This window comes from Crocuta crocuta, unplaced genomic scaffold (assembly GCF_008692635.1).
Source record: "Crocuta crocuta isolate KB4526 unplaced genomic scaffold, BGI_CrCroc_1.0 scaffold214, whole genome shotgun sequence".
Classification (NCBI taxonomy): Eukaryota; Metazoa; Chordata; class Mammalia; order Carnivora; family Hyaenidae; genus Crocuta; species Crocuta crocuta.
Window position 1 is genome coordinate 650147 of NW_027529999.1, and position 62693 is coordinate 712839.

Genomic DNA, 62693 nt, shown 5'->3' on the forward strand with positions numbered 1-62693 from the left:
TCTCTCTCTCTCTCTCTCTCTCTCACACACACACACACACACACACACACACACACACACACACACAGAGTTGATGTGAGAGTTACCCCTAAGGTGGGCACACGTATATACTCATTCAGACACTAGCCTCACATACACCACCTCACAAATCTGGCCAAGGTCCACCCTCTCCTTGCTCCATCAACACACTGTCAATTAAGCCACAGACATCAACACTCGGCAGTGGAGAGGGTAGGCTGTGTCCCCCATTCCTGGGACCTGGAGGTTAGAGGGTACAGCAGGTGGGGCCCTGGGTCTGTGTGAAGACAGAAGGGAGTGGAAGAGCCTATCCAGGGCATGACCCTGGGGAAGGAGGCTGTGGGGAAGAAGCCAGGCATGGGCAGTGCCCACCGGAATCCCCCAGGGGGGCCGAGGCTGGTGCCTATGTCTTCAGGCACTGCCCAAGGGAGCCAGGCCCGCCGGCCAGCCCCACCAGCCCAGGCCCAACTTCTAAAAATAAGAGTCGAGAATCTAAGCTCCTGGTAGGTTGTACAGGAGCCTGTTGCCTTGGCAACCCCTTCTCAGAGGCCTTCCTCCCGGCTGCCCCGTTTGGCTGCTGGTCCCTGTGCCAGTCCCCTCTGCTGGCCCCTCTGCCAGCCCTCTGTCCGTCCTTCTGAGGAGGGAGGAGGGCTGTGAGGCCGGGGGTGGAGCAGCCCGAGGACCTGCGGGCCCCAGTTGAGCACAATGGCCCGAGTGTGAGGCCCATCCGGGGCTGTGTCAGAGGCTCATCTGATGGTGGGTGTGTGACTGTGTGTGCGACAGGCCTGCGTCAGGCTCTGTGAACATCTCTCTGACTGTGACTTGACTCTCAGAGTCCCCGTGGGTGACGGTGCTCTCTCTCTCTGTGGATCTGGGTCTGTGTGTGTGACGGTGTGTATTATGTCCCAAGGGAAGATCTAGCTGTCTGCTCCTGCCCATGCCCCACCCCCCACCACTCCTTGTGGGCTTTCCCTTCACCCTGCCTGCCCCTGCTTTTCTGGGGCTGCAGGCTCAGAGTACGGAGGCACATGGGTGCCCAGGGTGAGCCAGAGGTCAGGTGTGGTGCCTGGGCCAAGTTCAGCCTCTTCCAGGGTCTGTGGCTAAATATCAAATAAGGCTCAAATTTGACCCTTTGCAGGGGGCAGAGGGGGGGCGGCGCAGAATTCACTCCTGAAACCGTGTGATCTACGTTTCTGAGTGTGTGCGTGTATGTGTGTGTGCTGGAGTCCCTGTCAGAGGCAGAGCCTCCCCTCCCCCGCCCAGCCTCCCCTCTCCAATTAATCACTGAGTCCTGTCAAGTCTCCTCATCGTCACTGCTCTAACTCCCTCCTCCTCTCTTCCTCTCTGCCACCCGCACCCAACCCCGGGCCAGGCCCCTCCTTCACCCAGCCGAAGCCACAGCCTCCAACCAGCGGCCCCTACCTTCCAGACTCCTGGGTCGTGCCTCGCCCTCTCTCCTGTGCCCCTCATCCCATCCTCCATTCAGTGGCCACAATGATGATCCTTTCAAACCCAGCTCAGATTCTGTGACACCCCCTGCTTGGCTCTTTGTTCTCAGGGCAAAGCACCAGCTCCTCAGCCTGGTCTGCTAGGCTTTCCCCAGTCTGGTCTCTGCTCACTGCCTGGGTTTACCTGTTGCCCCTTCACCCAGCCCCACTAGCAACTAAAAGTTTCCAGAAGAGATCAGGACCTCTCTTGCCTCAGTGCCTCTGCACATGGTTTCCTAGCCTAGAACCAGTCTTCTGACTCTCGGAATGGTAAATAAAGATTATGTGTTTTGAGAGTTAATCCAGGCATCACCTCTACCAGGAAGCCTTCCCTGACTGGGGTTAGGGACCTCTGCATTCTTATGACATCCTGGGCTGCACCCGACCCCCCTACATTGCATGCATTTTTGACTCTTCCCCACAGATTTGGAGATTTAGAAAAAAACCAAAAGGTACCAATTGAAACAAAAAAAATCACCCCAGATCCTCTCAGATTAACTCTTGGCTTGTTTCCTTCCAGACTTTTTTTTTTTTAATTTTTTTAATGTTTTATTTATTTTTGAGAGAGAGAGACAGCATGAGCAGGGGAGGGTCAGAGAAAGAGGGAGACACAGAATCCGAAGACAGGCTCCAGGCTCTTGAGCTAGCTGTCAGCACAAACCCGACACGGGGCTCGAACCCACAAACTGTGAGATCATGACCTCAGCTGAAATCAGATGCTCAACCGACTGAGCCACCCAGGCGCCCCCCTTCCAGACTTTCTTTACATGAATTGATTAAATTTCTTTATGAAATTAGGGGCATCCTATATGTATAATTTTGTTTAACTTATCATTATAGAGTGAGCATTTTCCCAAGTTATTAAAAATTCTTCAAGAACATGACTTTTAATGGCTGCATAATATTCTTATATATGGATATATTATAGGTTATTTAACGAACCCTCTACCGCCAGACATTTATGTTGGTTGTGATTTTTCAGTTATAGATAATGGCAACAACATCCCTTATGCATGGTACTTTTTCAGTATTTGGTTATTTCTTGGATTGAATTCCTAGAAGTAGATTAACAAGATCAAGGGGTGTGTTTTTAAAACTCTTGACAGCATGGCCCAATGGCCTTCTAGGAAAGCTCTTCTAGGGGAAGGCTCAGTTGGTTGAGCATGTGACTCTTGATCTCAGGGTTGTGAGTTCGAGCCCCACATTGAGTATAGAGCCTACTTTTTTTAAAAAAGTAAGAAAAGTTGTTCTCATTTACTCTTCCATCAGCAGAGTCTGAGAGTGCCCCAGATTTCAGTTCACATCAACACTGGTGCTGTCTTTAGGAAAAAAAAAAACTGTATTAATTTCAATAGGTAAAACTGCACCGTATTGTTGTTTTAATTTGCATGTCTTTGATTACTGGTGAGGATAAACCTTTTGTATTTTCTCTTTTGTGTCATGCACAGAATGCACTGAGCTATAATTATATTTTTACATCCTGCCTCTCCCTCACCAACCTCAGCTCTTGAGGGCAGAGCCTATTTGGGTCCAATTCTCTCTATCAGGAGTGGGGACCGACTGAGGACGTTGTCCCAGAGTACTAGATGGATTGAAGACCCTGTCTTCAACCTGAGCTTTGACATTGGGCAGACCTGGGGTCAAGCTTACCTCTGAGATGTGAACTTGGGCAAATCACTTTGCTTGTGTGGGCCTCAGTTTCCTCCTATGTTAAGTGGGTTTGAGCAAGGACTAAACACAATGAAGAGTGTGAAGAGGTGTGTAAAGGGCTGTGAGCAGCGGCTATTGTTTTAGCTCTGCTCGTGTTTCGGATGTTGGCTTTGCTGAGGGAGGAAGGAATGTTCAGGAATAGTCAACTCCCCGCTCCCAGAGATGAGATGGTACCCAGATGCCCTGGTGGTCCAGAGGTGGGCAGGGAGCTCAGAGTAAAGGGTCTGGGCAAGATTGGGACAGGCTGTGATAGCAGACAGGCCTAAGTTCAAGTTCAATTGAGACAAGGGGGGTTGGGCCCTTGTATAATTCTGAGAAGGGAACTGCTGGCTTTGTTTCCATCTAGCAGGGTTTGTGTGTTGTGAGTTGTGACCCACACCATTGCCCAGTATGTGTAATCACCACCACTGGGACCCCCTAAACAGAGAGGGAGAGTACCTTTGCCTGGGGGCACAGCTTGTCTTCCTGAGATGGGCCGTCTGCCATAGGGAACGTCTTGGAGACAAACCCTAGCTGGGGGCGCCTTCACCCACACAGGCTCAGGACATGTTCCCAGATAGACACGCACAATTTCTCTGCGCATTACAAGCCTAATGATACTGTCATTCAGAGTCTGGAAATGAGGAGAAATCGGCTTTTTCTTGGTAATTAACATGAGTGATGGGCCTTGAGATGGAGTGGCAGCCCCCCGAAGTGAGAGCCAAGCCCTCAGGAAAGTCAGCTGGGTCATGCCCCTGCTTCCAGGAAGGCCTGCGTTCCATCCTTGGCCTCCACCCCGTCTCCTTTAGATAAGCCGAAGCCCCCTGCCCCCTACCCATTGCCCATTCCTTTAGGGATCACTTTAGGGGCTGAGCCTTGGTGGTTAGGAGGTTCCTCCTTGAGTCTGCCCGTAGTCCTTCGTGTTGCAGTTCAGTTTGCTGTGCCATTGCCCTCATGAGAGCTGCCTTTATTGGGGGTGGGGGGTCGGGGGACATCCTTTGCCTCGCAGGGGTTTTCTTTATCTCATTTGTTGAAAGCAGAGCTGAAAACAGTTGGATAAGAATGGATTCAGGGAGATCCTCCAAGCTTCATGAAGGTGTTGAGGAAGAGAACCTGGAGGGATGGGGCAGAGCTTGGCTCCAGTGACCAGAGGGCTGCAATTTCACCCAGCTTTCCTTTCCTAAGTGAAGCATCCACCAGCCAGATTCATAAATAGGTCTCTGGGTCTCTGCCTCAGTTTCCCCACCATCCTCAAGGGAATTCTCTTTTTTTTTTTTTTTTTTAAATGTCATCCCTTTGTCTTCTCTATTCATGTGCTTTCTATGCTGGATGAAGGAGACCCAGAGTAAATCAGCTCCGGGCCCTACCCGTGAGCAGCAGGCAGACGCTGATACCACCAGCTCCTATACGGGGTAGACAGTGCCACGGATGAAGGTGACAAAGGGAGCCCAGAGAGAAGTGGTGCTTCCTGGAGGAATCTGGGAGGCGGCGGGGGACGGGGAGGGGGGCGGCTGGAAGGATTGTCCTTGGTAAAAAGGAAGGGGTGTTGGGAGAGCAATCGAGGCAGAGGGAAGAGCAGAGTCAGAGGCTGGTAGGTGGGAAAGAGTCTGGCACAATCAGGAAACGGGGTCTAGTTCCCAGGACACTGGGTGGCTGTGCAGGCAGAAAGGGAGGGAAAGCTCGGAGGTCCCCAGGGCCCAGGCCTCCGGAGCATGCCTCAATTCGCTCTAATGGTGCTCTCTGCCTGGCCTTATCCACCTCTACAGCCTCAGCCCTCCTCCCCGCTATGTGAGCCTGTGCTCTGGCCTAACCGGTGTCTGCATTGGTCCTGAGCTCACATGAACCACTCAAGCATCCAAGCCTTTAGACGGTTAGTTACTGTCCCCCAATCCTCCCCACCTCTTTGGTGAAGGTGGCCCCTGTCCCCACTATCCACCTTTCCTCCCCTTCCTCCATATCCATCATTTAGCAAAGGCCCTGGGCAGACCATGTCATCAGCGTGAACAGCGCTTAAAGATCCTTAAAGGAGAATCACAGATTTCCGCTGGGTCAATGCAGAGAGCTGGCGGTCCCCATCCTCCAGGGGCTCCGACAGGGCCAGGCCTGGTGAACAGTCTTGTCTGCAGCTATCTTGCCTGGGCCAATGGAGCTGTCGTTATTGCTCCAAATTAGGCACCAATTTGCCCGTGTAATTGTTTGCTAATTGGCATGAAATCCTAATGTAATTAGTTGGGCCCCTTATCGGGGAGCCTGGGGAGCCAGAGGCAGTGGGGGGCCGCTGCAGCCGGGAGGGTCTAGGAGGCTGGGGAAATGTTCCGAGGGAGGAGGCCCTGGGTTGCCATCAGGGCTAAGATAAGGACTGATAGAAATGGCAGGATCTCACAGTTCAAAGGGCCTTCGGAGAGGCCGGCAGTTGCTGCCTATCTTACAGATGGGGAAACTGAGGACAGCTCAGGAGAGGAAACTCCTGGGAGCTGGTGGCTGATCTGCACCAGATATCTAGGTCACCTGTCTACACTGACCATAGCAGTAGCCTGGGTGTGGGTCAGAATGGCATTGCCCATGGCTGTCTGGCCTCAATATTTCAAAAAAAAAAAAAAAAAAAAAGGTGCCCCTTCAACAGGGAGGCTGGAAAGTGAGTGGGACTGGGGATACCAGTCCACCTTCTGAGTAAGAAATGGTTAAAGTCAGAGGAGCAATGGGGGCAGATGAGAGGCTCTGGCCCCTCCCTGGGGAATGACCTGGATGTTAGAGGAAAGATGGGAGTGGCTAGGAATCCCGACCTTTCTCCTACTAGCTGGTACCCCCAGAGTCTCAGGCTTTTTGCTTCTTCCATCTCTCCAGAAAGTGTCTGGCAAAGGCACTGGAACCAGTTCATACCAGTTTATGAGAGCCAGACATTGTTAAATGTTCAGGAACCTGCCGGCCAGTTGACTTCCCGCTGCTTGTCTAAATTGGCCATCATGGGAGGATTTACACCATGGAAATTGGCAATTGCTACAAATCAAGGCTATACCTCCCCACTCCCTCCCAAGAGCCAGCCGTTAAACAGTTAACAAGTCACCCACAAAACATTCTGGAATGTGATGAAAGAGCCTCAAAAATTCTGATCCTGTTAGGGCTGGAAAGGCCCTGCTGTGATGTTGTCCCTCCAAATCCCACCTCGGGAAACGGAAGCTCAGAGGCCACCTAGGAAGTCTGTGGTCCTCCGGACTCTCAGTCTAGGCTCCTCTGTTCCCCAGGATGGATTCCTGCTTCCGGGGCTGCAGGGTTACTTGAGGATTCAAGTGAGAGGAAAGAAGCACTAAAGGTGGACAGGTTGGCTCTGATGGCCAGGATGGGGGCAGAGGGAGCCCAGGGGACTTCCTTGTAGAAAGGGGCTCCTGTCTGCAACCTAGCCTGTTTCCCTGGCTCCCTCCCAGGAAGCCGGGGGGGAGGGGGGGGACAGCAAGCGTGGAGAGGCTGTGACCCCAGGGGGATGGGCAGGAGGGGAAGCTGGGACCGGACCAGTCTAGGGATGCCGCTTTGGTCACATGTTCCACATCCCTGCTCCCCCTCCTGGCAGCCATTCGCCCCCAAACGGACTCTCACACCTTGGGCTGCCTCCGCATGCTCCTCCCCGCCGTCTACACTTAATCTCTCCTACTGCAGCAGCACCCAAGCTTCCATTCTCGCTAATCTCTATCTTTCCCCAAATCTCTCCTGTTTCCTGGTCACTGTCCCTGGATGTCCTGAAGGCACCTCAATGCAGTACGTCCAAAATAGCAATCATCCACTTTCCCACAAGTCTTCCCCATCTGAGTAAATGGCACACACCCCACTCAGGACCTTTTGCACTTACACTTTCCCCTATTTGGGCTGCTCTTCCTCCTGGCGTTCCTCCCCTCCTTCAGGTCTCTGCTCAGATGCTACCTTCTCAGAGAAGAGTTTACCTAAAATTGTCCCCCCACCCCCGTTCTCTTCTACCATCCTGTCTCCTTACCGACACTATTTTCCTTCTTTGTACTTCTTTTTTTAAAATTTTTTTTAATGTTTTATTTCTGAGACAGAGAGACAGCGTGAACAGGGGAGGGTCGGAGAGAGAGGGAGACACAGAATCTGAAACAGGCTCCAGACTCTGAGCTAGCCTCCAGCACAGAGCCCGACGCGGGGCTCGAACTCACGAACCATGAGATCGTGACCTGAGCTGAAGTGGGACGCTCAGCCCAACTGACTGAGCCACCCAGGCGCCCCCTTCTTTGTACTTCTCAACATTCACATATTTATGTTTTTCTGTCTGCCTCCCCACCCCCTCACTAGAAGCTAAGCCCCACATAAGCTCAGCAATTATGCGGTCATGTTCTAGAAATTCCTTGAGGTCCTAGATTGTATCCGTTTCACTCCCTCAGCACCAGACACTTTTATTTATTTATTTTTAAGTAGGCTTCACCACCAAGTGGGGCTTGAAGTCACGGCCCTGAGATCAAGAGTCACATGCTCTACCGACTGAGCCACCTGGGTGCCTCCGCGCCAAACACTTATAATAAGCTTTCAGCAAATATTCGTTTAATGAATAAATGAATAAAAGGGGCGCCCGGGTGGCTCAGTCGGTTAAGCATCCAACTTCGGCTCAGGTCATGATCTCACGGTTAATGGGTTTGAGCCCCGCGTTGGGCTCTGTGCTGACAGCTCAGAGCCTAGAGCCTGCTTCAGAATCTGTGTCTCCCTCTCTCTGACCTTCCCCTGCTCACGCTTGTCTGTCTGTCTCTCTCTCTCTCAGAAATAAATAAAACATTTAAAAAAATGTTTTTAAATTAATAAGTGAACAAATGAATGAGCTTAGTCCCCTTGTCCAATCCTGGCTTCTCAAATCTACATTCCAGTGGCCCACCTCTTTCTCCTTAAACAACCTTAACTCTGATTCTTTCATGTCTAAAACCCTCCATTGGACTCTGTTGCTTTGAGAATAAAATCTACCTCTGGTTTGGCTTACAAGGCTCACAGTGATGTCTTTCCAGCCTCACCCCTTTCCGGTGTTCTTCCCCAACTATAAACACACACACACACACACACACACACGCACGCACACACACACACGGCCATGCAGGGAGCCTGGATATACTATTTCTGCCTCTGTTTGGTGCTCCCTCAGCCCTTAGGTGGTCCTCTAATTCTCTAACTCATTTATTTCTTTTCTTTCTTCAGTCAGTATTGTTTTTGGAGCAGCCCCTTGGTGCCAGGCCCCTTGCTGAGCCTTACTGAGAGGAGTCAGTCCCTACCCCTTCTCAGAATGCTGCTATTCTTGCAGAGAAGGAGGGCCTGAAACCATCATGCCATCCCTCGTTCCTAATTTGTTGTCCTCTGGGTCTCCTGACAGCGCCTGCCTGTTCCAGCCAGCACCTTGGGGGACCTCCCATGAGGAGGCAGCCCCTGGCTCTCACCTGCCTCTGGCTGTGGGATTGCACCTTGCGGGAACGGCCAGGAATAACTGTATTGGGGGGTCTCTGTGCCCCCACCCCCACCCCAGCTTCTGGGAGATACGATGCAGGGGGAGCCAGCCCCGGCAGGGCCCAACCCAGGGCTGGACAGAGTAAAGGTGACATGAAGTGACTCAAGCTACCCCTTTTCTCTAGGACTTCTAAGCTTTACCCCTCCTCACCCCACAGGGTCCACAACCCAGGGAGGGGGTAGTTTGTCCCAGTGAGTGTGAGATGTGCACACCAACTTACCTGTGTCTCTGGATGTGTGTGTGTGTGTGTAGTCACTCACATACGTGCATTCCTGGGTGTGCACCAGCGGGCCGGACCCCTGAGCTGGGTGACAGAAGCCCCAAGCACACTCGTGGGTGTGTTAGGTGTGCTTGGGAATGTGCCCTGGTGTGTCTGAGTTAGTGTCCGTGTGTGCCTCTGCCTCTCGGGAGACCTTGTTGGGGCCTTGGTGGTCCTTCCTGCTCTGTAGCCTGAGTCCCCAGTGCAGCCACAAGGCGGTGGCGATCTCTCAGCTGCGCAGGCCCGATTCCCCGATTCCCCGAGACTGATGAGCCGCCCCCACGCCCTGGCTCTCGGAAGAGCAAGCGTGAAGCGGGCGCCGCTCCGCCCCTCCGGCTAATGGCCCATCCTCTCCGGCCATTGCCTCCCATTGAGAGCCCATTGAGCCCTTGNCCCCCCGCTGTGGGGGCCCTGGGGGGAGGGGGGCCGCCCCTCTCTCCCGGCTGCCCTTCCCCGCTTCCCCCACCCCGGCGCCCTGGCCCGCCGCACACTCGCGCAGACACCCACTGTCGCCGGCGCCAGCGCTTGCAGACACACAGTGACACAGACCCCCGACACACAGACGCACGGACACCCTCGCAGACTCAACGCGGGGACTCTCAGACACGCGTTCTTATAGGCAGATGCCCACACGGACTCACGAGGGGCAAACGGGCATTCACACGTGGCACAGACAAAAGAACACACCCTCACACCCCTGCGGACGTCCACTGGGTGACACAGCCACGAGTGCCCCAAACTGCGGCCACCCTCGCAGGGGGTCAAAAGGGGGCCTGGGGCACGGATACACACACACACACACACACACACACACACACACACACACACACACACAGTGGTGCCGACTCGTCCTAGAAATACACACTCCTAGACGCAGGCGTCTGCCCACAAGTACGCACAGACACGCGACACGCGACACGCTGCCGTGGACGTTCTCACGGTGACAGAGACCCCCGGACGCTCAGACACTCGCACTCGCAGCCCGCACGGGGCCTCGAACACGCCTTTCAGAGGCACACTCACTAAACACGCTTACCCAGACACACGCCGCACACGCAGGCGCGCCTTGGCAGGCACCCCAGCGCCGCACACACAATCGCACAAGGCAGACGCACTTGGGCCCCAGCTGCCTTTGAAATTCAAATCCGCACCTCCCTTCCTCAGCTGGAGACCCGAGGCGCCCCGCACCTCCACCGCTGCCTGCCCTGCTGGCTCGAGCCTCATTACCGGCCCGCCTGCCCCGCGGAAATTAAAATTTATTTCACGGGAGACCTGGGCAGGGTGGGGAGGGGCGTGCAGGTGGCCTCACCAGTAGGGCCTTTTGTGAGAGAGGAGGGGAAAGGAGAGGTGCTGGGGCGCCCTAGGAGAAAGAGCCCCATGCTTCCTGCCATGCGATCTTGACCCTTAGCCGGCAGTTTCAGGGTTCTCTTAGCAGGCCCCCCATCCCCCAAGGCAAATACAGAGCTGGCCAAGACGCTTGGGAGTGGAGAGCATGGTCAAGATCTCAGCCTTTGGGGGAGGAGGAGACCTCCTGGGAAGCATTAGCTTAAAAAGTCCCCAAAGGCAAGAATAACAATGTCACAGGCACAGATCAGCAGATATACACCACACACTAATCCGCACCCCACATCTAGACACATATATAGGACATCCAGGGTCACAGCCACCCATAGTCACACACCAAATAGTATTACACACAGTGCCCCCCCCCAACTTGAAGGCCTGCCGCCAACCCCCATGTACACACAGGGAAACGAACACATGATGGGCTCGCACACCTACCAAACACTGACACACAGAGACACAATCACATTCAGGCCTGCAAATGCCGTGTGCCCTGATTCATACCGCACCGAAAGGCACAGACACAGGCCCGAAAACACTTCCCCCTACACGCGCACGCATGCACACACACACACACACACACACACACACAGGCTCAAGCATCAACTACAAAGAAACAGCACACACCGGTGGCACACGGACTCCAACACTAAACCCAGCCCTGTCAACACGCCCCACATCCACCTCGACACCGAGTGGGTGGATACACAAACCCCAGCGTCATACACCTGGATGCATTATATGCCATAGGTATACGCAAACGGAAAAATCAATGCACAAAAACCACCACACACCCTGTATACAAAGACACACACGCACGTGCGTGCGTGCACACACACACACACACACACACAGCAGAGATCCCAGAGCCGGGCCCAGGCTTCTGACGTACCAGGCCTAGGCAAACACACACAAAGCCTGCGCACAGGCACATCATATACACACACAGACTCTCCCCCCACGCATTGACGCACACAGCCACCCACACGTGTACCCGAGCTCAGCCCTACTCACTCCCACTCTGACATGCGGAACGCTGGCTGGCGATGCACCCCAGGGCTCCTCCCCTCCAATCACGACACTCAGAGCCTTCCCCCGTCTCCCCACCACCCAGCTCCCGGCCCCATGCACAGGCCTTGCCCCCAAGCCCGGGACCCCTAGAGGTCAGAGTTGTGCCAGCTTCGAGTGAGAGGGGAGGCCCACCCAGCAGTGACTGCTGTATGCCAGCCCGGGTGGTGTGTGTTCCAGCAAGATGGCTGTCCTCCTGGGGTGTGTCACGGAGGAGTGTGGCTGCGCCTGCCAGTGACATGCGTCCATCTCGGCAGACGTCCTTCCCAGCACCCTCAGCAACTCTGGTTGCCTCCCCCAAATCTGGGCGCCCGGCTTCAGCCTCTGCTTACAGGCCAGGCCCCGGGAGTCAGGCCCCTTCACATCTCTCACCCTGAGAGAGCTAGTTCTCTCTGGAGGAGCAGCTCCAATCCTGATAAGTTATTTTCCACAGTTTTCCTGGTCTGTCCTCTGGAGGGTGGCAAGGAGGACAAGGAGAGGCAAGGCTAGGGCAGGGCCTTACTGAACGAGGCAGGGGTGAGGGGTGGGGGGCTCTGGTTCTCTCCCTGCCTCGCTCTAAGCCATGGGCCTCATCTGGGAAATGGGGGGTGACCTTGCCCGTGTAAGGGTTTGTTGTGACAATGAGTTCAAAGCAGCTGGCACAGTGTTAGGCCTACAGAGGGGCTCGACGGGGTGAGCTGGTCCCTCAGGTTGTCACCTCTAGGTCCCCCCCCGCCCCCCTCCCTGCTATGCTCAATGTGTCCTGCTTGGCACCAGCCCAGCCCAGCTGGGTCCAGGTGGCAGAGAGCCCGGGGGAGAGAACGTGGGGCATCCCAGATGGTGGGAACACACTGGCCCCCCACTGCTGGTGTGCCCCATGCCTGCCAAGTGTCGCAGACCCTCCTCGAGGGATTCCCCGTCCCTTTCCACCTGGGCAGGAAGCTGGGAGCAGCTCTTCTCGGGCACCTCCACCCTCTACATGGCCCCCCGGCCTGCGGGTGTGGATACAGGGGATGGTGCTGTCATTTCTGGGCGTCCAGAGTGGTTGCCAGCGTTCCGCGCCTGTAAGGTCTGCAGCAGGGGAATGTAGGATTAGACCTCAAGGAGAACTTCCCAAGGGGAGCACCCAGGCTGCCTCCTGTTAACCTGCAGGGGTTGTGTCTGACCCCAGCCTAGAGCAGGAGGCAGCAGGATTGAGAGATGAGCCGGACACGTCCCCCCTGGGCCAGAAAAACGGAGGGAGTGTTGTGTCCTAGGGTTGTGTGTGTGTGTGTGTGTGTGTGGTTATTTATATCCCTGAGTTTCCTAGTCAAGTGTATTTGTCTGCAGGCCAGTGACTGTACGTGTGTGGACATGGGTTTGTCTGTACACGTACCCATGCGTGCGCACATGGGAAGGCAGAAAACGGAGAGGGGCTTCAGCATAAGGAGAGAAGGTACCATGGAGAAGTGGATCCAGACTCAGTTTCTCTGCAGTGGTCTCCCGCTCACCGGTGTGATTATCCCGGTCACACCGGTGGCCTCCTTCACAGCAATGATCTCAGCAGATAAGAATCCTCTCTCCCTAGGTGGGAGGGAGAGGCACTGGGAAGGCCTCAAGGTCAGGGCCCCATTCCGGAGTCTTCTCCATGTCTTCAGAACCGGAAACAGCTGCAGCCCTGAGGAAGTCTCAAAAGGGGGCCATATTCATGCAGATGACACCTCCCTGGGTCTGGCACTGTGCAGGGCGCTTCATCTTTATCATCTCACGTGACTCACATCAGCTCTGCTACGTTGTTTCCCCTGTTTCCATTTTACAGAAGAGAACACCAAGGCCTGGAGAGCATAATTGACCTGCCCAAGGTCACACGGCCAGTGAGGGACAGAGGCAGAAGTCCTTTCTAGTCCATCACGTGGGAAACTGAAACACTGCTTTATTGGACATTGACCCAGGACCACAAACTGGAAGCTCTGTGAGGGCAGGGTCTTTGCTTGCCCTTTTGCCGTTCACTCCCTTGACAAACGCCTATCACATGCCTGGCATAGTGCTTTGTGCCAGGGTCCAAACATGAATAGATGGACACGGTCTCTGCCTTTACAGAATTCCTAGTCCAGTGCGGGAAACCGATGACGTGTGTGTAAATAGATCACATATTTTCAAGCAATGATGCTGCGGGGGAAATGCAAGGCCATGGGATGGAACAACTGGGGATGAGTAGGTAAAAGTGTAATCCGGGGAGGCCTCCTCGAGGAGGTGATGTTGGAACTGAGATCTTCCTGGTAAGTGGGGTCAGCTAAGGCAAGTGCTAGTGGAAGAAGGATCTGGACTTTTTCAAGAAGACCTGTGTTGTAGGGGGTGGGGTGAAGGTGGGGGGTAAGGGAGATGGCTCTGGGGAGGCTGGTAAGAGCCAGATCATGCAGGGCTTGGAAGGTCATGGTGCTAAGGGCAGTAGGAAGCCATTGGAGGGTTTAAGAAGAGCTGCCCTGATTTCCATGTGGGCTCCAGGAGAATGCAGTGGGGTGGGGAGGTAGAAGTGGGAGCATGGAGATGAAATAAAGGAGGTCCGGGCACCAGACAGATGATGTGGCTTGGATTCTGGTGCTGGCAGTGGGGATGTGAAGAGGGAATAGATTTGGGGTATTTTGGGAGGTAGAAGCAACGGAACTTGCCGATGGCCTGGATCCCAGAGCCTAGAACATAGTAAACACTCAATAAATATTTGTTGAATGGGCCAGCAAAGGCACCTTCCTGGTGCCAGGCTCTTGTGCCCACCCTCCAGCCTAAGACATGAAGATCACCCGGGATCCTGCAGGTCTTCTCCACCCTCTGCCCCAGGGGCCAGAGAATGCAGGCACTGCCCAGAGGGGTGCACACAAACCCAGTGCTGACCTTCCGGGAGGATTTGGCTAGACAGCAGCTAAGCCGCCCTCCTCTGTTTGATCTACAGCACCGAGAAAATGACAAACACCCGAGCCGGGTTGCCCCAGGCTCCTAACCCGTTTGACATCTGCAGCAGGAAGGATGGAAGTTAGACATGCGGCACTTCCCACAGACAGAGAGGGCCAGTCCACCTTTTCCAGGATACCCCTCCGGAATCCATGACCTCCAGAGCAATGAGGTATCTGTCACATGAGCTCTCGGACAGACCCTGATAGAAGACTGTCACATGGATTTGGGTGTCTTTGGGGACATGTTATGAGCTCCTGATAGGTATCTGGGTTGGGGTTGGGGGATCGAAAGGGGACCTTGACACTCAGAGCTTTGGGGCTGCCGTGGGCACCTGACTGAGTGTCAGTAGAGATTAGTGGCTGAGGGAGGGGCACTCCTAGGTCCCACCGGCTAGAAGGAAACCTGACCAGGCTCTGGGCCAAATAAATCATTGGGAAGAGAAGAAGAACATTTTCTCATCTGTTTAAAGGGCAACGAAGCGTAGCAGTGGCTGGCCCAGTGGGAGGCAGGACTGAGGCCACGCGGGTGAGGCCAGGCCCATGAGGCCATGAGGCCGGGGTTATGTGTGCCCTGGTCACCCACTGTCCTCTCCTAAGCCGCCCCACCGAGGGCTGTGCTGCCTCCTGAATGAACCACTGGTGGTGGTTATTGTTAACCGAAATCCGAATTAATTGGTAATGCAATTATTTTCAAAGGCCCCTTTCAGGAATGTAGCTCTGGCCAATCCACATCTTTTATCTCATTGGAGCTGAGTGCGACCATTTATACCATTTCACAGGTAAGGAAACAGAGGCTTAGAAAGCTGGAGGGACTTTCTCAAGGTCACCTAGGGAGGCAGCATGAGAGCTTGGTAGAAAGTCTGTCTTCTAGTTGCCCTTGTGGGATGGGTCCTCTCCATGCCGTCAGAGGGTTGGGAGAGAGGCCCCAAAGGACTGGGGTTATTGTCCTTTGCCCAGTTTTTGTTTCGGGGAGAGGGGTAGGCGGGAGGTATCCATATCTTCTGTTTAAACCCTCTGTGCTCAAGCTCTGACGGGCACCCCTTCCCTGGCCCTGTCTCTGCCCTAGGCTCCCCAGAGGCCCCTCCTGGGGCTTAGACTTGTTCTTCCCACCCCCGCCTGGGCTGTCAGAGAAGTAATTTCTCTTCAACCAGCTGGATTTGAATATGGAAACGATTTGTAATTACTCCAAGTCCTCCCGGGGCGGCATTATCGCCGGAGTGAGTCTAGAAGGGCAGGGGCTCCTGGGAAAGGAGGTGGGGAAGCCCTGATACTGGGAGGCACCTCCGGGAGAGCCTTCTGGAGGTTGGCCCCAATCTAGCCTGCTTCCGCACACCCCCTGGGAGGTCTGGTCTCCACCCAGCTCCCACAGCCCTTGCTGCCTTGCTGCCCTTGCCAGCCTGCGCCTTGAGCCCCCAGATATGGGGTACCATCCCTGTCAGTCTCTCCCTCAGTCCGATCACCTGTCTTTCCACCCTGGAAGAATGGGGTTGAGAAGTCAGAGGCTACCAAGGAACACGGAAACAGACAAAACGCTGCTGCCTCTCCAGAGCCAGCCCCTCCCATTACCCTGTACCCAGCTGGATCTTGGGGGGAAAGGGAGGGCCTTAGGGATCCAGCTGCAGTACATCTGCAGGAGACCCGCCTGGGGTTCTCTGGGCTCTGGGTCTCTCAAATGCTAATTCGGTGAATATTCATAAAGAGGGAGGCAGGCTCCCTGTGGGAGTGGAAGGGGCTGGAGCCCTGGAGTACTGGGTCCTGGAAACTTCTGAGGACCTGTCCTTTGTGCATACCTCTTGTCCCGACCACTCACACTCACTCTCTCCGCCTTTGCCCACCTCCTTAAGGCATCAACTCTGGCCGCGCCATTGCTCCTCGAAATGCCCAAGTAGGGAGGCCTGGGATCTCCCGCTGCCCTTGGAGGTGGCTCTTGACACACACGGTAGACGGCAAGTTCTGCCTGGCTTGGCTTTCACAGTAGCGGCTGAGTCTCCAAACCCAGAGGGCTGGGGTGTGTTCGAGAGTGCCCAGCAAGAACCCAGGAGTCCTGCCTGCCAGTGCTAAGTATAAGGCGTAGGCCTCCTTGGGCTCCCGCTGGGAAAGGAAAGGTGCCAGCCTCCTCCCTGCCTCGCACAGCCTCATAAATTCCCTTAAGGTGACGGGTGAGATTCCTTCAGCGCCCCTTATTACCTCCTTCCATTAAAGTCGATAATCTCTCACAATCACTCACAACAAANAGAGGGAGCCACAGGGGCTTTTCTCTCTGCCGCTTCCTGGTACTGCCCCTGGGGAGAAGAGGAGTCTTCTCGTCCTAGTCTTCAGGGTGAAACAACCCAAGGGGCTTCAGTGGAGAGGTGGCGTTGGGATTGGGTCGACTGGGGACTTCCTTGCCTCCCAGGCTCAGCCCCCTCCTGGCCAAGGAACCTTTAAAAAGTAGGGTTCCTAAAACCATCCAATGCTCACTGCAAAGCTGCCCCCTGCTGGCTCCTCCTCTGACCAGAGCCATCTGATTAACCTACTTGTCTCTGGCTGAAGTGTGTGTCCCTGGTCTGCCCACCTTCCTGGTGGCAACATGCCCAGGCCACAAAACCACCAGACCAGGGCCCCGAGCCATAGGCATCTCCCTGGGAACCACCTTCACCATGTGGGCTCTGGCCCCACCCAACTGCACAGTGCCAGCATGGGGAGGGGGGCAGGTCTGTACATTCCGGCTGCTTCTACACAAACAGATGCAACATGGGGGCGCCCCTGGCACAGGAAAAGGCACTTGTGGGAATAGACAGGCACTCCGGAAAACATGTAACACACTGCACACGTGTAGCATCCCCGTGCCTAGGGACATGCAACATTGCAGTTTACACTAGAGTATGCACCAAACATACCACACTGCAGTGTACATACGTGGCTCCTACATACAGGCGACCCACAGCACTCAGCACTTACGTGGCACTTAATTAGCTTGCACACATATAGCGTCTCTACACACAGGAACAACCGACCTGCATTCAAGACCTGAACACATGTTATCGCGCTGTGTATGTGTGGAGCAATTGCATGCACCGAGCCAGGCAACATTGCAGTGCACACATAGGGCACCTGTGTGCATAAGCATATGCAAAGTTCGGCGCACAGGAGTGGCACCTGCGTGCACAGGGATATGCCATTTGCAATGCACACGGGGGAGGGTGGGGCAAATGTTTCAGCCCCCAGGGCCCCAGAGACCCTGGTTGCAAGAGCTGCCTCCGGGCCCCCTGGGGTATCTCTGGAGGGGCGTCGCGGATCGCCGCAGCCTGCGGTCCGGGAGGCCGCGGGCGGGGCGGGGGCTTACCCGGGGCTTCTCCCGCCCCGGGGCCTGGGGCCCAGGGCGGGGAGGAGGAGGGTGCGCTNGCCCGGCCAGGCCCCCGCCTTAGGGATGGCAAACTTGCGCCCTGTGGCTGCCTCCGCCAGCGCCGGCCCCCGCTCCTGCTGCTGACGGCGCCCAGGTGAGCGAGTGTTCGGTCCCAGACCCTGACCCGGCCCCGCGCCGAGAACCTGCCGGCGCGGTCCCGAGTTTCCGCACCGGTCCGGACTCGGGGCGCTCCCCTGGCTCATCTCCGTCGAATCCTCCCCCTCCCGAACTGTGTTCGTTCAACATCTACCCGTTCCCATCTCTTTGGGAACTTCCAAGCCAGGGGCCGAGGCCCCCTTCATCTCCGGTGAGTCCCTTTTCCAACCCCTTCCCCTTCCCCATTTCTGCTAAAGCCCTCCCCCACAATCCTGACCCAGACCTTACCCCCCACTGCTGTCTCGAGTCTCTCTGTCTCTCTGTCTCTCTGCCTGGATCCTGGCAGTGCGCCCCCCACCTTGATTAGAGCCCCTTTCTCCAACCTGCAGCTCGACTGGGTCTTCCACCTTAATCCACCGCCCCCCCCCCACCCCGGCTGGATGCCGGACCCTGCTCCTCCCCTCACTTCATTTCTGCCCAGAGTCCTTCCCGTCCGTATCCATGTCTGCCCATAGTTACTGCCTTTCCCCGCGCCAGTACCCCGACCATGCTTCCCTTCTTATTTCTGTCCCGATTGCCTCCTCCCCCATATCTGCCCGGAGTCTCTCTATCCCTCGCCAATCTCTGCTGCAAGTCTCCTCCCCCTCAGCCTGGACTTGGGGCCGCGTCCCCTGTGTCTGCTCTGAGCCCCCTCCTCTCCGGCGGGGATCTCGGCTGGCCCTGCATCCCTGACTCCTGTGTCCATCTTTGGTCGGAGTCTGTCCATCCCCCATCTCTCCCTTCCCACCCCTGGGGCATAGAGCCGGGCACCAAACGCACCCTCCCGCAGCCCTGGGGGCTGGCGCGGTGGGGCGGCGGTGGGGTGGGGGGCAGGTTATAGGTTGTGAAGTTGGCGGCCACTCCCGCAGTCAGCTCCGTGCGAGGGAAGTCCTCTGCGCCGCGGCGGATGCAGAGCGGGCTAAGGGTCTGGTGCCCGCGGGGGGGGGGGCTCCCGGGCCAGAGATACTGCCCGCCTGCCCGCCTCGCCAGCTGCCGGCCGGGCCCCTGGGCGTCCTCTGGCGCCCCCTGCCCGCAGCCCGGGACCCGCCGCCCCGTTTCCTCCCGCGGGTAACCCCAGGTTTCCGCAGCCGGAGCAGCAGCGGTGGCTGCGGGACTGTCACTGGGAAGTCCCTGGGGAAGAGGAGGTTGGCGGGCGAGGCCGGGTGCCCCCTCCTGCTAGCCTTGCAGGAGCAGTCCTGGTTGTCAGGCCATATGCTCTGGGGGGTGGGGTGGGGTGGGGTAGGGTGGAGGGCAGGGCTCATCCTAGCAGTAATTCAGAGGCCCTTTGAGCCATCAGGGACGGACTAGGAAGACTGGCCTCTGGATTTGAGATGGTCTAGATGGGTTTGTTTGGGCTAGGGCGGGTGTCCCCAGAGAGCCTCTGTGTACCCCATGGCAGTCCCCACTAGGTGGGGGGTGGGCACCAAGGTGGGTTTGGCCTGCTTTGGGCATGGTGTAGGCGGTGGGGGAGAGTCCACCTGGCCCTGGGGCAGAACAGGCACCTGGGGAGTGTCCCCCTGGCTGCCACAGGGGTCAGTATGGGTTCTGTACTGGGGATGCCCTGATGGTGGTGGTGGTGAGGCTTGCGGGAAGGTCTTCCCTGGACCAAGACTGACAGATTTTCTTCCTCTTCTTCCCTTCTGTCTTCTCTTCTTGTCTGCTCCCTTCCCCCCATTACTCTTTAGAAAGGGATAGGTCTAGCCTGGGGTGGGTATGTGTGGTAGGCATTTCTGTGGCCCCAAATAAGGGTCCAGCTGGTCTCTGCCCTCTTCTGTCCCTCCCAACCCCCAGGTAATGGAGCTCAGTAAGTAGTTAGTAACTCAGCTTTTTGGTCAGATGACCTGGGTTCAAAAGCTATGTGACCTGGGCAGGCTACATAACCTTTCTGAGCCTCAGTTGGCCCTCTATAAAATGGGTCAGAGATAAATGCCTCATATAGTTTCTGGAAGAATGTAATTGGATTGTATAGAGTGTCTAGCGTCTAGTGGTGCTCAACAGCGATTGGCTTATTGGGGTTTTGTCTTCAAGGCCAAGGTCAGGTGCCTCGCCATTCTACTCCTATTCCCAGAGAAGTGCAGAACAGATTCCATTGACTTCACTCTATCCCCCAGGATAATAAAACCAGAAAACACCTTTAGCTCCCCAGAGTGGGTCCAGGGAGCCTGTGACCATCAGTCTCTCTCCTCCCTCACCCATCCTTCACCATCCCACTGGACTGCCCTGGGATCAGCTCTGGCCACAGGGTCATCAGTGAAAGCCAGGCCAAGGTCTCTGGGGTCCTGGTTCCAGTGTAAAGGCTGGGGAGGTAGGGTAAATTCATGTAAGAAACCCAAGTCAAGGTCCCCAAAGGTAGGCTAGCCTAATAGGGGGGCCTACATCGGAAATCAGCCACAGAGGAGCACATGGTGCACAGAGGAGCTTCTTACTTCTCCCCAGGAGGTCTTATGCCATCAGGAGCTTTCCAGGACAGTTGGTGCTCCAGGTTGGAGTTAGGGGGTGACCCAGGCTCAGGCCCCCAAGAGTTTGAAGAAACCTGGCTTTGGCATGAGTGGCTTGGTGAAGGGCAGGTAAGAGGAAGAGAAGAGAGAGGGCTTGAATCCATGGCGTTCTGCTGGGCTGGAAGTCCTCTGGGCAGTGTGGCTGGGCCTGGGTCCCACCGGGGAGTGGCAGCCTCCCAGCCTCCAGTCGGCCCGGGTAGCCCTGACATTGGGGAACAAAAGCTTTCGGTTCCTGTAGCAACGGCGGCTCCAGCTGCTGCAAAGTTCCGGGGAGGCGGGCGGAGGGCGGCTGAGCCACCTCCCCCTCCCCCGCCGCCCTCGCGGCACCGCCCCCCTTCCACCTCGGGTCTCCCTCCTTTTGGTGTGCGGAGGGCCCCCTTCCCAGACCGAAAGACCCTTGAGAAAGAGGAGAAGCGGCCCGCTCCGCCAGGTGGAGAAGGCGGGGCCGCACTCCGGGGAGCCCCCTCCTCTCGGTCCTGCCCACCAGATCCAGAAGCTGGATGGAGATGTGCATCCTCCTGGGTACCAGAGCTCCGGGAGAGGGGTCCTTGAGGACCCTGCCAGCCGGTCAGTGCAGGGGTAGGGGACGCGAAGGCCCCGAGTGGGGGTCCCCGCCCGCGTGTCGGCCTGGGCTCGGCCCGGCAGCGAGCGCCCGGGAGGCGGAGGGTGAGTGACAGGCGGGCGAATTGGANGCGCCGCGCTGCTCCCAGCCGGCAGGGCGCATGGGGGTCGATCCCCAGGATCCCGGAGACCCAGGCCTGGCCCTGAGGTGCTCCCCGCTCCCCTCCCCTTCAGCCCCCAGTCTTTTCCCTTACAGCTGTTGCGAAAGCCTCCTATTCCCTGATTAGTGCGCAAGGGAAGCCCGAGGCTGAGCAAGCCTGTGGGGTCTGGGAGGGAGGGGGGGGGGTCTCAGTGTGCTAGGGCACAGGGTAGCATTCTCAGGTTTGCTGGCGGGGCGGCAGGCTTGCGGTGGAGGTAGCCCGAGGAGGGTCCCCGGGACTGAGATTATGCCAACAGGCAACTTCCCCCATCTCAGCCCAGTGAGATCCTGAGGGAGGAGGCTTTTAGATTATCCTTTCCATTAACCTCCTGACCCAGGAAGCTCTTCCTCAGAGCTGAGCTCCATACCTATCCTCTTTAGCTGTTGAGCACGTATGTGATCTTGCTGGGTTTGGAGGTGGCGAAGCCATTCACATGGCTCAACCCAGAGGGCCTTCCCGGAGGTAGTGGCAGAGCTCAGCAGGAAAGCAGGGAGAGTTTGTGAGGTTCTGAGGGAGGGGGGAAGGGAAGGTGTGCAAACCCTGTCTGTGCCAGCCTCTGTGCTGGGAACTCACTGGAAGGGTGAATGAGAAAGTGTGTGGAATCCTGGGGGTCAGGGATCATGGTCTCCACTCCACGGAGCAGGGAACTGAGGCTCAGGGAGGTTGAACATGGCTAATAACCACTTCTGCTGCCTGGAAAGCAAGGATCCTTCCAGGTCCCCTCCCAGGAGAGGCTTCTCTGACTTGAAACTGGGCTTTTTGCCTTATTTTATGGATGTGGAGTTAGATTTAAAAAGAGCCCCCAGAGGTCTTATGTCACAGCAGGAACCACGAGGGTCATACACATCCAGGGTGAAATTCTGGAATTGGTGTGAAGGAGAAGTGTCTGAAGGAGACTGAGTGGATGAGGGGTCTTGGTCAGGGTTTAGAGGTGGTACAGTTCTGGAGAAACCAGGCTGTGGCTCTGAGAATGTGGACCTGGTGCTTCTTGAAGGGCCTATGGACGAGGGAGCAGCTGAGGCCCAGGGGGTGGTGTTGGGGGGAAGGGGTTTGAGCCCCCAGCTTCAGGAACACACAAAGGAAGGAACAGCAAGTCAGACCCTGCCTGCCACTTAGCTGTCATGTGCTAATCCTCCAAGAACCAAATACCTGGGTATATTCACACTAGAGAGTACATTTCCATCTCTGTACTAGTGTACTAGTGTCTGGCTCTTTTATACCTTGTACACGTGAGTGCCTGTACCCGTGTGTGCGTGTCTGTGTGTATGCTGAATGCCTGCGAACACCTGTCTAGACATGCACCTGTGCATACATGCTTTTGTGTGCACGTCTGCATGGCACAGCAATGTTCAAGCCTGTGTGTGTGTGTGTGTGTGTGTGTGTGTGTGTGTATTCCTCACCCTGCTCTAAGTGGGGGAGGCGAGGCCAGTTATAATGAGCCCCCACCTCCCCTCTGCTGAGCTACAGCTATGGCCTGAATTTTGCAGCCTGCTTAAAAATAATTGGGGGCAACGGGGGGATTGGATGTCACTCATCATCAGCCACTGGCTTCGCCGGTGCCGCAGCAGGCTGGGCGGGCTGAACGTTTTGGGACAGGCATGACGTGGGGCGGGGAAGGCCAGGGGTCTTGTGTCCCTTTTTCAGTTCTGGCAGGAGCAGTTGGAGACTTAGCCGGTTCTGACTTCTGTTGAGTAACTCCAGGCGGGTCTTTGGAGGACGGTGGGGCCACTCCTCCGCAGTAAATGAGCCTGCCTTGAGCTTGAGCCCCCACCCCGCCCTTCCCCCTATGGCTGGGAAGGGGCAGGTCGGGATCTGGGGCAGGGAGGCGGTCCACGGTTGCTGCACAGGGGCTGGAATTCTGGGGCTCTAATTCCTGTCTTCTCACCACCGCCACCACCTCCAGCCACTATTCAGGCTCCTCAAAAGCCGTGGGGAAATCTGAGGCTGGGGGGCAACTGCCTCTTGGGAAAGTCTAGCCACACCTGTGAGTTATCCTATGTTTGTGATTCAGCTCCCAGAGCTAGAGGCTTGTCCGTTGGGCCTGAAGCCTGAGCGAGGATGGGGACAGAGCAAGAGGCTGTTATTGGTGGATGAGAGGGAACCCCAGGCTGGGGCCTCAGGTCCCGGGCTCCGGTCCCAGCTGGGCCGCTCTGTGTGATCTTGAGCAGGCTGCTTCCCCTCTTGGAGCCTCATCCTTTCTCCTCTAATGTGGAGCAGCCAGGCTCTAGGGGCCCATCCAGTGCTGTGAGCTATGCTGCTGGCACAGAGGAGGGAGGTGGCGCGGATCACTTCAGGGGCAGGGCTGAGCCAGCCCAGGTGCCAGGCTCAGTTTTCTGGACAGCGAGCGTAGAGGCTGGGCAGGCTCTGGGCAGCGGCTCTGTCCTGGCTTGGCGAGTGGGAAGGCACCTGCAGGTGCCCTGCCCGCCGGCTTCTGCCCACTCGGCTCTGGCCTCCTCGAGTGCCTGTCAGGGCATGGCCTGGGCCCTGGTTGCCTGCCCACACACGGAGTACGTTCACACCTGCTGAATCTTGCAGCCTGCTGGGAGTTTGGTTCAGTGTAGCACTTTGCGGTGAGGGAGGAATCCGTGAACTCTGGTCTCCACTCCTAGGAGATCAAAGACTCCTGAGATGAGTGAGCTAGCCCTGGAGAGATGGCAGGGAACAGAGGTGATGACTGGGGGGCATGGGCTTTTAGGAAAGGGCTATGGGAGCTGAGAGCTGGGCCATGGCTTGGTGGCCTCTGGTGGGGGGAGGGGTGGTAGCAGACCCTGAGCCAGGCCTTGGAGGATAGCCCCATGGCAGGAAGTGAAAAGGGCTTAAGGGGAGTACTGCACCCATTTTGCAGATGCCTCTCCCCTTGTTTCCACTAGGAAAGCCACAGCAGCGATACTCATGACGCTGGTACTTGCGATGCCCTCCATGGGCGTGGCTTGGGTTGTGCGCCATCCCCGGCGCCCCGGTGGTAACTCCGCCCCCTTTCTCTCCCACTCAGTAAAGCAAGGGAGTGAGAACGACATCGTTCTGGGAATAACCTTGAATTGCTCTGATTTATAAAAAAGCAAATCGTCAAACACTGCTCCTTTGACAATTACCGCTGGGTTGTGCGACGCGCCTCACAGCTGATCACGATACCCCACGACTGAGAGCAACGGTTCTGGAGAATTTAAGTTGGGTTGGAGGGATGAGGCGAGACCCAAGTGTCGGGCCAGGATGCCTATGGCTGATGGGATTGACTGAGGATCATAGGGTGACGGAGACAGCAACTGCTGTTTCTTAAGGGCTTACAGATTTCCAGACACTCTCCCACGTGCCTTCATTTTACAGGTAAGGTGACTGAGGCTCCAAGAAGTCAAGTCCCTTGTCTAAGATCGCATTGGTGGACGTGGGTGACTCCGGAGTCTTGACCGCGAGGCCCTCTCCCTGCAGCTCGCCACGGGAGACTCAGAGCCCACGCTGGCAGTGCCCGGGGCGGCTGACCACTGTCTCTCTCCACAGGGCAAGGGACATAGGATGACCCCAGCCTGTCCCCTCTTACTATCTGTGATTCTGTCCCTGCGCCTGGCCGCCGCCTTCGACCCTGCCCCCAGCGCCTGCTCCGCCCTGGCCTCGGGCGTGCTCTACGGGGCCTTCTCACTGCAGGACCTCTTTCCTACCATCGCCTCAGGCTGCTCCTGGACCCTGGAGAACCCTGACCCCACCAAGTACTCCCTCTACCTGCGCTTCAACCGCCAGGAGCAGGTGTGCACCCATTTCGCCCCCCGGCTGCTGCCCCTGGACCACTACCTGGTCAACTTCACCTGCCTACGGCCTAGCCCAGAGGAAGCCGTGGCCCGGGCGGAGGCAGAGGCGGGGCGGCCAGACGAGGAGGAAGAGGCAGCAGCAGGGCTGGAGCTGTGTGGCGGCTCGGGCCCCTTTACCTTCCTGCACTTCGACAAGAACTTCGTGCAGCTGTGCCTGTCGGCAGAGCCCTCGGAGGCCCCACGCCTGCTGGCGCCCGCGGCCCTGGCCTTCCGCTTCGTCGAGGTCTTGCTCATCAACAACAACAACTCCAGCCAGTTCACCTGTGGCGTGCTCTGCCGCTGGAGCGAGGAGTGCGGCCGTGCTGCCGGCCGGGCCTGTGGCTTCGCCCAGCCAGGCTGCAGCTGCCCCGGGGAGGCGGGGGCTGCTTCGGCCGCCACCACGCCCCCGGGCCCGCCCGCTGCCCACACTCTGTCCAATGCCCTGGTGCCTGGGGGCCCGGCCCCACCTGCTGAGGCCGATTTGCACTCAGGGAGCAGCAATGACCTGTTCACAACCGAGATGAGATATGGTGAGTTTGAGCAGGGCGCCCCCGGTGGGGTGGATGTGTCCAGGGCTGAGGGTACTCTCTGGTCCCTGTCTTGGCAGATCCCCAGGCCATGCGTGTAGTTCTTGGCCCATGTCCCCGTTGGGTCCAGCCTTCTCTGGGCGTTGGGGTCCCCGAAATGGATTGGGGTTAGTCCTCACTAGCCCCAAACTCTTGTTTGCCGCCTGGTTGGGTGAATGGGGGCCAGAGATGAGACAATGCAGTGTGGTGAACCCAGGGAGAGGACCCTCTCCCCACCCCCACCCCCCACTGGGCAATCAAGGAAGGCTTCCTGAAGGAAGTGATGCGGGAGCAAGCAGAGATCTGAAGGACACATGGAAGCCAGCCAAGCCAAGGAAGTGGTGAGGGCATTCCAGGCAGAGGGAGCAGTGCTTACAAAGGCCCAAAGCTGGGAGTGACCGTGGCAGGTCCTGGCGCTGCAAGTTGACAAGTTTGCCTGGAGGCTGGAGGGCAGGCAGGGCACAGGGACATGTTCCTGCCCACACGGGTCAGTGATTTTTGGCAGTGGCCCCAGGGTCAGGGTGGAGGATGGTGCAGAAGAATGTGCCTGGGTGAAGAGGACTGGGCTTCGAGGCTGCCTTGGAGGGCTGGGCTGGCTCAGCTCCCAGCATCCCCTGTCTCCCGCTCTGGGCCCATGTCTTCTGGGACCGAGGCTGCCAGCTGCTAGAGCTTCCTGCTGACTGGGCAAAAGCTCTGCGAGCCCTTGAGTCCTGCCTGCTCCCGCTCCCACCCCAGCTCCCTCGCCACAGCCACTTTCTGCCGACCCTCCGTCCTGCAGCGACAAAGCCCCCCGGGCCCTCATCTGGATCCTGTGTGCCCGCTGAATGGTACTGGGCCGGTGACTGGCCAGGGGGCCTGGCAGGGAGTGAGGCAGGGCTGGGATCTGGTCCCCAGCTCTGGGACTAAAAGGGAGTTCCCATCCCTCTCCGGGCCTCAGTTTCCCCATTTGGGATAACGGGTGCTGGCCTACCGTTATTTGGGATAACGGGTGAGTATGTCACGCAGGGAGGGAAGTCAGAAGAGCCATCAAGCTCTGCCTGATAGTATTTATGGGGCCACAGGGGGTCTTGTGTGAGGGCTGCTAGGAGGAGTATTGGAGGAGTATGTTCTGTCCTCACCCCTGCTTTGGAGGCCAGAGCCCTGGAGTTCAGCACTGCCTTTGACTATTACCTTGAGTGGATCCCATCTTTTTGACATCAGTTTCTTCATCTGTAAAATGGAGTGGTATCTCTGAACTAATTAGAGGGCCAGTTATCATGACAGTGACCTCTCCCAGTGCCATGGGGAGGTGATTCTCAGCCTCCCCCACGAGACATCTGGCACCATGCCAATCCGTGGCAAGTGCCCAGTGGCCTTGCTCTGGCCTCTCCCCCTGGCCAGCTTGGCCTCTAACATCGGTCGATGAAGCCGTCCGAGTGACAGCCAGGCCGTGGGCAGGTTACAGGCCCTGGAGGCTGGCCTGGGATTTAGTGCCTGCAGGGAAGAAATTGAATTTCGCTTCTTTGTCGAACATCGGCAGAGAGCGCCAGGCGTATATCAGGAGGTTTATGACTCTTCCTGCCTGGCGGCCACTGCCCATTGCTCTGAGGGCGGGGGGGGGTGTCCCCCATTGTGCTCAGCAGAGGGCAGGCTCTTTTGTCTGGCCTTCCCTGTGGTCTGTCAGCCCAGTGGTCTGCAGTGGCCAGAGCAAGGCTCTGCCCTCGTGGGCGGGCACCATCCGGGCAGGCTGCCATGTGGAGCACAGAGCCAGGGGCAGCCAGCTGGGCTTGGGTGAAGCCGGAAACAGGAGTTGGTTGGTAGTTGGGGTGTCTTTGGGCATCAGAGAGGGCTGGTGATGGGAAGGCCACCATTGTCCTCACCATCATCACAGCCTCTGCAGGGGCCTCTGCGACTGAGGATGGGTGGAGATTGGGAGCTGTCGCTGGGCATGAGGCCTAGTATTCTCTCTGAGCAGGGAGCCCCGGGCTCCCAGCTGTTCCGCACCTGACCTCTGCTCATGCCCCTTGTCCTGCTTGGCATATTTTCAGGCTGCTCCATGGGACTGCCTGCAGGGAGGGCCCTCGTGGGGAGTTATAGGGGGCACTGTGGCATTGCTCACCCTGAGTGGGCTCACACAGCACACTGGCACCTAGAACCCCTTCCCCTGCCCTGGCAGGCAAAAGACTTTTACTTTTCCCCTCTGCTAGCTCGTTCCTTCTGCCCAGTCTCTCAGGGGCAAGAGACAATGGGCATATGTCTCAGTTTGTTCCATGTGGCAGTGGGCATCTGAGGGACAGTGGCATTGTCAGGATTCAGGGCCCTTTGTGCCTGGTGGCAGTACCCCCTCTTCCCCGCTGGGCCAGCTGGACACACGTACCAGCTGTGGGAGAACCGGCTCGCACGTGGAACTGCCAGATTGAGAGCAAGATGGGTGGGGAAGGTGGTGAACAGGAAGAGTAAGACCCTCGTCCCAGCCCCCTCTGCCAGTCCCCGTGTTCCTCTTCGTTGGGACACCCTGTGTAGAGTCGAAGGCACGGCCAGGGGGAGTGGGACTGGTTCCGTACTGGAGGAGCTGGTGGGCAGTGCCTGAGCGGAGTGCCTGGGCCCGCCTCAGAGCCCTGTGCGTTTGACAAGAGGGTACAGGCGCCTGTTAATTTCACGCAAACTGCCTTTGATAGATCTCTTGTTATTTTTGGTGAGTTGAGCCATAAATTTGTGCCATCTTGCTGCCGCAATCTGTTAAGTGGGGAGAGAGGAAGAAAGGGAAGGCAGGCAGGAAGGAGCTCAGCGGCTGCTGGCTGAGGCTGAGGCCCGGGGGCAGGAATCGGGTTGCGGAGGTGGTGCTGCCACCCTGCGATTCCTGCCCTGCTGACCCTCCAGTCCTGCGGGACACTGGCCGGTGGGGATGGCTGTGCAGACTGACACCCGGGGGGACCTCCTCTCTCCTCTCCCACAGTCCCTTCCTTCCGCAGAGGCGCTGTCCCATCCTTGGCTGGCTGCTGCTGACCCACCCCCCACATCACCCGGGCCCCATTCCTGGGGCAAGAGTTCAAATCCCCACTCTGGCACTGCTGCCGTGTGGCTTGGATGATGGGCTGCCCCACAGGGGCCTCAGGACCTCCAGTAATCTGTGTATCAGCTCCCAGGTCCAGCCCCCAGACTCTCCATCATGGCACAGACTTCACCCTGGCGTTCCAGCCCCACCCCCAGACCTGGCTGCTGCCTGCTATTCAGCCTTCCCTCTAATTCTGCCCTGCCCTTGACTGGGGCTCATCACTGGCCCCTGAGCCCCTGCTTTCTGGACTCCCTGCCTTTGGTTGGGCTGTTTCCCTCACCTGGAATGCCCTTTGGCCTTGGTTATCCAGAACTTTCCCATTTTCCCCAGCGATGCCTTAGTTCCTCTAAGAAGTTCCTTCTACCTGCCCAACCTGGTCCTAGATTGGTCTTTCACCGCCCAGTGCTCAGGCCCTGCTGTCCTCTTTTGGCCAGCCTGGTCCTGTGGTGGGAGTGCAGCCTTACCTGCCTGTTCAGGGCTCAGACTCTGGGGAGGCCAGGCCTCTCTCATGGTGGGGGGAGGGGGAACCTAGCACATGCAGTACATTTCCTAGAAGGTCCTTCCAGTCCAGATCTGTGCTGCTGGAGCTCTGTGTGCTCTGTCACAGGATGGGGGGCGAGGCCCAGATTGCCCCAGACACCTCAGCAGGGACCAAGTCTCAGCCCACCCCTCATACACATCTTCGTGTCTTTATTGGAGCGGAGTTTGTGCCAGGCCTTGGGTTGGCTCTGAGTGAATGAGATCCGAGGTGCACCAGATGCACCTTCTGCCCTCTGATGGGGGAGAGCGACCACTAGGTGGGCAGTGGTGGTCAAGGCCACAGGCTGAGGTTGCCTGGCCCTGGATTCAATTCTCAACCGCACCACTGACTAGCTGTGCGACTGTGGGCAAGTGTCTTCACCTCCCATTTCATTACCTGTAAAATCGAGATAGTTGAGCTATTCACAGAGTTAATGGTGAAGATTAAGCAAGAGAATATGGGTCAGTGCTTAGCACACTGCCTGGCACATGGTAAATCCCTAATAAGTAGCTGCGTGTTGTCATAACTTAGTGCAGTGGGCTTGATGTATCTGGGCAAGATGTCAAGGGAGGAGGAAGAGAGAGGGATTCAACCACAGAGGGGTGGGAAGGCGGGTGGAGAAAGGTGATCCTGAGTTGGGTTTTGAGGAGTGAACAGGAATTCGCTAGCCCGTGAAATTTTTCTTTAAATCGAATCACTTCTAAAATTTAATGCATTCGGAAGAAATTTCATATCCTAAACGGAAAAAGAGTATCACTTATCTGAAGCAGAAGATAGCGGAAGACACAGCCTCAGTGAAAACAAAGCCATGTTAGCAAATTCTAGCTAGACGTTCATCCTTCCTCTCGATTTGTTAGAAAGAGAAATGAGCACGTGCTGGCTCTGTGTGAAAGCCTTGGACTACACGGAGACTTTATCTTGCATGCATTTGCAAGGATTAAAAGTAAGGCAGCCATATAATTTATCATTCAAACTGGGACATGTTTGAGGTTTGAAAGCAGGGGAAGGGGGTCCTATTAATTAGTCCAGGCGGCTGGCACAACCCAGGCGCCCCCAGGCAGATTGGCAGGAAGTCACCCTAATTAAAAGAGACCCGGAAGGGGTAACTGCCTCAGTCCATGATGCAGGGTTTTTTAAGGGCACGTTGGTGAGCCGCCCCAACTTGTTTTCTGCTGCATGCTTTGGGGAGCCCTGCAGGAGGAAGCTGCCTGTGCAAAGACATGGAGGTCTGAGCCCCCAGTGGTGGGAGATTGGCCCAAAGCCCTGCCTGCCGTCCCCAGACACTGGAACCCCGCCCCCATTGGGCAAAGGCCGCAAAGGCCTTTATCTGGGAGGTGGGACTGGGAGGTGGGATGAGTCAGATGTGGTCCCTGCTCTCGAGGAGGTCCCAGCTAGCTCTGTCTAGAGGCTGGGCAGATAGACCAGTAGCTCGGGGGAGGGAGTCCTTGGAGGGGAACTGGCATTCTGGCTCAGTGGCTGGTCTCACAGGGATACCCAGTTGCGTTGGACTGTAGAGGTCGAGCTTGGAATTTTCAAAAGCCATCTCCCTCTGCCTCACCCGCCCCCCGGTGATTTTGATGCACCGCGAGGGTTCATGAAGCACTGCTGGGGGTGGGGAGCCAGGGAGGGACGCACAGAACCGGGTTTCAAGGGGAGCTGTTGGTGCCTACTCAGGGCTCCAGGGCCGGCCTCAGGGAGGATGTAGAGAGCCCTGGGAGGGCGGGCTGCTTTGTAAATCCTCACCGCTCTCCCGGTGGAAGTGATGATTATCGTGGTTATTTTTAACATATTCATGACAAAGGAGGCTGAGGGGGCTGGCCTGTGTGGAGTTTGGGGGGGCAGGGTCTGCAAAGCACGGTGGAGCAGGTGTCTGCTGTCCTGCCCAGATGGCAGGGGGCCTTTGTGCCCACCCTGCCTGCCAGGGCCAGCAGANATTGGGGTGGAGGGACCCTCAGGGATATCTGGCCCGTGTCTGCTGAGTGCTTGTCTTGTGTCTGGCTGCTCAGAGCTAGGCCCTCTGTGCAAGAGGAGCAAGGGATATTTAGACCCTCCCTCAGTGCCCATGAGAGGGGTGAATCTAGGTTACTCACAGCTGCAGTGGAAGAGAGCCTATGGTCTCAGCCGCAGAAGAAGGGACCAGGGTATGGAAACCCCTATGTGGTCAGCCTAGGAAGGCTTCCTGGAGGAGGCAGCATTTGACATGTAGAAAATTTTGGCAGATGGAGGTAGAGGAGGGCATTCCAAGTGGGAGAGGACACTAGTCTCAGGTAGGAAAGCATGTGGATAACAAGAAGGAGGGGGCCAGTCCCTTTGCATGGAGAGCTTACTATATCCCAGGAGGTCCATATGTCCTGTTGCGTTTAATTCTGAACCTGTGGTTGGATGTGTCATCTTTATTTTCAGTTGAAGACTTTGAAGCTCAGAGAGGTAAGGCGACTTGCCCAAGGGCACACAGCAAGACAGGCAGAATTGAGACGCACATCTGCTTCTGTCTCTGGCTCTCTAATCCATGTCCTTCCCACTGGCCCACATGACCTTGCGGTGTGTTGGTGCCCCATGGGGAGAGGAAAACAGGACTGGACAGGCCATCAGGGGCTGGCGATTAGAAGGTGGTGTGAAGACAGGGTAATGGTGGGGCGGGGGAGTGAGTCAGGGTCCTATGGGAATTAAGAAAGGCATCTCTGAGGAGGCTCCAGCTGCCTTTTGTTAGAGCCAGTGCCGCCCAGTAGAACGAGCACGGGCCCAGAGGAGTCAGGCAGGCCTGGGTTCGAATCCCACCCAGCCTGTCTCCAGCATGTGACCCTGGAGCCTTGTTCCTCATCAGTAACACGGGAGGACCCATCCTCATTGGGATTCAGCGACGTACACAGTGACTGGCAAGTAGGGGGCTGTGTAGTAAACGTTACCTCATTCCAAACGAAACGGAACAGTTAAGAAATCATCAGGGGTTGAGCAGGGAAGGGTGTCCTGAGGAAGCGGTCCGTCCACATCCACGCCCAGGGCCGGCCTCCAGCTGGGAGGGCCTGTGGACTGCAGAACTTGTGAGGACCTGGGTCCTACAAGCTCCCCCTTCCTGGGCCCCTTCTTGTCCTATTGGCTCAGCTGCCTTTTAGACTCTCCGGGGGGTGTGCTCAGAGCCCTGGGGCCTGCACTTGGCACAGGCCGAGCTGCAGCGTTGTTTCAATAGGTGACCCTGTGGTGGTCCTCCCTTTCAGGTGGAGCGAGCTTTCACCCACTGGGGCAATACGCTTCCAGAGAGGTGGGTGGGGGTGCAAGTCTATGTAGGAGGCCCCTACTCGGTGGCCTTGGGCTTGTTCCCTCCCCTCTCTGGCCCTGCAGTGGGAGGCCAGGCCAGGAGAGGGACTCAAGAGCTGGGCCTGGGACACATTCTGATTTTCAAATAGGGTGGATTCTAGAAAGCCCCTCCATCACCTCTGGTTATATTGGAGCACCGGCCAGCAAGGCGTTGATGCACAGTTTGTTAGAGGACGTGGAGCCCACAGGGGCCAGCGAGCGGGTCACGCTGCCCTCTCACATGTCCGTGGTTCCCGGCCTTACCGGATGTCAGGCTGGTGGGTGCGACACACGCGATGATGGTCAAGACGCCAGGGCAGGAACTAGATGACGGGGTTCTCAGCCGGATTTGTGATAGGTCGAACAGCACCTGCAGAATGTTTATTAAGAAACGGGCGTCAGGTCTGGGGCTGCTCTGGGTGGAGGGCCGCTGGGCCGAGCTGCTACTCAGGATGACAGGTGCTAATTCCCAGTGACCCCCGCAGGGTGGCGGGAAAGAAGCGTGTTCCTCGCTGTTTGTTGCTGGTCCTGCAGGCCGGTGTTCGCCGTGGTCGGGGCGATGGCGTCCTCAGCCTGCCTGCAAGGGGCCAGTGGGTGCGGGGAGGCTCAGACGGTCGGAAGATGGCACCCTCTGACGACAGGGCACACAGAGGAGGGGACGGCCTCTTCTGCCTGGGGAGTGGGGGGTGAGGAAGCCTTCACAAACGAGAAGCCGCGTGAGGTGGAGTTTGAAAATCAGGTAGGAGCTTACTAGGTGAAGGAGGTGGCAAACGAGCAGGTGGAGATTTGGGAAGAAGGGGTGACCCTGTTTTACGCACGCTGAATTTGAGGGCCCCTTACCGGCAGACCTGTCCAGAAGGCAGGAAACCACGCAGGAGTGAAGCCCGGCGTGGGTGCTGGGGACAGTGACTCAGGAGCAGCCCTCAGAGGGGGCTAATTAAACCTTGGGGAGGGGTGTGCAGAGCATGCGGTGGAAACAGGACGAAGCGTGGAGGCCCCGTACGGGAAGCAGCAGGAAGACAGAGCAGTCAAGGAGACTGGGGCAGAGGAGCTGGACAGATAGGAGGAAACCCAGAGAGCCAGGGAGGGGAGCGTTTTGAGGCGGGAACAGTCAGCAGGGCCCCGCGCTACCAAGGGGTCAAGTGGGACGAAGCTGCAGAGCATCCGTAGGATTTGGCGATAAGGAGGGTGTTGATGACTTTGTCAAGAACGGTTTCAGCAGAAAGATGCGGTCAGAAGCCAGACTGCAGTGGATTACCCGGCGAGGTGACATTTGAGCCAGGATGTGAGTGGCAGGTGAGAAGCCAGACAGCCAGCTGCGGACCACTTACCGACAGGGAGGAAGAGACTGAGGACAGTGGCTGCAGAAGGCAGGGGGGTCAGAGCAGGGCTCCCGCACCAATGGGGGCCCATTCTTGGGCTTCCATGCAAAGACAGTGCTGACCAAACGCCCAGCCAGAGGGTAATGGATGGAGCCCTCCTGGAAGGTGGGAGGGGTAGATGCAGGACCAGGTGAGGGGGGTGTGGGCGGGAGGAGGGCTGGCCTTCGTGAGAAGGGCTGTAGGAAATTTGGGAGTTGGAGGGGTGAGGCGAGACGTGGGGGGGGGCTCCCCTGTCAGAGCATCAGCTCTCTATAAAGGAGCTCATTGCAGAGAGAGAGGGGGCAGAGATGAGCTCAAGGAGAGAGGTCAAGGTCTGGCACAGCCAGCCAGGGTGGGGAGTGGGGAAGGCGGGGAGCCGGGGCATGCTGCCGAGAAGCCCCAGGCGCCCAGCGGATATGCAGCCCTGAATCTGTAGTGGTGCCAGTTGGCACAGCTGTGGATTTCTTCAGCAGCCTGGGGGTGGGCGTGGAGAAGGCGGCTTGTCACAAGGCTCCGGGGCTGGGGACTGGCTGAGCGGGTGTGGTGCAAGGGCTGGGTGAGGGGATTTGGGGGTTGGCAGGTGTGGCACCGGCACCTTCTCTGCGGTCCTGACGGAGGCAGGGACCGAAGTGAGGCCCGGAGGGATGGCAGACGCTATTTGAAGGGAGGCCCAGGGGCCTGAAGGGTGGCAGGGGAGGGTGCGGGAGAGCTGCGGGTTGTGAGGGGAGGGGGGATGGTCAAAAGAAACCCACGGTTCTGCCTTCTGAGCATTCACCAGAGGCCAAGCAGGGTGCTATGGGCTTCAGTCTCTGGTCAAGGAGTCCTGGAGTCAGCCCTCAAGGTCGGGGGGATTCCGAGTATTGTTCTACAGAGGTCAAGATGGGCAGAGAGGCAAAGACACTTGCCCGAGGCCACACAGCTAGTCAGTGTTCGTGCCCCAGTCGGGATCCAGGATGGTCGACTCCAACACTCTCCTCGGGATCCAGGTTTCCGAGATGGTGGAGGAGTTTTGGGGGGAATGCAGTTTGAGATCTGGGATGGGTGGCCGCATCCCAGGAGGGAAGGGCCCTGGAGTTGATGGGACTACAAGCTGGGCTGGCTGGCGCTTCAGGGTCCCCTGCGCAGCAGGTTTGCTCCAGATGGCCCTCTGCATGGCTGTTCAGAAAGAGCTTTCTGCTGGACGGACAGATGCAGAGCCTGGACTGGGCAGCAGGGGGCAGGAAGAGCATCGTTGTCTCTGGTTCAAACCCAGAGTGCCTGCTAGGTGCTGACCTGGCTGGCTTTCAGAAATAGGAGAGGGCCGGGAGAGCAGTCCCTTCTAGTCCGAGGATAGCATGGGCTGAGCCCTGTCCCCACTTCCCACCGGCGCAGCAGCCTCTCCGTGGGCTGGGTCTTTCCCCTACGCACTCGCGTCAGCCCCCATCAGTGCGACCCAGTCTGTGGGAGAAGGCCTGGCTGAGCTCATGTCTGAGCAGCTTTGGAGAATGGGAACTCCCAGCCCCTCCTCTGGTGCTTGGGTGGTGCTCCCAAGGCCCAGACCAGACACATAAATCAGGGTGACGAGCTGAGCGCCCGGTGAGGCTGGGGCCGCCGCAGTGGCAGCCTCTGGCAGCATCTGGTGCTCTCTCAGCCGCAAGGGGAGTGGAGGTGAGGGTCTGCAGGTCATAGGCACCTACCCTGGGCCCCTGGGTTTCAGAGGAACATCATTCTGACCTCCAGGTCACAGTCCAGTGCTGCATGGGAAGCAGAATCCGGGCCTGAGACTCAGCCCCTGGCTCGGCATGAATCGTGTCCCAGGGGCCGGCCTGTGTATTTGTGTGTGTGTGGGGGGGGTCCTGGGTGTCGGCCTTAGGAGTGAGTCCTGTGAGGGCAGAGAGCCTGGGCTTCAGGCTCACCAAGCTGTGTCGCCTTGGACAAGTCACCTTCCCTCTCTGGTCCTCAGTGTCCTCATCTTTAGACAGAGATGATGGTCCCTACCTCCCAGAGGAGGAGTAAAGGAGATAGATATGGCGAGCACGTGGGCACAGAAGCCTCGTGGAGCTCGTTGATGTGAGCGGCCACGCCTCTGCAGTGTCCCCCAGGCCAGCTTAGGCAAGAGGAAGAAAAGGAAAAGATGGGTGTGAGGCTGCGGGCGAGTCCTGTGTGGCCTTCTGAGCCTCAGTGTCCTTATCTGTGAAATGGTGGTGGTGGGGCAGGGGCAAGGACCTGGTCCTTACTCAGCATCACCTGCAGTTGGTTGCAGCCACTCGGGCGGAGGGCGAGCGAGGCTGCCCTCCCCACGCCACTCTGGCAGGACCGAGCTGGCCTTTGCTGAGCCCCTGCCGCCACCTCCGTGTTCCAGGTGAGGAGCCGGAAGAGGAACCGAAGGTGAAAACCCAGTGGCCAAGGTCTGCAGATGAGCCTGGGCTATACATGGCACAGACAGGTAACCCGGGCCCGCCTCCGTTCTTCTGCGGCGGGGGCCCGACTATGTGACGTCTGGTGGCGTGTGTGCTTGGCGTGTGCCCGTCCGTGTCTGTGTCCTAGAGCTCAGTCACATCTCTGCCACGTGAGGCCTGTGGGCAGGGCTGGGTGGCCTACCCTGTCACTTGGGGTCAGGGTAAGAGGAGCCCTATGAGGCTGAGTGCTTGGGAGGTGCTCCCTGCCGCCGACGCTGTCCCTCTCTCGTAGGCGACCCGGCGGCTGAGGAGTGGTCCCCGTGGAGCGTGTGTTCCCTGACGTGTGGGCAGGGTCTGCAGGTGCGGACCCGCTCCTGCGTGTCCTCCCCCTATGGGACCCTGTGCAGCGGGCCCCTGCGGGAGACCCGGCCCTGCAACAATTCAGCCACCTGCCCAGGTACGCCCATCCTCCCGCCTGGTCTGCCTGCAGGGTTCGGTCCTGCCTGGGACTCGGCAGGCTCAGCTTCCAAAGATGGTTGGTCGCCTCCTTTTTTCATTCAGCAAACTTGACTGACCCCCACACTGTGCCCGGCCCCACACAGGGCACTGGGGACAGAGATGAATCAGACCAGGGCCCACAGCAGTGGGCTCGGTCCTGGGCCCACCACTCCCTGGTGCCTACGTCCTGGTAATCAAGGCTCATCTTTTCCCCCTCATCACCCTCTGGATTCTCTCTGCTCTGGCCACACCAGCGCCTCTTGCACTTTGCCACCTCCCTGCATTTGCTTACTCTCATCCTCTCCACCGCCCCCCGTCCCTCCACCTTGGCTGTTATAATTCAGTCCGACCTTCAAGGCCTAAGACCAATGCCAATGCCATTTTTTTCTTTTTTGTAAATGAAACCTTGCCTGAGCATCCCCTCTCTCCTCTGACTCCCCATCCCAGTCCCCAAGGAGCCTCCTCAGTCCAGCATGGAGTGTTGAGAATGTGCATGTGCCTGCCTGGGACAGGTGGTCCGCCATGGTGGGGCGACAGCTTCAGCCAGTCCTGCTCCTCGCACCCTGAGGGAGTGAGGGGCTGCCTAGGCCATGACTAGCTCCTGGTGGTGGATTTAGAGCAGGGCTACGTGGAAGGGGTCTTGGGGCTGTGGCAAGAGCTTACAGAGGGCTGGGGCCAAGCTGTGTTCCAGGGTGTGAGCTCTCTGTGTCCGTGTCCATGTAGAGGTTCCTGTCTCTTTGTGTGTCCATGGGCTTGGGGTCTGGAGGGGCACTTCTCCTGCCCCAGGTCTGCCTTGTTGGATTCTTGCTTTGGGTCTGGGGATGCTGAGGGCTGGNTGTACTCCCAGGAGAGGAGGAGCCCTGGCTCCCCTCCTGGGTGGGTCCTAGTCTCCCTTTCCTGGTGTCCACAGGAGGCATCCTGTGTGAGTTGGGTTGAGATGCCTGTGTCTTCCACATCTCCCCCCCCCAAAGGGCGGAGTCCTGGGGCCCAGTGCAGAGCCAATGAGGAGCGGTAGCAGAGCTGCCGGAGCTCCTGATTGGTGGGCGGATGGGCAGTGGGCGGGGCCAAGGTGCCGCCCAGCCATCGGCCACGTGCTTCCTTGCAGTGCACGGCGTGTGGGAGGAGTGGGGGTCCTGGAGCCTGTGCTCCCGCAGCTGCGGGCGGGGGTCCCGGAGCCGGATGCGGACCTGCGTGCCCCCCCAGCACGGCGGCAAAGCCTGCGAGGGTCCCGAGCTGCAGACTAAGCTCTGCAGTATGGCCGCCTGCCCGGGTCAGTAGCGCCCGTGGGCTTCCAGGCGGGCGCTGCCCAGCCGGGTGGGGGTTGGGAGACCCAGGGGAGGTAGTCAGGTCCAGTGCCCTGCCCCTGGGGGCCCATGAACTGTAACCAAGCATGGGGTGGGGACTGGCGAAGTATACCTGCCAGGGTGGGAGGTGATATGGCCCTGCCCAGACTCAGAGTTGGCACACTGCAAGTCCATCAGAAGAAGACTGCCCCTTCCCCTAAGCCCTGGGATACCCTTGCTGTTCATTGCCCTTTGGTGCTCGTGGCCAGCTGGGCTGTGAGGGGACACAGATCTGGGCGTAAGCATGGGCAAAGATCCAAAGGTGCCCCCCGGGGCCCATTTCCCTAACTGAAAGAGAGCACGTGCCAGCTCGGGGCTGAATATGGAGAGGTACCCTGTGTTCCTAGAGCTGGTGACAGGCAGGCAGGCCCAGGCCCAGGCACCACCTGCTCACTGCAGCCCCCCTTCATCCACCCCTCCCCAGTGGGTCTGGCCTGGTTCAAGACTGATTGCCTAGTAGGCTCTGCCATCTCCCTGCAGTGCTTTGCCCCTACAAGACCTCACACCCCGTGCTCAACGGCGCCCCCCGCTTATGTCTCCCATGCAGTGGAAGGCCAGTGGCTAGAATGGGGTCCCTGGGGCCCATGCTCCACATCCTGTGCCAACGGGACCCAGCAGCGCAGCCGGAAATGCAGTGTGGCGGGTCCAGCCTGGGCCACGTGTACAGGTGCCCTCACGGACACCCGCGAGTGCAGCAACCTTGAGTGCCCGGGTGAGTGCTCGGCGCACGGGTGGCAAGGGGCAGCCCTGGCCCTGGGGGGCACCTGGGGCTGCTCATGACTCCCCTTCTCCCGCAGCCACAGATGGCAAGTGGGGGCCGTGGAATGCATGGAGCCTGTGCTCCAAGACGTGTGACACAGGCTGGCAGCGCCGCTTCCGCATGTGCCAGGCCACGGGTGCGCAGGGCTACCCCTGCGAGGGCACTGGAGAGGAGGTGAAGCCTTGCAGTGAGAAGAGGTGTCCAGGTATTGGCCGCAGGAGCCTGGGGGTTAAGTGACAAGCCTGTGGGCCTGGCTGAGCCCCTCCGCTGTCCCCCGCAGCCTTCCATGAGATGTGCAGGGATGAGTACGTGATGCTGATGACGTGGAAGAAGGCAGCTGCTGGCGAGATCATCTACAACAAGTGCCCCCCCAACGCCTCAGGTGAGGAGTGAGGCGGCTCTCCCCTCGGGCCCCACCCCTGCCATTCTTGCCGTCTGTTTCCTGGGCCCCCAGCCTGTTTGGGCCTCTGTCCTGATGTGTGGAGTGAAGTGAATGAGACCCGGGCCCCACGCCCAGCCCCACATCCTGTCTGCCTACAGGGTCTGCCAGCCGCCGCTGTCTCCTCAGTGCCCAGGGCGTGGCGTACTGGGGGCTGCCCAGCTTTGCCCGCTGCATCTCCCATGAGTACCGCTACCTGTACCTGTCAGTGAGTGCGCCCTGCTGGGCTGGGGCGTCCCAGCCTCTGTCCCAGACTCTGGGAGGGGTTTGGGGAGGGCTGGTTTCTTGCTTTTGCCCATGTGTTTGGCATACATCTGCTGTGCCCACTTCCACCTGGCTGTGCCTCTCTCTGTCCGGCAAGCTCCTACTCCTCCCTCAAGACCTGACTCTCAAGTGTCTCTGCTTATTCCTGGTGCCTGTTTCTGTGCTCCTGTGGCTCCCGGAGCTTTCCAGTCATTAGGGTCATGAATGCTTATGGCAACGTCTGTGTCCCGTTAGACCATGCGCTCCTTAAAGGCAGGGACCAAGTCGAATCTAGTTCTGTGTCCCCAGTGCCCCGCCCAGGGCCTGTCATGGGGTAAGAATGTCAGCAGCAAATGTGGCCTGTGTTCGTCAGACCGTAATTGCCACTTGTGTGTTTGCACTCGGAGCTTGTATTTGGGAGGGAGCGTGAGAGTGCCTTACGCTCCAGAGTGGGCATGACCCCTCTGGGATGGGGAGGTGCCTTGTCCCTGTGCCATGCTTGTCATCTTTTATATGGACATCTGAGCACCTTCTTCCTCTCGCTGTTTCTATTTCAGTCTTTTTCAAGTATCTTTAGGTCTTTTTCTTGGACTCTGTCTCCAACAAGCCCTTTTGAGCGTCTCTCTCTGACCTTTTCACCCTCCCTCTGCCTCTGGATGCAAGCAGTGGGTGGACTGGAGTGGGATGGGCCAGCGGCCAGTACCCGCTCCTGCCACTCTGGTGACAGCAGCCCGCCTGTCCCCTGCAGCTTCGGGAGCACCTGGCCAAGGGGCAGCGCATGCTGGCGGGTGAGGGCATGTCACAGGTGGTACGTAGCCTGCAGGAGCTGCTGGCCCGGCGCACTTACTACAGTGGGGACCTGCTCTTCTCCGTGGACATTCTAAGGAATGTCACTGACACCTTCAAGAGGGCCACCTATGTGCCCTCGGCTGATGATGTGCAGGTACTGGCCTGGCCCTAGACTAAAGCAGGGAGTTGGGCCCCTGTGGCAGAGTCTGCTGGGGGTAGCACCTGTGGCCTCGAGGGGGGAGGCTCCTGTCCCTGGGGCTGAAGCCTCCTGACACCCACTGCTCTCCTGCCCCAGCGCTTCTTCCAAGTGGTGAGCTTCATGGTGGATGCGGAGAACAAGGACAAGTGGGATGACGCTCAGCAGGTCAGGGGGCTGGGCTTCCAGGCTTCTCCCCCCACGCCCCACCCCTGCCTGGGACCCTTATACCCTCTCTGTCTCCAGGTGTCCCCTGGCTCTGTGCACCTGCTTCGGGTTGTGGAGGACTTCATTCACCTGGTGGGCGATGCCCTCAAGGCCTTCCAGAGCTCTCTGATTGTCACAGACAACCTGGGTACCAGGGGGCAAGCTAGGGAGGTGGGGGCTGGATGTGGCGGACCCCAGGCTGCTGTGGGGGAGGGGTGGTTTCTGAGGGTGCCTCCTATTGCTCTCTCTGGGCCCTGTGTTTCCCTCGTTTAACCCCTTCTTTGTATCTCTCTCCCTGTCTCTTCCCCTCCTCCACCCCTGTGTGGCTTCCGTGTGTACGTGTGCCCCACGTGTTTGTGTACCAACCTGGGTGTCTGTGTCCCGGTGTCTGTCTCTCCCGTACTGGTTTCTTCCCCCGTGACTCTCCCCTCTGCCTCTGTCCCTCCGTCTTGGGCACGGCTCACAGTGATCAGCATTCAGCGGGAGCCAGTCTCCGCCGTGTCCAGTGACATCACGTTCCCCATGCGCGGCCGCAGGGGCATGAAGGACTGGGTGCGGCATTCAGAGGACCGCCTCTTCCTACCCAAGGAGGTGCTCAGCCTCTCCTCTCCGGGGAAGCCGGCGGCATCGGGCGCCTCAGGGAGCCCTGGCAAGGGGAGGGGCCCCGGAACCGTGCCCCCTGGCCCGGGCCACTCCCACCAGCGCCTCCTGCCGGCCGACCCTGAGGAGTCCTCCTCCTACTTTGTGATCGGTGCTGTGCTCTACCGCACGCTCGGCCTCATCCTGCCACCCCCCAGGTAAGTGCTCAGGATGGGGGCCGCGGGGGAGGGCGCTGCCTGGGTGAGACCGGGAGGACTGAGGCTGTGCCGGCCACAGAGAGCTCCCTCTGCAGCCTCGGGCACCCTTGCCTGGCTCTGGACACAGGCGCTTCCCAAAGATGTCTGTGTGGGTCCCAGAGGCTGAACTGCGGACCTCACCTGATGTCCTGGGCCCCAGGGAACTCCTGGCTTTATCCTGGCTTTGGCTCTCTAGTAGCCCCCTACCCCTGATCCAGAGCACCTTTGAGGTCCCAGGCTGGGTCTGGGCAGCCGTGGTAGGAGCTGACCTCAGTACCTGTCCCCAGGCCCCCTCTGGCCGTCACATCCAGGGTGATGACAGTGACTGTGCGGCCCCCCACCCAGCCACCAGCTGAGCCCCTTATCACAGTGGAGCTCTCCTACATCATCAACGTGAGTGGGGGCCCAGACAGGAGCCCTGGGGATTCCCCGTCACGGACAGCCAGAGGCTTGTCTGATGGGGAGGGGGTCTGCCCCCAAGATCAGGGCCCGTGTGGGACCTGACATGGCTCCCCACCCCACCCCCTACCCGTAACTTCTGTTCCCCAGGGCACCACGGACCCCCACTGTGCCAGCTGGGACTACTCCAGAGCGTGAGTGGGGCAGGGGCGCCACGTGGTGGGGGTACAGCCATGGCTCTTCCCTGTCAGGAGGGCTGTCTTAGCCTGGAAGAGGCCAAAAGCTCCCTCGGTGCCGTCCTCAGGCTGAGGAGTCAAGGGCGCATCCCGGGGCACCCAGCCGCCTGCCTCTTGGGTGTGGTCTTGCTCTGATTTCACTCGTCCGTGGGCAGTGGCCGGCGCTGGGAGTGGGGCCACGGAGTTGGGCTGGGTGTCACTCCACCTATTCCCTCACCCAAGAGATGCCAGTGCAGGGGACTGGGACACCGAGAGCTGCCAGACTCTGGAGACCCAGGCAGCCCACACCCGCTGCCAGTGCCAGCGCCTGTCCACCTTTGCCGTGCTGGCCCAGCCGCCCAAGGACCTGGTGAGCAGGAGGGACGTGCCTGGGCTTGGGGGGCAGGGAGGAGGGATCACTCCCAGGTTGCCAGTGCCCACCTGCGACGGCGTTGGCAGAGACCTGGGTGATCCCGCGTGTGCATCTGAGCAGGTGCGCTGGTGGCATGGCACATGGAAGTCGCCGGGGTGGTGCTCACTGGGATGACGTGCCTCGGGGTGTGTGGCGGCGGCAGTTGCATGTGTGGTTGTGTAGAGAAGCGTGGGCGACTGAGCATAAATACACACCAGTGTGTGTGACTGGGTCTGCCCTGGGCACACGTGGATACAACAGTGAGTTCCTGCCTACGCCTGAGTGTGAGGAAGGTGCAGCTCCCAGTCTGGGCTGGACGTGGCGTGGGGGGTGCGTGGGCAGGGAGGGCACCCCGGCAGCTGCCTCTCCCGGTGCACCGGTGCACCGCCTGCTCCTCTTCCCTAGACCCTGGAGCTGGCAGGCTCCCCCTCGGTCCCCCTGGTGATTGGCTGTGCCGTGTCTTGCATGGCGCTGCTCACCCTGCTCGCCATCTATGCCGCCTTCTGGAGGTAGGTGGGACACGGGGCAGGCCGAGGCGGACGGTGGCTGGCCACCCCAGGGTGGGCGGGGCCCGCTAGCTCTGCCGTCCCTGCCCACCGCGCCCTCTCAGGTTCATAAAATCCGAGCGCTCCATCATCTTGTTGAACTTCTGCCTGTCCATCCTGGCGTCCAACGTCCTGATCCTCGTGGGCCAGTCGCGGGTGCTAAGCAAGGCAGGTGCAGGTGGCGGGCGCCAGGGTGAGAGTGTGGGGAGCGTGAGCACTTGCAGGCGACAGCATGAGTGTTTGCACATCCGTGCCCAAGTGACGGGTGTGTGTATACCTCAGAGGCGTGTGTGTGTGTGTGTGTGTGTGTGTGTGTGTGTGTGAGAGACGGGGGATGGGGAGAGCATGCGTGAGGGGACATGACAGCATTGGAGAGGGGTGTGTGTGTGCTTGAGTGGTGAACGTGCGCATCTGTGAACACGTACATGAGCTGGGCTTGTGCGCACGTGCGTCGGCGGGTGGCATCTGTGCAGCCAGGGCCTCCCGGGGTCTGCGAGAGCCCAAGCAAGGCCTCTTGTGCTGCTTGCCTGTGGATGACCTGTGCCAGCTGCCCCTTATGCCCCCTTGGCCTTCTCTGCGGTGCCAGCACCGTAAGTGCCAGGCGTGGGGTCTGCCTGACCATGACGTAGCAGGTGCTCCCGTCTGTCCACCCCCTCCCTGGCCAGCAGCCCTGTCTGCTCGGGGGTGGCCTGCCTGCCTGCTTCCCGGATGTCGAGTACTTTGTGCGTGTCACTGGGCCTGTGTCGTGCCTTGTGTGGGTGCGGAAAGGCGGGGGTGCCCGACAGGGCCCTGTGGGGGGCGGAGCTCGGGTGGGCGGCCACGGCAGCGCCCAGCAGCGGGTGTGGGAAGCCTGGCGCCTCCCGCCCTGCTGACGGCTCAGGGCCGCCCCCTCCCTCTCCTCTCCTCTCGCTGCAGGGTGTGTGCACCATGACTGCCGCCTTCTTGCACTTCTTCTTCCTCTCCTCCTTTTGCTGGGTGCTCACGGAGGCCTGGCAGTCCTACCTGGCTGTCATCGGACGCATGCGCACCCGCCTCGTTCGCAAGCGCTTCCTCTGCCTGGGCTGGGGTGAGCAGGGTTCTCATCGGACTCTGTCACTGGCCTTGGGGGCAGGGGAAGCAGGACAGGGTCAGCTTTGGCCCTGGCCCCCCTGTCTGGGCCAGGGACCAGCCACACTGGGTCTGGGAGGAGAGGGGACACTGAGGACTGACAGCCATCTCACTGGTCCCCCCACCCCCATCCCTGCCGCTCTTCCAGGTCTGCCGGCCCTGGTGGTGGCTGTGTCTGTCGGCTTTACCCGCACCAAAGGATACGGTACATCCAGCTAGTACGTGGGCCTCCCTTGGTGGTGGGCAGCGGCGGTTAGTGGGCCTGTCGGGGCATCAGACTGGCCATCTCAGGCCCATGCCTGTAGCACTTTGGACAGACTCTTCCCCGTCTCCCAGCCTCTGTTTCCCTGACTGTGAAAGCATGTGCTGGGATTGGGGGTAATCTCTAAAGCTAAATGGCTCAGGGATCAGCCCTGTTTGATCCCCACGGTGGGCCGGGCCTGGGTCTTTGTTAGAGGGGAAACCGAAGCACAACGGGGTGTTCCAGGGGCAGGCCTCGTGGGTGTCTGATGCCCCCTCTTTTCCCTCCACCCCAGCTGCTGGCTCTCCCTGGAGGGCGGCCTGCTCTATGCCTTTGTGGGCCCCGCGGCCGTCATTGTCCTGGTATGTGCCCCTTTAGCATCCTGGGAGGGATGTGGCCAGAGGGGCTCTACCGCCTCCCTGTGCCCTAGCTCCCAACTGGGGGTTTCCCTGCCAGGAGGGCACCTGTTGATCCCATCTCCCCCTGTCCACCGGGCCCCCAGGTGAATATGCTCATTGGGATCATCGTCTTCAACAAGCTCATGGCACGTGATGGCATCTCGGACAAGTCCAAGAAGCAGAGGGCCGGGTAAGGGGGCTGTGACTTGGCCTTGTAGGAAATGGCACAGGGAGGGGGGGCCGGGCCTCTTGGAGACTCAGGGCTTGACGATGCCAACCGGGGCTCCCTGACCTTGGTGCATCAAGGGTGCAGGCAAGGTGGGCACCCGGAGTGCCTGCTGCAGCCCCTCACCCACCCTAACCCTCCTCTTTCTCTCTCGTCTGCCCTCCCCCTCCCACCCCACTTGGGGCTCATGCTGCCCCGTCTCCTCCCGCTTCCCATGTGTCTCCCCCCTTCTCCCGTGTCTGTGCCGCCCCCGAGGTCGGAGCGGTGCCCCTGGGCCAGCCTGCTCCTCCCCTGCTCAGCGTGTGGAGCGGTCCCCAGCCCCCTGCTCAGCTCAGCCTCGGCCAGGAACGCCNAGCTCCTGCGTGGTGCTGCCCCTGCTGGCGCTCACCTGGATGTCTGCCGTCCTGGCCATGACAGACCGCCGCTCAGTCCTCTTCCAGGCCCTCTTCGCCGTCTTCAACTCCGCACAGGGCTTTGTCATCACTGCTGTGCACTGCTTCCTGCGCCGAGAGGTGGGGCTAGGCTTCTCCTGCCCCCTCCCACCCACCTCACCTGTGCAGCAGGGAGNAGCTGGCAGCCTTCGGTGTTAGAAGCTGGTAGCCGGGGGCAGTCTTGTCCTTGGACCTCTGGCCTCCTAGGGCTCCTTCTCCCCTCGGACCTTCCCGTACGCTGGATGCGCCTCTTTCCTTCCACACCCACCTGGGTGCCTGGGGTGGGAGGCACAGCCAGCTGTGGCCAGGGGCCCCGTGGTGGCCTCAGGCCCAGCAGACACGCGCTGCCCCCAGGTCCAGGATGTGGTGAAGTGCCAGATGGGCGTGTGCCGGGCCGATGAGAGTGAAGACTCCCCGGACTCATGTAAGAATGGACAGCTGCAGATCCTGGTGAGTGAGGTGGCCTAGGCAGGGTGTGGGCGCGTTCTGAGTGTGCTCCCCGCCCCACCCCCATCCCCAGGCCCCTTCCCCAGGTTCTCCTTCCCCAGCCATGGAGGGGATGAGACATAGGGAGGGGACTGAGATAGGGTTCGATTCGGGCCCACCACTGACTGCTTGGCGGCACTGGGCACGTCTTTTCTTCCCCTTTCGGTTTTCCCACCTATCTGGCGAGGCTGCAGAAGACCATGTCTTGGGCCCCTCTGGGCTCTGTTGGGCAGTGTGCCAAGAGGCAGCTCCTCTGGGTGGCTAGGGAGGGGCCGGAGCCCCCTCCCCGCACCCTGACACATGGATCCTCTCTCTGCCCATCTGCTCTGTCCCTCTCTGTCTATAGTCAGACTTTGAAAAGGATGTGGATCTGGCTTGTCAGACAGGTGAGTCTGCCGGTGCCAAGCTGAGAACGGTCCCAGGGGGTGAGCAAGAAGGGAGGGCTGGAGGGCCTCCCATCGTGGGAGGCCCTGCTAGCTGTCTGGTGGTGCGCTTTAGCTTTAGAGTCAGACAGCCCGAAGTTGGAGTCAAGGCTGTGAACACCACTTACCGTGCAACTTTGGTCAAACAGCTCAGTTCCCTGAGCCTAAAATAAATGAGGGGACATCAAATGTCTAGCAGGGTGCCTGGCATCTAGTGGCTGTTCCATGATCATATCATTTCCATGCATCTTCCCAGAATCTCCAGTTCTGGCCCCTGGGGAGGGGCTGCCAGGGAACGGGGAGGAGCAAGGCCATTTTGACAACCGTGTAGCTGTGGGGGTCAGAGGTCAGGACCTGCACCAGGGGCTGACCGAGGAGAGCTCCTGCCTTGCCCTGCCTTGCCGTGGGCCTCCAGGCCAGCCTGAACCCTCTTCCTAACCTGCCTGGCATGCAAGATAGTACCTACCACGTAGCCATCTCTCCAAGACTCGGTTTCCCCCCTCTGTCCAAGCCCAGGGGCTTAGTATACCTCCCCGGCCTGGACAAGGGCATCAGGACCTCCCCTTCCTGCCCAGGACTTACCTCTCTCCCACTCCTGCTCCCAGTTCTTTTCAAGGAGGTCAACACTTGCAACCCGTCTACCATCACGGGCACGCTGTCCCGCCTGTCCCTGGATGAGGACGAGGAGCCCAAGTCCTGCCTCGTGGGTCCCGAGGGCGGCCTCGGCTTCTCACCGCTGCCTGGGAATATCCTGGTGCCCATGGCAGCCTCGCCAGGCCTGGGGGAACCCCCGCCCCCACAGGAGGCCAACCCCGTGTACATGTGTGGGGAAGGCGGCCTGCGGCAGCTGGACCTCACGTGGCTGCGGCCTGAGCCGGGCTCGGAGGGGGACTACATGGTGCTGCCCCGGCGGACTCTGAGCCTGCAGCCTGGCGGTGGGGGCGGAGGTGGTGAAGATCCCCCGAGGGCCCGGCCCGAGGGCACCCCTAGGCGGGCTGCCAAGACAGTGGCCCACGCCGCAGCTGCTGCTGCCGAAGGTTACCCCAGCTTCCTGTCTGTGGACCACTCAGGCCTGGGGCTGGGCCCTGCCTATGGGTCTTTACAGAACCCCTATGGGATGACCTTCCAGCCGCCACCACCGACGCCCAGCGCCCGCCAGGTGTCTGAGCCGGGGGAGCGCAGCCGGACCATGCCTCGCACTGTGCCGGGCTCCGCCATGAAGCTGGGCTCCCTGGAGGTGAGGGGCTGTAGGGCATGCGGTGGGGGGGTGGGGGGCCTGTCCCCGTGTGCTCGAGACTGTGTCTGAGTCGCAGGCAGCAGCAGGGAAGGGACAGCCAGCAGCGCACTCCCCACCCCCACCCCCACCCCCAGGGTGGCACCTTTGTATAAAGCGGCTGGGGGCGTGTACACAGTGCATCAGTCTGTGCTTACGGATGGACGGACGGACGGACGCAAGGGAGTCTGGTTTCTCCAAACTCCTCAAATGGGCTTAGACTTGGTGCGCTGAGAGCACGCTTCTCTGTCTATTCCCACCAGTTTCAGGGTCTCTTCGGGGTGACTGGTTAGGATGGGTCTTCCTTTGAGGGGCCTGTGGCTCAGGCCCAGCCTTGGGTTGTCCAGGAGGCCACACCAGGCCCTGGGAGCCTGGGTCTCCGAGTCTGGCAGGTTGGAGTTTGGATCTGGGCACTACCGATCAGCAGTGAGATCTTGAGTGAATCTCTTTCCGAGCCTCAGTTTCTTCATTTTTCAAGTGGGGAGCCTCTCAGTAGAGTTGTTCTGAGGACTAACTGAGTGGTATAAACGCCGGTCTCTGTGTGGAGCAGGTAGCAAGTGCTGGATAATTGGGAATTTGCTGCTGTTAACACCCCTGAAATCTGCCTCAGTCACTGCCCAGAGGCCTGTGGTCATTGACCCTCTCTTCCTGAGAAAACACGAACCCCTTTCTCTCCCTACCTGTTTTCTGTGGATGCTCCACCTTCCCTCTGGCCATGTCAGGGCATTGCTGGGAACAAGCAGGCAATCATGGCCCACTGTAGAACTCTAGAACATTCTGGAACTTGGGGAGGGATGGAGGAAAGGTGGATGAGGACAGGGGCAGGAGCCACGGCTCAGACGCTGTTGGCTGCTCATGTTTGGCCTCAGAAACCTCTCCCCATCCTCCGCACAGAGGAAATTAAGTTAGCAGCTAGAGGTTTGCAAGTTTAGTTTTTCTCCCAAAATGTTTCTTGAACATTTGGTGCCTGCTCCCGCTGCAGATGGTAAAAACCGGAAGGCGTAACAAAGACAAGGCGACACCGGCACTGGGGAGGAGTGCGCTCCGCTTCGTGGCGGGTTTTGCTCTGTGGACACCTGGCCAGGGTTGGGCCACTGAGGAGGGCCCAGCTTCAGGCTCCTTGTGTGGGAGGTAGCAGTAAATGGGGCAGGATCTTGAGGGGTCAAGGATGAGGTCCAGAATTCTGGCGCAGGCAACCGCAGTGGAGTGGAGGCGGAGGAGCGGGTTTGGGGCGGGGAATTCTGAATTTTTTTAGTGGGGCACAGCTGTGTGTGTGGTGCTTGTGGGCATCAGGGGACAGGAAGAGATGTCCCACCGCCTGCAGAGAGAAGGAGGTGGCCAGAACAGGGAGGACACCCATGTGCACGATGAAGGGCAGGAGAAGGTCCAGGGCAGAGTGCAGACGGCCCTAGCGTNGAGCGGCAGGCAGGGAGGTGGGAGGACCAGGAGAGAGGTGTCAGGGAGGATGACCTTGTCTGCTGGGCCTGGGACTGGGGAAATCTTAGATGGTGGTCTTTGCATCATCCCTGAGGGCCTTGGGGCAAGTCCCTGCCCCTCTCTGGACCTCAGTTTCCCCAGTGTAACCTGGGACAGTTGACTTTGGTCTCATGAGTGCTCCTGGTGCCAAGACTCTAAGGCCGCCTCCTTGGATGGCAATGGATGCTGCGTGGGTCACCGGGCCTTGAATGTGCTCCTGGGCAAGTGAGGGCCTGCAGGGGGCCCGGAGGGGTGCAGAGGCCAGGGAAAGGGGCAAGGCAGAGTCAAAAGAAGGACTGAAAACCTGAGACCTTGTGTTTGCAGGACAAGTGGAGGGTTCCAAGGAGAGGGGAGCCCATGGCTGGCAGAGAGAGTGGGGCGAGATGGGGCAGAGGGGTAGAGTCTGGGGCACAGAGGAAGGAGTGTCTGCTCTGTGACCCCACGTGGGAATCCGCGTCTCAGTGACATTTGGCCCGCATGTGGTCGCACGTCTGCGGGGGGTCTGTGTGTGTGTCCTCCCTGCGAGCGTCTGGCTGCACGTTCAGGCACGCATGGGAGCAGTGGGTGGGGGGCGGGGGGGCGGCTGGGGCCCGAGCTGCGGCCCTGTGGCAGCGTCATGCCTCAGCTCCTCATCCCCTAGGCCTCCGTCCTGTCCCCAAACCCCAAGGGCTGCCCTTAAGTATTCCTAGCTCCCGGGCCGGGCTGGTAGGGAGGTTACAGGGGCAGATGCAGTACCAGGTCTCTTGTCTCTAAAGCCCCTGCAAGTGGTAAAAAGCTTTCTTCTCCTTCACTGTTTTCTTGGTGCTCCCTCCCAGCGAAAGAAGTTACGATACTCGGACCTGGACTTTGAGGTAAGTGGTGTGCATGCGTGCATGTGTGTGTTGGGGGGCATCTGTGGGTGGTGTCTGTCCCCGGAGAACCCCCTCCTAAAATTAGCCAAAGCCCCATTAAGGAGTCTGACCTGAGAACACTGAGCCTCCGGTTTCCATGGGGCCTTCTCACCATACTCCGGATCCAAGCCCAAGCCCGTGCATCGCCCGGGCCTTGTCCCAGAGGGCCAGCAGTAGGCAGGGATGAGGGGAGCCAGGGGTCGGGGGTGGGTGGCTCTCAGCGCCACCCCTGTGCAGAGTACCTCCTCTCACACCCTGTGGCTCCCAGAAGGTGATGCACACCCGGAAACGGCACTCGGAACTCTACCACGAGCTCAACCAGAAATTCCACACTTTCGACCGCTACCGCAGCCAGTCTGCAGCCAAGGTGAGGGCTCCTCCCGCAGTTTTCCCTGCCCGAAGCTCGGGGCCCAACCTGACACAGGGCCCCCCGGGGGTCGGACCCTGACCCGTGGCCCCCGTTGCAGAGGGAGAAGCGGTGGAGTGTGTCCTCGGGTGGGACAGCCGAACGGAGCGTGACCGGCGTAAGTGCCCCTGAGCTGGGTCGGGGTCAGGTGGGCTTCGAGGGGCTCCTTCCCTCCCAGCCCTCCTCCCCTTCCTGGGCAACCTCAGTCTAGCTCACTGAGGGTCCACCATGGCATAAATGACACTTGTGAGGCTGCTCTGGGGGTGGGGACTGGGGGTGGGGAGCATTGCTGGGGCTCCCGCGGGATCTTGAGGAGGGCGGGCACACAGAAGACATGGTCCCCGAGGTCTCTCAGAGCACAGGGCTCAGGAACCCGACTACGGAGCCAGGCAGATCTGGGTTTCACATCTCCTTGGGTACCTGGTTGCTGGGTGACTCTGGGCTTCACCAGCCCTCTCTGGGCCTCCTCCGTTTGTCCTGGAGGAGAGGTGAGAGGGTCCTGGCCCATCTCCACAGGTTCCTTCCCACTGCCCCCACAGGAGAAGCCCAGCCCTGGGGAGCACCCCGGCTTGTCCCAACAGCGGAGGCATCAGAGCTGGAGCACCTTCAAGTCTATGACCTTGGGCTCACTGCCCCCCAAGCCCCGAGAACGGCTGGCCCTGCACCGAGCAGCAGCCTGGGAGCCCACAGAACCACCTGATGGCGACTTCCAGACAGAGGTGTGAGTGCCACACCGGACTGCCCACTGCGTATAAATATATATATCTCTCTATTTTCACACTCCACTTTGGAACCACCCAGGAGCTGGCGCCCCCTCCCCTTTCCCGAGGGCTGGGCAGGGAGGCGCAATGGACTCGGCCGGGCTGGGGAAGCCAGACACGGCATGGCCTGGGGGCCGGGGCCCTTCCCTGTTTCTCAGAGGCCGCCCCCCATCTTCACCCCAGGCTGTCTGTCCCTGTCCTGGGCTGGGGAGGGGGGAGGGGAACTTTGTGGGGAATAAACTTCACTCTGTGGATTTTGCTGCTGAGCTGTTTGCGTCCCCCAGGAAGGTCCAGCCATGGGAGCCCAACTTTGTTCCCCCGTCTCCTTGCTTCACTGCACTTGGTCTCAGCAAATTGCATAATGGGGTCAGGCCAGCCCTGACTGGGAGGGGACACCTGGGCGCTGACTCCACCTTTGCCCCCGGACTCCCTGGGTGACCGCGGACACATCCCGTCTCCCGCTGGGGCCTGGGTGGGGTAAGCAGACTGGGAATGTGGAAGGGGACCCCTTGCAGCTGGCCTTCCCCCGTGACTGTGATGGTCATGCCTGCTATTCGCTGCCACTCAGAGGCCGGGCTGCGTAGGCTGGAGCTAAGGCAGAGCTTAGTGACCTCAGTTTCTGTGAAATAGGGATGGTAACGATTCCTACCTCATAGGGGGGCTAAGAGGATGAGACGCATTAATCTATGCACAGGGCTCAGCGAGTGCCTGGCACAGAAGCCGCTTCTTAAGTCTTAGCTATTATTGCTTGGCACTTGGTCTCATGCTGCGCTCTGTGCTAGGAGCTTCACACACACAGCCCCCGATGCCTCAGAATAACCTTGATGGAAGGTTTTAGGTTTGTGGATAGGAACATGAGGCCAGAAATGGGAAGTGACCTGCTCAAGGCCACTGTCAGAGTCACAGCTGGGATTTGAAACCCAGGCTTGGTGGACTGTGGAGCCCACCCTCCTACACCTTTATCAGGCTCCCCCTGAGAGGACAGGAAGCTAGAACTCAGCTCCCCGGGGACCTGACCTTCATGGCTGCAGGGGAGTGACAGGGGCTGGGTGGAAGTGGAGCCTCAGGATTCGGGGCTTAGTGTAGGTGTGGGGTAGACGGACCAGGCTGCCTTGCTACCAGAGGGCCAGGGTGGGAGGCCCATTGCTGGGGTGTATGCTTCACATGCCGAAGTGTATGGACCAGTTCCCAGGCGCCCAGGGAAAGGGGCCACAGGCGCAGCAGATGGAAATGCCTTGCAGCCTGTGCAGCAATGCTGCTGTGCTCAGGCAGCATTGGGAGCGGGGCCTCAGGTGCAGCTGCTGGCCTGGTCATTTAGCAGCATGGGTACCAGCATGGGCAGCGGCCCAGGGACTCAGTCTCCCTGGATGGCTGGCATGTCAGAGGGAGAGGTTAGGTGCTGTGGAAGCCTGGAGGGGGCCATGGGGAAGGGACTGACTGCTGCAGTAGTGGTGACAGCTAACGGCCTCCTGGAGGAGGAAGAGGGGCGGCAATGGAGGCGCAGGCTCCCTCAGTCTTCTCTGAGTCCTGCCTGCCGTGGGCCTGGTCAGAGGAGCGGGAGCAGGGTCCTCAGGCCTGTGGCCCTAGGCCCTGGGCTTTTCCAGGCCCCCTGAGTTCCTATGAACCTTCCAGACCTCCCTCCCCTTGGGTATCCTGGGTGCTTACTGTACAGAGCTCTCTCAGGCACGACCTCATTTGAGTCTTCAAGGTAGGTGTTATGACCCCTGCACTTTACAGTTGAGAAAGTCAGGGTTCAGAAAGGGGATGTGACTTTCCCAAACACGTACACCTTGTAAGTGACTTTACTGGGACTTGGGGCTCTGAATGGCAGAATCTCGATGCCAGGCAGCCAGCCTAGGTAGAAGGGAACTTCGTTCACTCAGGAGTTGCAAGGCGCAGCAAGGACAGCAGTGGGCATGTGCGGCTGGCCTTGGGTGATGGGACCCAGGGTCAGAGTGCTACTGGGGGTTCACTCCTTACAGCTGCTCTGTGTCAGCTCCATTCTTCCAGGCAAGCTCCTCACCCCTGCACTGGGCTTCCTTCTCCCAGCGCCCATCACTTGCTTTGTCCCCAGAAAGGAAGAAACTTTCTCTTGAATTCCAATCAGAAACTCCCCAAGGAGGGGTGTGATTGGCCCCAGGCAGAGGTTGGGGTGCTGTGATGGGCATGATTGGCACAAAAAAAGCCCCTGGCCCTGACCTTGGGTCAGCAGACCACCCCCCCCCCCCCCCCACCATGCTGCAGGCCAGACTTTTCTCTGAGCTACCGCTGAGAACAGTGCCTTTCCTGTATTCCTGTCTCCTTTCTTCCTGGCCCTGGGCTCCACTGGCCACTGCTGGGATCTCTGGGGCTGAGCTACCGTGTGCTTTCCCCTCCCCTCTGTGGTTTCTTGCCGTGCATCTGGTTTGGGGCAGTTAAATATTCACCTTGTTGATTCTGCACAGACAGGCTAGAGGCTCGCCATCTCTGTGGCAGAGATTTCCTGGGCTCAGGGCTCCATCTCTCTGCCCCTCAGTCCTCACTCCCCCAGGCACTGACTTGTGGTGTGGCCTTGGACAGGCTGCTTGCTGGCCCTTGGCTTGGGTTTCCTTATCTGTAGGCCTGATAGCCCTTCCATTAGGGCTAATAGCTAACTTGTCATGTCTTTCCTGGACTTGAACTTCTCATCTCGTTGTCCTCCTTATTCTCTCTGCCTCCTATCTCCAGTCCTTTGTCCACCTGGCCCAAGTGTGATCTTTTCAAAATGTAGACCTGGCCTGGCCACTCCCCTGCTCAGAAGCCTCCTAAGGATCCTAGAACTAGCCTAGAATGCAAGGCCCTTGGCGATGTGACCCTTGCCTACCTCTCCTGGCCTGTCTCTCTCACCTCTGTGCTTAGGCACACATCAGTTCTTCCGCTTGGGACTCCTTCCTGGCAAACCCCTTCATCCTTCTAGATCTAGCCCAAATGGCCCCTCGATGAAGTCATCCCTGAACGGTCTCAGTAGTTGGCACCCACTGGGCTCCCACAGTCCTGGCACACACTTTCACTGCCAAACTGCTCACAGAATTGTCACGTATGTCACTCTGGTTCAGGTTTGTATGTTCAGTCGGCTCCACACAGCAGGCATCAGTGGATCTTTATTGAGTGGACAGATGGAATGCACAAACCAACATTGGTGTCCTCATCTGCAGAATGGGAGTATGGATAATTCTTACCCAGCCTTCCTCACTGGTATTATTCATGGGGAACATTTTGCAGGTGACATCTACCCCTGTCCCAGTTATTCCTTCCTGAGCCTTGACGCTATCCAAGGCCCCGAGGTGAAGACAGCCCTGGATGCTGTCCAGGGTGCTGAAAGGGAGCTGCCCCACCCATGCAAGAGGTGAGACAGCCTTAGGGGCTCACGCAAGCTCGGTTGCTTCCCTTGCCTTCTAGGCCATGGCAGGGTTATGGGTGAGCAGACCAACCCTATATGTGTAAGACCAGACCCTGGGAAAATGTCCAATAAAAAAAGGAAAACTACATATGTAATTTAAAAATTTAAATTCTCTAGTAGCTGTCTTTAAAAAGAAAAATAGGAGCGCCTACGTGGCTCAGTCAGTTAAGTGTCCAACTCTTCATTTTGCCTCAGGTCATGATCTCACAGTTCGTGGGTTCGAGCCCTGCATCAGGCTCTGTGCTGCTGGAGGGAGCCTGCTTGGGATTCTCTCTCTCCCTGCCTCTCCCCCGCTCACGTGCTCTCTTTCTCTCTCTCAAATAAACTTTAAAAATATAAAAGAAAACTAGGCAAAATTTATTTTAATAATATATTTAGCCCATAGGTCAAAAAAAATTATTTCAACACATAATCAGTAAAGGAAATTACTGAGGTACTTTACATTCTCTTTTCTTACTAAGTCTTTGAAATCTAGTGTGTGTTTGACACATACTGCACATCTCAATTCAGCCTGGTGACATTCTAAGTGCTCAGTAGACGAGCGTGGCTAGGGGCTACCATATCTAGAGCACAGCTCTAGATACAATAAAGGCAGTGGCCTTGGGCAAGTCAGTTCAGAGTCATCTGTGGAAAAGGGGTACAAGTACTACTTGTCTCACTGGGTCCTGATGGGGGTTCAAGAAAGTGACGCAGGGAAAATTCCCAGCACAGTGCCAACACAAAGTAGGTCCTAAGTCAGTATTATTGGAGCCTAGGTATTCAGGGGATACAGGTGGAGAGGGAGGGGTGTTGGGGAAGTAGAGACGGTCCCAAGGAGACCTGTGGACTATCAGGCCTACCTCAGCAAGGCCGGGGGAAAGGTGCACACTCCTCCCCACCCTCAACAGCCTGTCTCCTCTCCTTCCACCTATGGCCACGGACCCCTGGGAGAAGGGAGGCAGGTTAGGACTGGCACTTGAACAGACACATTAAAACTCAATAGGGTTTAATTCACTTCCATTAGGCACCAATTAAAAGGAAATTAGGTGGCCAAGGAGGCCTAAGGGAGACCCTGGGTTCACGATACTGCCAACTTCTGCCTTTCTGGATTCATTTCCCTCAAGGCTTCTTGCCCACCCTGCTAGTGTATGGAGTCTCACAGTTGAGGCTTTTTAGGGGCAGTCCCCAGAACTCTTCATTATTCCCCCCTGTGCTTTTCCAAGGCCACCAACCCCAGGAAGACCCCTACCCTCTTAGGCCCTCAATATATATGTTAAGTGTCCGGGGCAGAGGAGTCTCCAATAAGGGCTTTGGCATTTCAGGCTAGTGGAAAGTCAAGAAGGGTGTCAAAGGGAGGACTGGCGTGATCAGATTTATATATTAACAGGATTGCTCTGGGTGGATGGGAAATGGATGGGGTGGATAATTAGTGAAGAGTAAGGTAGATACAGAGAGACCAGTGAGGAGACCATCCATGAAGGGAATTTTTAGTGGAAGGGGCATGGGATTTATATGTGTGTCATGGGTGGAGTTGTCAGCCCCTGGTATGGACAATATGGGAAGGAGCCAAGGATGAGTCATGAGCTTCCATCTTATGCACCTCAGTGGATGACTGTGCCATTAGATTTGGGGGCACTGGAAGAGAACCAGCTTCGGGGGAGATGATTATGACTTTGGCTTTGAGTATATTAACCTGGAAATGCCTTGGAGATGGTTAAAGGGGAATTTCTCAGAAGAAGTAGGTGGTTAGATGCACAGGACTGGAACACAAAGCTGGGCTAGAGTCACTGGTGTGGCAGGAGGCCGTATTGGAGCAGGCCTGTTCATAGAGTGAGCAGGCAGTGACAAAATGAAGACGGTATAGACAATTCTTGAAGTGGGGCTATGGACACGGAGAGGAAGTTCAGGACCCACTGTAGGCTCTAAAGGTGAATTTGCTGGCAAGGATGATGGAATGTTTCCAGCAATGAAGAGGTCATCCTTTCCCCCTCCTCAAGATCCTACATAATGACAGACCAAAAATAACCAGCTCTGCCATTCTGGGAGGCAGGATCCTGGAACCTGGTAAAATGGATATCATCACAGAGATTGATTCTGCTCATCTGCTAGGCTACAGGCCAGCCATAGTTCCTGAGAGGGGATGGATGATAGAGGTGGGCACTTGACAAGAATTCGGCTCTGGGACCTCTGGGAGGAGGAAACTTTGGACTCCCTGGGGAGCTCCCAGGGTACAAGATCAAGGCACGTGCCCTCAGCTCTCAGCAGCCCTTGCCCTGCCTTATCAGGTAGGAGCAGGGGCAAGCCCTCCCCACAATCCCCCCCCACTGGGCCTGCTCCAGGCTGGTATGTCCCCATCCCCTGTGGTGCATGGCACAGCCCCAAGCATCAATCCAGGCCTCCCTAGAGTCCACCAAGAAAGTCAATATTTAATTTGGGCATCATGTTAATGCTATCGATCGCTGCCTCCCCTTCTCCGCTTCTTCAGGCTCATTTGTCACTTCCCACCTACTAGGGGCTGCGGGGGTGGAGTGTGCTGGAGCCCAGCAGAGGCAGAGCTCACTCTGAGGTTGGCTTGGGAAAACTGGCCTGCACATGAGGGGGCTGCCCTGAGCCACCTAGCTTCCCATTCTGCCCGAGAGTCTCTGATCCGCTTTGTTTGAGTTCCCTGAGCCCTGTCCCCAGGGAGCACACGGAGGTGGGGAAGAGACAAGAGAGGTCAACCTTCCTCCCAGGTGGGGATTGAGTCTAATTCCCTGTAGGGTCTATAAGCAGAACAGATGCGGTTGGAATAGAACCTGTGAAGTACGCCTCTGTGGGAGAGAAGTGAGAAGTGAATCCTAGGACCCAGAGCCCAAGAGCTATTCCATTCAAGCTTCTGGAACCCCTCTGGGTGCCTAGCACTGTGCCTGTGTGCCCACTGTGTGTGGGACCCACATGGAGACCTTGAGACCAGGATCCAGCTCTAGGCCCAGGGTGGGGTTTGGGAGTACTTTGAGCACAGAGCTCAGCTGGGCAGCAAAAGAGGCCAAGAGAAGGGCAAGGCCCATCTCAAGGCTGTGCTGGGGTTCGCTCCACAGTTTGTTCTTGTCGTCTCTGGGGATCCAGATCCAGGCAAGTGAGCTGTGCCCCTTGACACTCATGCCCAACCTGGCCTACCCACCATCATTAGAAGAATGGAGTCAGCTTGGGGGCCAGGCTCATGCTTAAAGTGCAGCTTGATACTCACTTGCTGAGTGGCCTTGGGCAAGTTAAATAACCTTTCTGAGTCATAGATTCTTCTTCTGTGAAGTCTCTTAGGTCCTTGGTCACTGTACAGTTTTCAGAGGGTCAGAAGTGGGCAAGGGCAAGCCTCAGTGGCCAAGGGGGCATCACCAGAGTTCTTGCACTAAACACCTGCCAAATCTGGTGCAGCCTTGAGAAGCTGCCAACAATGCTGCTATAGGCCACTTGCTACCAGTTAGGCCTGGGCCACCGGGGCACCTTGGTACTCCTCCTTATCCAGAGCCCGCGAGCCAGACCACATCACCGAGGGGACAGTTGGGCCAGGCCTGCCTTCTAGCACTAGTTGACTGAATGGTCCAGCTTGGGGCAGCAGCCAGGTGACAGCAACACACACGCACACACACACACACACACACACACACACACACACACACACACACTCACAGAAAGAAATTCTGCTTCAATAACATATCCAGAATTTTGCAATTGAAAAATCCGAAAAGAAGTTGTTTCCATTTCAGCATATGTGTAAAGTCTTATGCTTCATAGAATGGTATTATTTCTATCATGAATTATGTATGAAGAACGCCAGGCTCTTTTCAGTGGGCAGAGCACTTAGATATCTTAATCTGGCCCAGGTGACTCCCACCCCGAACTGCCCAAGGATGCCTCCATGGCCCAGCTCATCCACTCTGAGCCACTCAGTCAAGCCTTGAGTCAGGAGAGCCTAAAGTGGTCATTCACATATTCAGTAACCATTGTCCACTGTCAGCTCATGCCGGGCCCTGAGCTGGGCCCTGACAGTGTGAAGAGGAGGAAGACGTAGTCTCTAAGAAGGATATCAAGGAGGAGGGAAGCAGAGGGAAGGGATGGATTTTGTTTCCTCGGCCCCAAACCTCCTAGGGGCCTTCTCTTGCTGTCAGAATAAAGTTCAGCCTCCCCCGCTGTGGCCCGAGAGGTGGGGCCTGATCTGGTCCCTGCCGGAAGCTCTGATCTGTCCCCCGCCACTCTCTCCTCACTGATGGACCTCCAGCTATGTGGCCTCCTTTCTGCTCCTCAAACACATTTCAAGCTTTCCCCTAGCCCAGGGACTTTGCGTGTGCTACACCCTCTGCTTGAAAGGCTCTTTCCTCATGATTTGCTTTGCTGGCTCCACATTTTTTTGATTGAAGCCATCCCCTCAGAAAGGCCTTCCTTCCATACCCCTTGCCCCTCTGAGTCACTTTGTATCACATCACATTTTGTAGCACATTGTATATAACAGTCTAATCCTTCCATAGTACTGCTGCACCCCCCCTCCCCCCAATCCGGAAGGAATTACAGCCTCTGTTTCCTGTTTATTGTCTGTCTCCCCGCCGCTAGACTGTGAACCTCCGAGGACAGAACAGGGTGATATTCACTGACATACATACCATTGCCTGGCGCATGATGTGAACTTAATAGATATTGTTGAATGAATGTGGAATTGAAGGTTCCCGTAGGACGTCAAGAAGAGGGGGGGCGGGTACCTGGAGCTAAAGCTCTGGCCCTTCACGTCTGTGTCTAGACCTGGGAGTGGGGGGAGGGTATTGTATGTGCTAGCCTGGAAAGGAGAAAGCCCCACAGGACACCAGCCTCAGGGCATGCATATTGCAGGAGGCTCGTTCCTTGCATATTAACTCGCTGCTGGCCTGGCAGCTCTGGCTCCTGCTGAATCTTTCACGGTCAGGGCCAGTGGTTGATTGGGGGTGGGGGTTGGGTGGACAGAGTATTGATGTCCGGACGACCGTGTACACTTTGGCGCGAGGGTGTCACGTGCGGCAATACAGGCAGGGGGCTTGTTTTGTTCCCAGGGGGCCATGCATGGGTGCTACATGGGCAGCTGCATGTCTGGGCGCACCCTGCCCGTAGCTGGCCTGCAGTGCACACAGGTGAATGGCGTTTACGTGCCATCCCTTGCGAGCTCAACAGAGGAAGGAAGGGCCCTTAGAGACCATTGTGTTCCATTCTCTCCCCTTCCCCCACCTGCGTTGTGCAGGGAGGAAAAGTAAGGCCTACAGAGGGGAGAGAGGTTGCTTCAGGTCACATAGAAGTCCATCGGAGGGTCAGGGCTAGTGTTCAGTGAACAGTGAGCATTTATGGAAAACCCACGGTATACCTGGCGTTGTGCGGGACACTGGGGACTCCCTGCAACTAGAGAAGTCGCAATCTGGGAGCTGCAGCTAGGGGAAGAGGGGTCAGACATGGACGTGAGCGGTAGGCTCCATGGGCTGAGCTTTGAAGACTAATTGAAAGCTCAGCAGGCAGAGGAAGGGAAGGGGTGCTCCAGGAGGAGGGTGCCATGTAGGCAAAGGAAGCACAGAGGCATGAAACAACCCGGCAGGTCTGGGAAGCCGTGTGAATCGTGTGGTTTGGCTGGAGAGGAGAGGAGAGGAGAGGAGAGGAGAGGAGAGGAGGGGGTTGGACTGCAGAGACGAGGCCACGAGGGAGGCAGCTTCTGATCACAGTGGGCCTCCCAAGGCCAGGTGTGGGTTTTATTCTGAGGGTTGCCAGGGAATCACCAAAGCAGACCTGGTTTGGGAAAAGATTTCTGTCACTACGGAGGAAAAGTGAAGTCGATGTATACATTGTGAACACTTACTCTGTGCCAGGCACCCCGCTAGGTCCTGATGATTCAATTCTGAATGAGGCACACAGTCCCAGCCCCGCAGTGCGGCTACAACAGACAGGTGTGGCAGGTAGCAATCTTGGTGCACAAACTCAAAAAATACTCCGTTTCTGTATTCTTGTTAAGTCAACTCCAGTCTGACTCACCCTAAGCCCTTTCCTATGAGTTGGCAGAAAATGCAATCTCAGCCATCACCGGGGTCCCCTGCCACCTCCTCCAGACTCTCGCGCAAGGACCTGCTGTCCCACTTGGGCCTAAGCATGGAGGAAGTATCACCTTTGATCACACAGAGATGCCCATTGTCTTAGTTTTCGTGGTTGCTGAGGGTTCAGGTGCTTAGCTGTTGCTCTGTTACTGAGGCTAGACCCTCCCCTCTCCCCCACNNNGAGGCTGGACCCTCCCCCCGCCCCCACCTGGACTCCAGCCTCCCTGGGTGTGCCACTAGTCATCTTCCACAGCTCCCACCACCAGTGGGTGGGTAGGGGGCTGCCGGACACATGTCCCCACCACTCCCAGGACCCCCCTTCTGCAGCTAGCTGCACTGTCTCCATTCTCTGCACCCCCTCCTCCCGCCGGCTGCCACCCTCTTCTTCCCCATCCCTTGGGAACGCCTAGCACAGTCATTTTCAGAAGGTTAGCTCTTTCCAAAGTCAGAATGAGGCATCAGGCTTCAAACAGCTTTTGTGTTCAGCCCCGCACCGTTCCCTAGGAAAACCGAAGGGCTGGGCTACCAGCTTCGAACAGGGAGGGGAGCAAAACAATTAACATATCAATACATTATCCTGTCCTGGGAGTGGGTAAGTGACTGTAGCAGTGGCTCTGAGACAGACCGCAGGGACACAGCCTGGACAGCCAGGCAGGAGCTCAGACAAGGTGCACCAGACCCATTCCTAGGGGGTCAGGAAAGGCCTCCCAAGGAGCAGAGTTTCTGCCAGCCTGAGCTCTGAAGATAGTGAGGAAAAGAGTTCCAGGAGAAAGGAACAGCAGATGGGAAGGCCTCTTGGTGAGTGCCAGCAGGGGTGTGTGAAGAACTGACAGTTGGCCTTCGTGAAGGAGGTGGGGCTAGGTGGTGGAAAGCCAAGGTTTGGAGTTCTTGACCATAAAAAGCCTTCGAAAGATATTAATCAAGGGAGTGACATGACCGGATTTCTGATATAAAACACCACTTGGCCGGCGGTACAGAAGGATGAGGGAAAGGGTGAAATTGGAGGCAGGGGCAGCGGTTGGCAGGAGCTGCAGAGATCCAAGGACAGTGGCTGCCTGAACCGGGGGCGGTGGCCTTGAGGGACCGAAGAGAACACCATCCATAGATCATTACCAGAAAAAAGGGACAGGACCTGGAGCTGGGCGCCGGGGGAGAGGGGGAGGATTAGGGGAGAACAGGCCTTCGATGACTCTCTGGGGCCAATCCCTGAGATGGAGCTTGGGGAGGATGGTGGCGTGTAGGTGCCACAGGACACCCAGGGAGAGGAAGGAGCTGGGGTGCAATGGCCCCCTCCCCCCACCCCACCTCGGCATCCCCTCTGCGATTCCCAAGCTTCCCGCTAGATGGAGGACTGGTGCTAAGAGACCGGCTCCCCTCCCATCCTCGGCACCTCACCCTGGGAGGGATGGGCCTTCGCTCGGACCTCCCCAAACCCCGCGTCCCCGAACTCGCCACAAGAGCTCAAGTATTTGGGGCCCGCACTCTCCAGGACTGTGGCCTCAACCTCTAGGGTCCAGTAGTGGGGGTTTCAGCCCGGGGACCTCTGCCCCAGCTGCCTCGGCATACCGCCGTGTGCCCGCGAATACAGCAGTGTTACCCTGTGTCCCGAAGGGCCTCAGCCACTTGGGCCTCAAAAACGGCGGGCTCCCACGGATACGGCCTCCGCTTAGAGACCTCCCGGCCAACCACCCCGCGACGCTCTCCTTCTCCCCGACCCCACTCTGAGGGAGGAGGCACCCGTTCCTCTCACTTATGTCCCGGCCCCCAGAGGCAGGCCTACGTCCAGTTCCAGGCGGTCAGATGCCCAGCATCTGGGCCTCCCTGGACCTTGCAGACAGGATGCAAGGTTGGCCAGGGCCCGGCGGAGCCAAATAGGAGGCGGGGCCTAGGGTGGAGTCGCCCGTGGGTGTGGCCTGAGGGCGTGGCCAGAGTCGTCCGGAGGCACGGCAGGCTGGGGTAGGGGGGTGTGTTCGGGATCCCCCGAACTTGGAAGCTTCCTCCCCTCTCTCCCTAGCCGCTTGGCTCGTCGGGGAGCCCCGCCCGCTCTGGCCCCCAGTCCAATAGCCAGACAGACCCGCCGTCGGGAGGCTCCTGGCCTTACTTAGCAGAGGTCATTTTTCGGGAGGCCGCGCCCAGCTCCCTGGAACTGTCAGGCCTTGCAGGGAGGAGGGTGGATGGGGGATGCATTCTCCGGCCTGCGCCAACCCCCCTGCAATTCCCCCCCCCCCCCCACCCCGTGTTTCCATTCTTTTC

General features: G+C 58.3%; 1 protein-coding gene across 1 annotated transcript; it reads left to right on the forward strand.

The window, feature by feature from the left end:
* The first annotated feature begins 17676 nt into the window (after positions 1-17676).
* Positions 17677-51215, forward strand: ADGRB2 (adhesion G protein-coupled receptor B2). The gene is given in 31 exon segments (XM_077763538.1): positions 17677-17738; positions 24534-25347; positions 35934-36017; positions 36263-36427; positions 37574-37738; positions 38359-38523; positions 38609-38776; positions 38852-38953; positions 39112-39218; positions 40002-40196; positions 40338-40406; positions 40485-40593; positions 40912-41242; positions 41569-41674; positions 41831-41874; positions 42139-42265; positions 42713-42816; positions 42918-43020; positions 43768-43918; positions 44108-44177; positions 44496-44562; positions 44703-44788; positions 45080-45175; positions 45177-45336; positions 45610-45705; positions 46088-46127; positions 46769-47400; positions 49728-49763; positions 50071-50169; positions 50270-50326; positions 50748-51215. Coding segments are annotated over 30 exon segments (4719 nt in total). The 5' UTR covers positions 17677-17738; positions 24534-24548; the 3' UTR covers positions 50934-51215.
* Positions 51216-62693: the final 11478 nt, after the last annotated feature.